This window comes from Papio anubis, chromosome 1, assembly GCF_008728515.1.
Source record: "Papio anubis isolate 15944 chromosome 1, Panubis1.0, whole genome shotgun sequence".
NCBI classification, from domain to species: domain Eukaryota; kingdom Metazoa; phylum Chordata; class Mammalia; order Primates; family Cercopithecidae; genus Papio; species Papio anubis.
The window spans coordinates 26,515,613-26,568,496 of NC_044976.1; the positions used below are offsets into that span (position 1 = coordinate 26,515,613).

A 52,884-nucleotide genomic window follows, 5' to 3' on the forward strand; every position below is an offset into this window, starting at 1 on the left:
ATTGAAGTAAGGAGGAATAAACAGAGCAAAGGAACAAAACAGAGATCCCGTAAATAAAGAGCTCATCTATGGAAACTTGACAGACAGAGTTGCCATTACAGATCAAGAAGAGTAGATATTAGCTACTAATAGCCACTAATAGTGCAAGTTATTAGCCATCCATTAAGGAAAAAATAATAATAAAATTAGATCTCTCATATCATATCCAGAATTAAATTCCAAATGGAATAACAACCCATGAAAAACAAAATATGCAAAGTGTTGGAAGAAAATAGAGTTGAATATCTTTATGATCTAGGGGTGAGAGAAAAAAAATTTTTTTTTTTTTGAGACGGAGTCTCGCTCTGTCACCCAGGCTAGAGTGCAGTGGCGCCATCTCAGCTCACTGTAAGCTCCGCCTCCTGGCTTCACGTCATTCTCCTGCCTCAGCCTCCCGAGTGGCTGGGACTATAGGCGCTTGCCACCACACCCAGCTAATTTTTTCTATTTTTAGTAGAGACGGGGTTTCACTGTGTTCAGCAGGATGGTCTCAATCTCCTGACCTTGTGATCCGCCCACCTCGGCCTCCCAAAGTGCTGGGATTACAGGTGTGAGCCACCATGCCCGGCCCCCCCAATTTTTTTTTTTTTAAGACAGAGTCCCGCTCATCACCCAGGCTGGAGTGAAGTGGTGCAGTCTCAGCTGACTGCAACCTCTGTCTCTGGGTTCAAGCAATCCTCCCACTTCAGCCTCCTGAGTAGCTAGGACTAGAGGCACCATGTATTTTTTGTAAAGGTGGGGTTTTGCCATGTTGCTCAAGCTGGTCTCAAACTCCTGGCCTCAAGTGATCTGTCCACCTCAGTCTCCCAAAGAGCTGGGATTACAGGCGTGAAGCACCATGCCCAGCCAAGAAAACTTCTTAAATTAAGACATGGAAATTATACATAATAAAGAAAAGCTGGATAAATTTGACCATAGAAATTTGAAAACTGTTTACATTAAAAGACACTGTAAAACATGACAGCCAGGTGCAGTGGCTCACACCTGTAATCCCAGCACTTTGGGAGGCTGAGGCAGGCAGATCAATTGAGCCCAGGAGTTCAAAACCAGCCTGGGCAACATAGCAAGACTCCATCTCTACTAAAAATACAAAAATGGCCAGGAGGGATGAGGCTCACACCTGTAATCCCAGCACTTTGGGAGGATGAGGCGGGCAGGTCGCTTGAACTCAGGGGTTCGAGACCAACTTGGACAACATATCGAGACCCCGTCTCTACTAAAAATACAAAAACTAGCCTGGCGTGGTGGAGCATGCCTGTAATCCCAGCTACCTAAGAGGCTGAGACATGAGAATCACTTGAGCCCAGGAGGCAGAGGTTGCACTGAGCCAAGATTTTGCCACTGCACACCAGCCTGGGTGACAGAGGGGGACTCTGTCTCAAAAAACAAACAGTCTGGGCACAGTGGCTCATGCCTGTATGCTAGCACTTTGGGAGGCCAAGGCATGTGGATCACTTGAGGTCAGGAGTTAAAGACCAGCACAGCCAACGTGGTGAAACTCTACTAAAATACAAAAAATTATCTGGGTGTGGTGGCAGGCCCCTGTAATCCCAGCTATTCGGCAGGCTGAGGCAGGAGAATCACTTGAATCCTAGAGGTGGAAGACTCCGGGAGATCGCGCCTTTGCACTCCAGCCTGGGCAACAAGAGCTAAACTCCATCTAAAAAAACCCAAAAAACAAAAACTGATGAAGAGTCACAAAACAGGAGAAGATATTTGCAACACATGCAACAAAGAATTTTCAGGCGTTATATAATATAAATTTTATAAGTCAACTGAAGAAAAACCCAATAGAAAAATGAGTCAAGAAAGAAATAGGCAATTCACAGAAGGAAAAGCCCAAATGACCAAGAAATATAAAAATATAGTCAACATTTCAGGAAATCAGGAGCCTAAGTTAAAACAATCACCATCCACCTGAATGGAAGAAATTCAAGTTTGGCAATTCCAAATACTGGAGAGCATACAGAGCAATGGAAACTCTTACTACCCTGCCAAAAGACAGTGCAACTGCCACTACTGTTTTGGAAGTTACTTTCATAATAAATGCTTGCCAGATGACATGCCAATTAAAAGAAAAATAAAATAATAAAAAATAATAATTGTATAATAAAGTTGAAAATGTGCACATTTTTCATAGGTATTTACCAAAAATATTAAACACAGAAATAAGGAAACAGACATTTGTATGGTTCTTCAGTGTGATCCTGTACATATATTAAAATGAAAAGAGCTGCATATAATAACAAGGATAATAAACATAATGCGGCCGGGCACGGTGGCTCACACTTGTAATCTCAGTACTTTGGGAGGCCGAGGCAGGCAGATCACAAGGTCAGGAGTTCGAGACCAGCCTGTTCTATATGGTAAAACCCTGTCTCTACTTTTTAAAACAAAAATTAGCCAGGCATGGTGGCACACTCCTGTAGTCCCAGCTACTCAGGAGGCTGAGGCAGGAGAATCGCTTGAACCCAGGAGGTAGCGGTTGCAGTGAGCCAAGACGGTGCCCCTGCAATCCAACCTGGGCAACAGAGTGAGATTCCATTTTAAATAAATAAATAAATATAAATAAACATAATGCGATACTAAAAAAGTATATTGCAGAGGATAAATTATACTTTTTGATACAAGTTCATTTATTTGAGACAAGCTCATGAACTTCAGGCTGGAGTGCAGTGGCATGATCTCGGTTCACTACAACCTCCACCTCCTGGGCTCAAGGCATCCTCCCACCTCAGCCTCCTGAGTAGCAAAGACCACAGGCAGACACCACTGAGATGGAGTTTCACTCTGTCACCCAGGCTGGAGTGCAGTGGCATAATTTTGGCTCACCGCAACCTCCTCCGGGTTCAAGCGATTCTCCTGCCTCAGCCTCACAAGTAGCTAGGGTTACGGTCATGCACCACCACACCTGGCTAATTTTGTATTTTTAGTAGAGATGGGGTTTCTCCATGTTGGTCACGCTGGTCTCAAACTCCCAACCTCAGGTGATCTGCCCGCCTCGGCCTGAAAGTGCTGGGATTATAGGCATGAGCCACTGTGCCTGGCCAGATAACATTTCTTAACACATTATTATGTTGGAGAATGCAATACACATGCATCCATATATAAAGACAAATTCAGGATATGATTACCTCTGAGAAAGGGGGTGGAATGAGTGTGAATACACAGGAGGCTTCTTTTTTTTTTTTTTTTTTGAGATGGAGTCTCGCTCTGTCTCCCAGGCTGGAGTACAGTGGCGCGATCTCGGCTCACTGCAAGCTCCACCTCCCTGGTTCGTGCCATTCTCCTGCCTCAGCTTCCCGAGTAGCTGGGACTACAGGTGCCCGTCACCATGCCCGGCTAATTTTTTTTTTGTATTTTTAGTAGAGACGGGGTTTCACCCTGTTAGCCAGGATGGTCTCGATCTCCTGACCTCGTGATCCACCCGCCCTGGCCTCCCAAAGTGCTGAGATTACAGGCGTGAGCCACCGCGCCCGGCCAGGAGGCTATTATTATATCTGTAATATTTAACACTGCAGTGGATACACAACTGTTTTGTAATATTATTCTACAGATTATATTTATCTTGTATTCTATAAGATAAATACATAAGCCTGAGATTGGCAAAGAGAATGTGGAGAATGAGAAAGTGAAAAGTCCAGGAATATGCCACATCGTCTATCAGGCTTGCCATTAAGTTGTAGTAGTTAAGAAGGGGTGGTATAGACAATACCAAGGACAGACAATAGTGCAAAAGAACAGAATAGAGAAAGAGTCACAGGAGGAAGGGGACTGCTCTAAAACCAGAGGTCTCTGAGAGCCCAAAAGTTACTTAGGCAGCAAGTTCCCAGGGAGATTCCTGGGGATGGACGGCCCCGAATCTTCTCTTCCTCCTCACCACAACCTCAGCTTCTCTCTTGGGCTCTCTCTCCCTCTCTCTCACATCTTTCCTCAAACTCTGGGAGTTTAAATCTCACCTCTGCCACTTCACAACGGTGTCACCTTGGACAAGTCCCTGGGCCTCCCTGAGCCTCAGAGTCTTCATCTGTGAAGCACCGCCATCCTCACAATGGGATTAGGCCAGTAAAGGACAACGCCTGGCCACTATCATTCTTGTCTCTCTTCTCCTCTCCTCTTCCTCTTCCTCTCCCTCATCCTTTCCCTCCCTTGCTCAGGGCTGAGTCCTGCTGGCCCTCCGTCTTCAGCTCGGGAGCAAAGCAAGAACTGCTCCGCTCCCTATCTTGTAAGAAAGGTCCCCTTGGCATGCACTGTATCCTGAGAGGAAGCCTCAGAGATGTGGCCAGGCCTCGCGGGGGAGGCCTGACAGGGAGAACAATCCAGACCAGGAAATTCAAAGGAAGAGAGGTCCCTAGAGGTTTAGGGCAGCAGAGGACTTAAGTTGGAAGAAGCCTAATTGAGGCCACTGGCTTTGCCTGGGCAGGGGAGGGCCTGGGAAAGCCCACAGAGCCTGGGCACTCTTTATAGACTAGAAAGCTATGACATTGGTATGAAATGTAACTGTCATAACCAACTAACTCAGTGGTTAAAAGAAAGGTCTCCAGCCGGGCGCAGTGGTGTACTCCCGTAGTCCAAGCATTTTGGGAGGCCAGGGCGGGTGGACCACTTGAGCCCAGGAGTTTGAGACTAGCCTGGGCAACATAGTGAGACCTCATCTCTACAAAAAGAAAAAAGAAAAAAAAGAGAGAGAGAGAGAGAGAGAGAGAGGTCTTCTAGAGTAACTCAGGCTTCCTCTAAGAGGGAGATAGGGTGGTTGGAGAACAAGGATAGGAGAGTATCTTTTCTCTATGTACTCTTTTATATCTATTGAACTTTTAACTTGCTAATTTGTTACCTCTCTCTTTTTTTTTTTTAATTAAAAAAAGAAGCACGAGGCCAGGTGCAGCGGCTCATGCCTGCTGCAATCCCAGCACTCTGAGAGGCCAAAGCAAGAAGATTGCTTGAGTTCAGGAGTTCAAAACCAGCCTAGGCAACATGACGAAACCCTGTCTCTACAAAAAAATATAAAAATTAGCTGGTCATGGTGGTGCGTGCCTGTGGTCACAGTTACTCATGAAGGGACTGAGGCGGGAGGATCGTTTGAGCCTGGAATGTCCAGGCTGCCGTGAGCTGAGATCATGCCGCCGCTGCCCTCCAACCTAGATGACAGAGTAAGATTGTGTCTCAATAAATAAATAGTAAAACATTTAAAAAAAAGAAAGGTGGACTCTGGGACCAGACTCACCTAAGTTTAAATTTCATTACAGCCTCTTAGCTGTGGTGCATTAGGCAAGTTTCTTAACCTCTCTGAGCCTATTTCCATAGCTGTAAAATGAAGATAATAATACCTACTTCATAAAGGTTTTACACAACTGCATAAGATAATACTTATGGCCAAGCGCGGTGGCTCACGCCTGTAATCCTAGCACTTTGGGATACTGAGGCGGGTGGATCACCTGAAGTCAGGAGTTCGAGACCAGCCTAACCAACATGGAGAAACCCCATCTCTGCAAAAATACAAAATTAGCTGGGCATGGTGGCACGTGCCTGTAATCCCAGCTACTTGGAAGTCTGAGGCAGGAGAATCGCTTGAAACTGGGAGGCGGAGGTTGCAGTGAGCCAAGATCGCACCATTGCACTCCGGCCTGGGCAATGAAAGCAAAACTCCGTCTCAAAAAAAAAAAAAAAAAAAAAGATAATGCTTGTAAAAGCCTTGAGCATGGTGTTTGGCTCCCAGGAGGCATGTAGTAAATGCTGGTAGCTGGGGGTTTTTTTTGTTCTTGTTTTTGTTTTTGTTTTTGAGACAGAGTCTCCCTCTGTGCCCAGGCTGGAGTACAGTGCTGGGATCTCAGCTCACTGTAACCTCCTCCTCCTGGGTTGAAGTGATTCTCCTGCCTCAACCTCCTGAGTAGCTGGGATTACAGGCACCTGCCACCACACCCGGCTAATTTTTGTGTTTTTAGTAGAAACAAGGTTTCACCATGTTGGCCAGGCTGGTCTGGAACTCCTGACCTCAGGTGATCCACCCGTGCTTTTATTATCAGTGTGCTCTAAGTCCTAGGGCTATAGGAAGCAGCACTGAAACAGCTGGGAGCGCTAGCCTCTCCTGTCATGCTCTTTGGCGCGACTGGGACCCCTGGCTCAGCTCTGCCCTTCTTGCTCCGCTGTGTGGCCCTGGCTGCCAGTGCATGAGCTCGAGAGGGTGAGAAGTGGGAATGGGGTTACTGACCTACTGACTGAACAGTAGGGCGGGCGCATCTGGGGGAAGGGGAGTTCTGATATGTACAGGTGGTTGCATTGCTCTGTGTGTGTGTGTGTGTGTATGTGTGTGTGTGTGTGTGTGTAGGAAGATATTTGTGAGACCTTGCGGAGTGAGTTTGTTTGCAGTGAGTGGGTGGAGGGTCTTCCGGGTTGGGGTGTGCGTCTGTCCGTGCGGTTGTGCATGTTGTGTGTCTGTAAGGATGTTTTCTCCTGGGTTAGGATCCGCATCACGTGAGGCAATATTGTCCGTTGGTGCCGTTCGTGTATGTGTATAGGGAGGGTCATGGGTTGTATCTGTGGATGATGAGGGTCTGTTGTGTGTGGTGAAGGGGTTCTGCGGGTGACGCAGATGTGTTTTGTGTGGTGAGTGAGGGGTGCCGCGTCTGTTGGTGAGTGTGTGTGAATGACCCTGAGGGGTGGGAGGCTTGTGCTGTGTCTGTGGGCAACAAAGACGGGCCATGTGTCCTTGAAGGGGTGCCAACAGGAGGGAAACCAGACATTACCTAGCTCTGCGGACCCTTCCGGAATCTGAGCAGCCTTGAGGATTCTGCAGGGCAGCTAGACAAAGCGGCCGCAACTGAGCCCTTCCCTTAGATCACCAGCCTCTTACCTGAGAGACAGCAGGGATGGTGGTCCAGGCGGTGACAAAGAGGCTGAAGCAGATGGGGGGGCCCTGAGAGCATGTTTCCCGGACGGCTTCTCGGGGAGCTCCTGGATGACTTCTCAGGGAGCTCAGGAAGCAGGTAATGAGAGGAGAGGAGGCAGAGGACGGGCCCAGACGCAGGTGTGTGACTCACTCTGCTCTACCCTCCAATGAGCAGCAGCAGGACGAAGGATTAGGAAAGGCCTGCCCCCGGACTCTGCTGGGTGAGCAGGGCAGCTGAGACCAGGAAGCCAGCTCCTGGGGTGCGGCCCCAACACCAAAGTTATCGGGAATACCCACATCCAGCCAGGCACACCAGCTCATCCCACAGTACTGGGCTTGACCCCTCTGATGCTGCGCCCCTCTGGGAGGAAGGGCTGGGCTTGGGCTGGTAGAGGAGAGAGGAACTGGGTCCTTTGACTGAGGGGGAGATGAGCCCTGACCTAGAGAAAGTCCCTGCCCTGCCCTCAGGAGCCGCCAGCCTGGGGGAGATGGGGACACAGCTCTGTCCTCAGGAGCCGCCAGCCTGGGGGAGATGGGGACACAGCTCTGTCCTCAGGAGCCGCCAGCCTGGGGGAGATGGGGACACAGCCCTGTCCTCAGGAGTCCCCAGCCTGGGGGAGATGGGGACACAGCCCTGTCCTCAGGAGCCCCCAGCCTGGGGAGATGGGGCACAGCCCTGTCTTCAGGAGCCCCCAGCCTGGGGAGATGGGGCACAGCCCTGTCTTCAGGAGCCCGGGCTTCAGTGGGTACAGCCCCGAATCCAGTGAGCCCCAAGTTGATGAAAAAGACCCAAAGCTGCTTTCAGAAGGCACCCTTGTCTAGGGGACACACAGCCAGTTTGCCCACAGGAGGCCAGTACAATGGGTGTGACAAAGCCCTGCCTACAGGTGCCCTCAACAGGAGAGGAGACAGACCTGCCTTCGGAAATGCCCAACCTCTAGGAAAGAGAAGATTCAGACTTCTGAAGCCATATCCGGCTGAGAGGGAGACAAAGCCATCCCTGTCTCCATAGCCACCAGGCTGAGGGAGAAGACAAACCCTTGCACTGAGGAGTCCCTTGTCTGACCAAGGCAAAGGAACAGGGTTCTGGCAAAAACCTCTAGGACTGCACCCGGGGCTCCAGCTTTGCACGTTCTGCACTGAAAGTTACTCTATTTCTATTAATACCTCTCCCCACCACCCCCCACCACAACCAAAATATTGGGCTTAGCAGGGAGCAGAGGTGTCAGGGAACAGAGGAAAGCAAACTGGGCCAAGGCATAGGTGGACATTCTCAAATGCCAACTCTAAGAATCTGCCAGATCAGGACCTCTGGTCCTCAGCGTGAGCCCTGCAGTAAATGTTCTCTGAGCCTGTTTCCTGAGTCTGTAACAGCGACACATACTCCCTACCTCACACTTAGCATGATGAGTGGTACATACCAGGAGTTCAGTAAATGAAAACCACTTTATTTACCCAAGCTCCTGTCGAGTGTCGCAGGGTTAGAGGTCAATTCCTTTCCTCACATCAGACTCAGTTGGAGAACTTGTTAAAAATAAAGTTTTAGCCGGGCACAGCTCACGCCTGTAATCCCAGCACTTTGGGAGGCTGAGGTGGGTGGATCACCCGAGGTCAGGAGTTCAAGACCAGCCTGATCAACATGGTGAAACCCCATCTCTACTAAAAATACAAAAATTAGCCAGGTGTGGTGGCGAGTGCCTGTAATCCCAGCTACTTGGGAGGCTGAGGCAGGAGAATTGCTTGAACCCAGGAGGCTGAGGTTGCAGTGAGCTGAGAGTGCACCATTGCACTCCAGCCTGGGTGACAAGAGTGAGACTCCATCTCAAAAAAATAAAATAAAATTAATTAATTAAATAAAGGTAGGCCAGGCGTGGTGGTATATGTCTGTAATCTCATCATTGTGGGAGGCTGTGGCAGAGGATCACTTGAGACCAGGAGTTTGAGACCAGCCTGGGCAACAAATCCAGACCCCATCTCTACCAAGAAAAAAAATTAGCCAGGTGTGGTAGTTCGCACCTGCAGTCCCAGCTGTTTGGGAGATTGAGGTAGGAGGATCGCTCCGGCCCAGGAGATTGAGGCTGCAGTGGGCCATGATCTCACAACTGCACTCCAGCCTCGGTGACAGAGCAAGAACCCGTCTCAAAAAAAAAAAGATTCTGATACAGCAGGGCTGGTGATGGGGCCAGGAAGTGAAATTTTAACAAGCACCAAGGCGACTGCAAGGCAGCAGCCCATAGAGCAATATAGGCTTGGAGGGACTCCGGAGGAAGCCAAGGAGAGGAGAGTCCAATCCTTCAGAGGCTGTTTCTAGCTACGCTTGCCTATCTCCCACCAGGGGACTGGCAGCCCCGCTAAGCCACAGGTGTGTGGTTAGAATAATGGCATCACTGACAGAACCCTAAGCTCCACCCACCCCCCACCTCTTGGAGGACTGGCTGTCCCTGCCTGATGGCTCCAGCCCTGGCTAGGTGAAGTTGGGAGCTTGTTAAAGATCCAGCTGTCTGTCTCCCTACCACACACACACATACCCTACCCTGAATCAGAACCTTCAGGGAGATCAGAAAATGTTCTTGTAGGCCAGGTGCAGTGGCTTATGCCTATAATCCTAGCACTGTAGGAGGCTGAGGTGGGAGGATTGCTTGAACTCAGGAGTTCGAGACCAGCCTGAGCAACACAGACCTCGTCTCTACAAAAAATAAATTAAAACATTAGTGAGGCATGGTGGTGCACACCTGTGGTCACAGCTACTCAGGAGGCTGAGGCAGGATAGTCTGAGCCCGGGAGGTTGAGGCAGCAGTGAGCCATGATTATCGTGCCACTGCACTGCCACCTGGGCAACAAAGAAAGACCCTGTCTCAAAAAAAAAAAAAGGAAATGTTTTTTTAACAAGCTTCCCAGGTGTGTCCTCAATCTTCAGCTCTTTCATCCCTTTATTAAAGCAGGGAACAACCAGCAGGAGTAGGGCAGGGAGGAATAGCCACTGTGCACCCCGCCGTGCTGGGCACCTGGCTTCCCTGACCTCAACCCTCAGGATATAACACACACAGTAGAGTCAGGATTCAAACTCCAGTCTGTCTGATGCCACATGCAGGCATATTGTCTCCATTTGGAAGGTTTGCCTCCTTTTGCTTTTTATCATGAACAGAATCTCACTGGTTTGCAGAACAGGAATGCAGAAGGTGTTTTTACCCTCATTTTGATTACCAGACAAGGCAGTTAAAGTCCAGAGAGGGGAAATGACTTGCCAGAGACACAATGCTAATGAGTGGCAGAGCAGAAAACTCAAGGAGGTGCGGACTCTTATCCCTTACACTCATTTCCCACAGTGCCCTTGTTTGTAGCCTAAGCCCCAATTCTTTTTTTTGAGACAGAGGTCTCGTCACTAGGCTGGGCGCAGTGGCTAGATCTCGCCTCACGCAAGCTCCGGCCTCCCGGGTTCACTTCATTCTTCCTCGGCCTCAGCCTCCCAGTAGCTGGGACTACAGGCTCACCACCCCAGCCCGCTAGTTTTTTTTGTATTTTTTAGTAGAGACGGGGTTTCACCGTGTCAGCCAGGATGGTCTCGATCTCCTGACCTCGTGATCCACCCGTCTCGGCCTCCCAAAGTGCTGGGATTACAGGCTTGAGCCACCGCGCCCGGCCTAAGCCCCCAATTCTAATGTGAGAAGCACTGATAACCTCCAGCAAGGGGCAGATGATCCAGATGTGCTAGGTTGAGGTTGGGGAGAGGGGGAAGGAAATGGAGAGAGGCAAATCCTGTTTCCTTGAGGTTCCACCCTCAGAGCAGGCCCAGACCCATCCACAACGTCCCACACACTTCCTCCTACTGCCACTGGGGCCCCAGGGAAGCGGGAGGGGCCAGAAAGTGAAGCTGGCTGTGGCTGCTCCAGGAAGCAGCTGAGAAGCCACAGCCATAGGGTGTGGGGGTTCAGGTGACTGGAATGCCAAAGGCAACAGCTGATGCTATCTTTCAGTGGTTACAATTCTTTTTTTTTTTTTTTTGAGATGGAGTCTCTCTCTGTCGCCCAGGCTGGAGTGCAGTGGCACAAGATCTTGGCTCACTGCAACCTCCACCTCCCGGGTTAAAGTGATTCTCCTGCCTCAGTTTTCCAAGTAGCTGGGACACAGGCACGTGCCACCACACCTGTGCCACCATGCCCAGCTAATTTTTATATTTTTAGTAGAGACAAGGTTTCACTATGTTGGCCAGGGTGGTCTCAAAATCCTGACCTCTAGTGATCCGCCTGCCTCAGCCTCTCAAAGTGCCCGGCCTACACTTCATTTTAAAGGTGCAATTCCCACTTTACATACTAGGATGCTGAGGCTCAGAGTTGATGTTACCGGCCCACATGCTGGGTTTCTAACCATACCTGGCTGGCTCCTTCCACCTCACCTCTGTCCACAAAGGTCCTCTTGCCAGCCAACTCCACAGCTGGGGAGCCTATCTGCTCCATTATTTACAGAAAACAAGAAAAGTGGCTCATCCAGCTTTTCATTTTTCTCTGGGCCCTGGCACTCCTCCAGCAAGCCTTCCCTACCTAGAGAGTGCCCCTTAACCTATTTGTGGATGAAGGGGTGGGAGAGGATGGCACTGCCATAGCCACAGCCCTGCCTTGGAGGCCAGTCTTGACTGTACTGCCTCAAGTCAATGCCCAGCACACACCCCTCTCCCCAGCCAGGTCATCACAGAGATTGCTCCAAGCAGGGTTATGAGAATGGGCTGGGACCATTGCTGATCTGTCCAGTGGGTCTGTCACTAAAATGCACCAGAAAGGAAGTAGGAAAACTTTGGTCCATCTAGGAAAATAGGATGTACTGACCGAAACCCAAATTCCTCAATATGCCATTATGATCTCCCTGGTCTCATCTCACCTCATGTCTGTGCTCCAGGCATAACAAATGTTGTTCAGTCCCATGAATGGGCTATTCTCTTACCCTCTGGGCCTTTGCACACACCATTCCCTCTGACTGAAACACCTTTCCCTCAAGTCCCACCCCTTCTGTGCCAGACACTGTTCATTGTTTCCAGCAGGCATTCTTTTTTTTTTTTCGAGGTGGAATTTCACTCTGTCGCCCAGGATGGAGTGCAGTGGTGCGATCTTGGCTCACTGCAAGCTCCGCCTCCCGGGTTCACGCCATTCTCCTGCCTCAGCCTCCCGAGTAGCTGGGACTACAGGCGCCTGCTACCACGTCCGGCTAATTTTTTGTATTTTTAGTAGATACAGGGTTTCACCGTGTTAGCCAGGATGTCTTATCTCCTGACCTCGTGATCCACCCGCCTTGGCCTCCCAAAGTGCTGGGATTACAGGCATGAACCACTGCGCCCGGCCTTTCCAGCAGGAATTCTTTCATCTTCACCAACTTTTATTGGAAACACGTGTCCAGTCCCAAGGAGGAAGGCTTGGTGTATTGCCCGTCTGTTCTTCACAGCTCTCTCAGCCAAACTTACCAAGGGGTGTCCATGTGACCCATTTTCTAACCAGTGACATCTTCTGGGAAAAATTTTGCTTCCTGGATGATTTGTTTCTGTTTGGTAGTTGTTATAAGATGTGGTGCTAGAACCTTCTTGCAACTGTGAGATGCCAAACCCTCCAGAGAGGACAGAGAAGCATAGCAAGAGCCTGTTTCCTTGGAGGTATTACTGAATGAATGATTCCACCATGAACAATCCCTGAAACCCCGTCTCCACTTATGGAAGTAAAATATTCCTCTTTTTGCCAGTTGTTCCTTACAGCCAAAACATTCCTAACTGATGCATCAGCCCCTGGGTTCCAGCTTTTAAAAGGGCCACTTTCTCCAGGAAACATTCCCTGGCTGCTAAAAATGAGATCAAGGGCCCCCTTCTCAGAGCAGTGGACACAGTCTCCTTGCCCGTGTGCCCCAGCTGTGAGGCAGGCAACAGGGGTCCTGCGGTGTTCACCATTTTATTTCTAAACCAGCACATTTGTTCAGTGAATAAACACACCTGACATGATTTGGATTTGTGTCCCCGCCCCAATCTCATGCCCAGTTGTAATCCCCCATGTTGGAGGAGGGGCCTGATAAGAGGTGATTGGATCATAAGGGCCGCCCCCTTTGCTGTTCTTGGGATAGTGAGTCCTCCTTGTCTATCAGTATCTCGTGATAGTGAGATCTGGTTGTTTACAAGTGTATAGCACCTCTCCCTGTGCTCTCTTCCTCCTGCTCTGGCCAGGTAAGATGTGCCTCCTTCCTCTTCACCTTCTGCCACAACTCTAAGTTTCCTGAGGCCTCCCCAGCCATGCTTCCTGTACAGCCTGCAAAACCATGAGTCAATTAAACCTCTTTTCTTTATAAACTACCCAGTCTCAGGTAGTTCTTCATAGCAGTGTGAGAACTAATACCCATAGCTAATTGCTGGCACAGCCTCCTTGAGGGTAAAGGTAAGTTTGTAGATGGCTGAACTGAACAACCACCACTTAATCTCTAAGGAAGGGGTGTGTGCACCCACATCCTGGACTGAAACGGGGGTCGCTTTGCTTTGCCTGGCTAGAAAAGATAATCACTGCCCCCCTTGGCAGGACAGCCTGCATTACCTCACGGCATGTATCACTTTTGCAGGGCAACTAAACATTTCCTTCCTCTGCCTTGGTCCAGTTTAGCCAGAGGCACACCTACCCACCCACCCACCCACCTCTGTGCTCTACTTCATGTGTGGTTTGGACGTGCTCAGCTGTACTTGGAAGGACAGTAAGACACCCAAGCCTCTGTCCTCTCCCACAGAGAAAGGAAAGTTGCACTTCTCATGATACTAAAAGACACGGTGCCTTTCGTAGTCATGGTGCCTGTTTACTCATCTACAAGACATTGCAAAAAGCAAAGTCTAGTTTTGAGTCACCTAGTTTCCTTTATCTTCACATTTCAAGTGTCACCTTTCCACTTCTCACTTTAGGCCCCTCCCAAGGGCTGATTCCGTCCCTGAAAGCAAGCAGGACGTCTAGGCATAGGCTATGAACTGGACGCTTTCATATATTACTTCATTTAATCCTCAAAACAATCAGTATCTTCATTTTACACAGAAATAATAGTATATGGGCAATACCCAAGGAGCACTGTGGTAGCTACCTTGTATATGCCATGGCAAATCCTCCCTAAAAGCTGCCACAGTAATTTATATTCCCATTTTGTAGATGAAGAAACTAAGGTTCAGCCAAGTCTGTCCAACCCCAAAGCATTTTGGGGTTGGGCCAAGCCAGATAAGGGACCCACAAGGGAGAGTACAAGGAAGAGTACATCAATGGCTTGGGTATAAAAATTTATTATACATAAAGAATATTACCACTAACAAATGCAGACAGGCTAGGACATGGTACTGGGTGGAGGACGGCTAGCTCTTTGGAAAGTGAAAGGTTTGGGTGGCGTGGACCTCATGCCACGCTGATTGGTCAGTAGACGGGGGCACATGCCAAACACCACAGGGCATCAGGGCATCAGATGCCGCTCTGTGTGCCCACAAGTGTTCCCTGTCTCATCTGGGCCTTCGAAGGGAGCACACCCAGAAGCGAGCAACTGAAGCGAAGGGGCTTCCTAAGGTGCCCCTTCCAGGCTTGTCTCTGAAGTCACAGCAACACCATTTTAAGCAATATGTTTAATCGGATGATTTCCACAAACTATCCACGAAGTTTCTAACCATCACAATTCAGTGAAGTACAAAACACTGAGTGACAGGCTGTGGGGAGAGAAGGCAGCACCAGTGGTGGCACCTTCCAATCCTGGTTGTTCTAGGGGCAGGGAGAGGGGAAGGTCTTTTTTTAAACCAAGCCCCTCATTTCAATGTACAAAAGAATTTCTCTGATCAATATTAAATTGTATTGAAAACAAAATGGACTAAAAAGCAAATTCTACTCTATGTTGGGGTGGAAGTGGGAGGAAAGAATGAGTCCTTCGAAGCAGGAAGGGAGATAGCAGGGGGAAGGTTCTGTGCCTGTGACCTGGGTGGTCACTCACGCTGCTCCATTTTTACTTTTGGTGGTCTCAGGAAGGTCCGATTTTTCTTCTCTTTCTTCCCCTTTGTATTGGCTTGGAAGTTTCGCCAGCTGTCCACACGACCATCTCGACTTTCCTAAGTACAAAAGAAGTTTGAGGTGAGGAGACCACTTAACGAGTGGAAAGGCCTAAACCTGCTCTGCCATCCATCCACCCTCCTGTAGCCCAGCTCAGTTCAGTCCCCTGGAATAATCCAAGAGTAGAATAGAGCTGGCCAGGCGCAGTGGCTCATACCTATAATCCCAGCACTTTGGGAGGCCGAGGCGGGCAGATCACCTGAGGTCAGGAGTTCAAGACCAGCCTGGCCAACATGGTGAAACCCTGTCTCTAATAAAAATACAAAAATTAGCCAGGCATGGTGGCAGGTGCCTGTAATCCCAGCTACTCAGGAGGCTGAGGCAGGAGAATCACTTGAACCTGGGAGGCAGAGGTTGCAGTGGGCCAAGACCAGGCCACTGCACTCCAGCCTGGACAACAAGAGCGAGACTTCATATCAAAAAAAAAGAAAGAAAAAAAAGAAAAAAGAGTAGCATAGGCCGGGCGCGGTGGCTCAAGCCTGTAATCCCAGCACTTTGGGAGGCCGAGGCGGGTGGATCACAAGGTCAGGAGATCGAGACTATCCTGGCTAACATGGTGAAACCCCGTCTCTACTAAAAATACAAAAAAAAAAACTAGCCGGGCGCGGTAGCGGGCGCCTGTAGTCCCAGCTACTCGGGAGGCTGAGGCGGGAGAATGGCGTGAACCCGGGGGGCGGAGCTTGCAGTGAGCCGAGATCGCGCCACTGCACTCCAGCCTGGGAGACACAGTGAGACTCCGTCAAAAAAAAAAAAAAAAAAAGAGTAGCATAGGCTGGGCATGGTGGCTCACACGGCAGGTGGATCACCTGAGGTTGGGAGTTCGAGACCAGCCTGACCAACATGGAGAAACCCCATCTCTACTAAAAATATAAAAACTTAGCCAGGCACAGTGGCGCATGCCTGTAATCCCAGTTACTTGGGAGGCTGAGGCAGGAGAATCGCTTGAATCCAGGAGGCGGAGGTTGCAGTGAGCCGAGATCACACCATTGTACTTCAGCCTGAGCAACAAGAACGAAACTCCGTCTCAAAAAAAAAAAAAAGAGTAGAATAGAGCTTTCCTCCTACTCCCATGGGCCTGAGAAAGTGTCACAGCACCCCTAGAAAGCAGGATGAGCTGCAGGTTGGAAGAGGAGGACAAAATGAGTAATAATCATCACAACACCGAGGCCCTATTTCTTGGGACCTCAAGGATAGACGTGTAGCATATGGTATTTCTTTTTTTGTTTTTTTTTTTGGTTTTTTTTTTGTGAGATGGTGAGACGGAGTCTTGCTCTGTCGCCCAGGCTGGAGTGCAGTGGCGTGATCTCAGCTCACTGCAACCTCCACCTCCCGGCTTCATCCCATTCTCCTGCCTCAGCCTCCCAAGTAGCTGGGACTACAGGCGCCCGCCACAAGGCCTGGCTAATTTTTTGTATTTTTAGTAGAGACAGGGTTTCACCATGTTAGCCAGGATGGTTTCGATCTCCTGACCTCGTGATCCACCCTCCTCGGCCTACCAAAGTGCTGGGATTTCAGGCGTAAGCCACCGTGCCTGGACAGCATATGGTATTTCTAATCTTCCCCAAACCCGACTATGGTGTGTACTGCTACCAGTGCTTCACAAATAACACTGAGGCTCAAAAAGGTTAAATGATTTTCTCAAAGTCATAGAGCTAGCTAGCAGTACAGCTACTCTTTCCACTACATCTTTCTGCTGCCCCCCAAAACTTGGATGGCTGCTCCAAAGCCAGTACAATGCCTAGCCAGTTGTGTAGGGATGGTCACTAGGACCTCTACCTCATTACCATTTTTTCTCTTTCCATACATAAAGTGGAACAGAAACAAAGTCATCAACTCTGATTAGCCAGCCCCTAACCATGAGTCCTAAATCCTATAGAAGAAAAGACCAAATGTTGCCACAATCCTTCTGGCCAGCCACCTGAAGGATATAACCAGGGTGTCAAAGAAGAGTCAAGTTCAAAAGTTCTAACTCTCTCTGTAGGCAGGACACTGGGGCCACAAGAACTTCAGCGTCTACTAACAGATCTCCAAGCAGGGCAATACTCTATGTTTATCCCCTAAATTAAAAGTGCAATCCATTTTTCTTGAGCCCACTGGGCAGCTGTGCCTACTACAATCTAAAAAACCATTCAGGGTCAAACTGTTAGTGTGCTGTAAAAATAAATTAAACAATAATTTTAAAAAATAATTTTTTAGGCTGGGCGCGGTGGCTCACGCCTGTAATCCCAGCACTTTGGGAGGCAGAGGCAGGCGGATCACGAAGTCAGGAGATCAAGACCATCCTGGCTAACATGGTGAAACCCTGTCTCTACTAAAAAAACAAAAAAATTAGCCGGGCGTGGTGGCAGGCGCCTGTAGTCCCAGCTACTCGGGAGGTTGAGGCAGGAGAATGGCGTGAACCCGGGAGGCGGAGATTGCAGTGAGCCGAGATAGCGCCACTGCACTCCAGCCTGGGCAACAGAGTGAGACTCTTGTCTCAAAAAAAAAAAAAATAGTAATAATTTTTTAAAAAGCCATTCCAGGATCCTCATTGCCCTTGCCAAGGCTACAGAGTTTACAGGAGGCTGAGCCAAGACCAATCTCATTCTTCACAGCTCCCACTCTTCCCCACATATCCCACTTCCCTCTGACTACCCAACTCAGTCCTGGGAGTGCCGCAGGAACCAAGTTGCCTTATTCTGGAATTAGAATCCCTGGCCACCTTAGAAATTTACCTCAAAGTTTTTCTGCCACTCTCTTTCCCGTTTGGCTTTTTCTTGAGCTTCAATCTCTTCTTCCCTTTGTCGTTTCCTAGGAGGAAAACCAGATCATATTATTTATATGATACTTATAGACTGAATTAACCATACAAGATGGCATCTCCCCACAGAAGCAAGCATATATAGTAAATCAGTTCCCCTAGAAGTCTACAAAGATGGCTGTCTGGAAAGGGCTCAAAGTATTTTCATGAATGTCTCATTCTAAAACACGCAGATCAGACTGTGGGCATGGCTGTGGGGAAAGACATAAATATCTCTGTTACACAGATAAAGTAACCAAAGCCCAGCCAAGAGCAATGTGAGGTTTTGGGCTGTTTCAGTGACAAAGCTATGTCGAGAACACAGGCCACCTTACTTCAGCAGAATGACCATTATAAACCCAAAGTTCTTAAGATCTCTAGACAAAACCCTATCCCAAAACTAAGACATTTCACACAACCTCAACTAGCAAATTTTAGTTACTGGTACATACCAAACAACAATATAAAATACATAGAGAAACAAAACTCGGCCGGACATAGTGGCTCACACCTGTAAGCCCAGCACTTTGAGAGGCTGGGGTGGGTGGATCACGTGAGGTCAGGAGTTCGAGACCAGCCTGATGAACATGGTGAAACCCCGTCTCTATTAAAAATGTAAAAATTAGCTGGGCAGGAGAATTCAGGCAGGAGAATCACCTGAACCCAGGAGGTGAAGGTTGCAGTGAGCTGAGATTACACCACTGCACTCCAGCTTGGGTAACAAGAGCAAAACTCTAACATTTCTGATGTTCAAGAGAAATCATATTTTAGAACATTAAACATTTTGTTACCGATGACACTGTACAGTACTATACACTCACCAAAGCTGCAGCCACTAGTCCCACAAAAGGTTCTGGCCTCAGTAACAGTGGCCGTAACAGCTGCTTATTTCACTCCAGGACGTCAGGAAGAACACACATAAGGCTCTTGATTATAAATAATCTCCCTGAGAGTGTGCGGTGGCTCACACCTGTAACCCTAGCACTTTAGGAGGCCAAGGCAGGTGGATCACAAGGTCAGGAGATCGAGACCATCCTGGCCAACATGGTGAAACCCCATCTCTACTAAAATACAAAAAATTAGCCGGGCATGGTGGCATACACCTGTAGTCCCAGCTACTTGGGAGGCTGAGGCAGGGGAACTGCTAGAACCTAGGAGGTGGAGATTGCAGTGAGCCAAGACTGCCCCACTGCATTCCAGCCTGGCGACAGAGCAAGACTGTATCAAAAAAATAAATAAAAAATACACTCCCTAAGGACAGAGCTATTCAGTAATTCCCAAAAGTCAAAGGAAAAAAAACTTATTACCCTGGTGATTCAAAAGCTTGATTGTGGCCAGGCGCGGTGGCTCAAGCCTGTAATCCCAGCACTTTGGGAGGCCGAGACGGGCGGATCACGAGGTCAGGAGATTGAGACCATCCTGGCTAACCCAGTGAAACTCTGTCTCTACTAAAAAAATACAAAAAAACTAGTCCTTGCTACTGTAGGGACTGCTACTCTGGAGGCTGAGGCAGGAGAATGGCGTGAACCCGGGAGGTGGAGCTTGCAGTGAGCCGAGATCGCGCCACTGCACTCCAGCCTGGGTGACAGAGCAAGACTCCATCTCAAAACAAAAAACAAAAAACAAAAAAAATAACAAAAGCTTGATTGTTTTTTGGTAACTATTTTTATAGTCTCTTAAATGATATGCCACATAATTCCTTCATTAGGAAAATCACCAAAGACCAATGTTAGTTAATCTAGGGATTTAAATATGGTTTAAAATGAATATACTGATATGTACCTTTCATGCATCTCTTTGGCTTCTCTCTCTTTCCTTTTAATTTCCAGCTCAGCAAAGAGTTTCATTGTCTGTTTATATACAGCTTGTTTGAACTACAAGAAAATCAAGAACAAAAGAAAATCAGAGAAAATATTTTTACCAGCAATTTGAACCATGTACTTTCACTTGGAGCCCAAGATAAAGCAGATTAAAACCTGGCACAGGTTGGGCACAGTGGCTCACACCCGTAATTCCAACACTTTGGGAGGCCAAGGGAGGACAATCGCTTGAGGCTAACAGCTTGACTAGCCTGGGCAACATAGTGAAACTCTATCGCTACAAAAAAAAATTTATTTAAACTAGTGCGCAGGCCAGGAGTGGTGGCTCACACCTGTAATCCCAGCACTCTGGGAGGCCAAGGAGGGCAGATCACCTGAGGTCGAGTTCAAGACCAGCCTGGCCTGAACATGGAGAAACTCCGTCTCTACTAAAAATATAACAATTAGCCAGGCATGGTGGTGTGTGCCTGTAATCCCAACTACTCGGGAGACTTAGGCAGGAGAATCACTTGAACCTAGGAGGCGAAGGTTGCAGCAAGCCACGATCATGCCATTGCACTCCAGCCTGGGCAACAAGAGCGAAACTCCCATCTCAAAATCAAACAAAAATTAGCAGGGCATGGTGGTGCACATTTGTAGATCCAGCATTTCAACAGGGGGAGGCAGGAGGATCACTTAAGTCCTCGAGTCTGAGACCACCCTGAGCAACATAGTGAGATCCCATCTCTACAAAAAATATTAAAAATAAAACATTAACCAGGTATGGCTACACACACTTGTAGTCCCAGCTACTCAGGAGGCTGAGGTGGGAGGACTGCTTGAGCTCAGGAGGTCAACGCTGTAGTGAGCCATGACTATGCCACTGCACTCCAGCCTGGACAACAGAGCAAGACTCTATCTCTTTAAAAAAAAAAAAAAAAAAAAAAGTATATTACATAGTAGTCTTACAAAGATAGGAACAGAAGCTATTATTATTTATTATTATTGTTTTTGTCTCAATCTGTCACCCAGGCTAGAGTGCAGTGGTGTGATCATAGCTCACTACAGCCTCAAACTCCTAGGCTGAAAAGATCCTCCCACTTCAGCCCCCAAAGCACTCGGATTATAGGTATGTGCCACCAGAGGTTATTATTAGAATGTATAATATCCACTAAGGTGGGAGGATCACTTGTGCCCAGGAGGTCGAGGCTGCAGTGAGTTAAGATCACGCCACTATACTCCAGCTGGGGTGACAAAGGGAGACCCTAGCTCTAAAAAAAAATTACCAAAAAATAAATGAAGGTAAATGTCACACCAAGTTAATGAAATTACAATCCCCTCCCTACCAGTTTTTAATCCTTTATTTTCAAGAGTTCTTAAGAACAGAGCTTATGTTATTCTACCTTTAAATATTTTTCTCCAGATATAATGTATCTTAAATAGACATGTAAGTACAAAAGTAATCTGTCATGCAGATTGAATAGTGCCTAAATTCTAAAATCAGACACTGGAGCAAAGAGTGACATATGGAGAGAAAGGAAAATAAAGAAGTCCCTAAATTTCTGTGACTTTTCTTTTATCCTGTTACCTACTAGACACTGCTCACTAAAAAAAATGCTTCAAACTCCAGTCCCTAATAAAGACAAACATCTAAGATATAAAGGAGTCTGTAATGAATAGCTCAATATCTTTAAAAGCTCCAAACACTGGATAGACAGACACTGGTGATTTTATATTTTTTATATTTCTCTGCTTTTTCCAAATTTTCTATCATTAGCATGTGTTCTTTTATAATCAGGAAAAAAAAACAACTGAAGAAAGTTGGGCCAGGTGCGGTGGCCCACACCTGTAATCCCAGCAGTTTGGGAGGCCAAGGCGGGCAGATTACTTGAGGTGAGGAGTTTGAGATCAGCCTGAGCAACATGGTGACATCCCATCTCTATTAAACATACAATAATTAGCCAGGCTTGATGGTTCGCATCTGTAATCCCAGCTACTCAGGAGGCTAAGGCAGGAGAATCACTTGAACCTGGGAGGCAGAGGTTGCAGTGAGCTGAGATTGCACCACTGCTCTCTAGCCTGGGCAACAGAGTAAGACCCTGTCTCAAATACATAAATAAATATATATTTATACATTTTAAGTTCAAATAAAATGTTTGTTGTTGTTATTGTTTTGAGACGGAGTCTTGTTATGTTGCCAGGCTGGGGTGCAGTGGCACGATCTTGGCCCACTGCAACCTCTGCCTCCCGGGTTCAAGCGATTCTCCTGCCTCAGCCTCCCAAGTAGCTGGGATTACAGGCATGCGCCACCATGCCCAGCTAATTTCTGTATTTTTAGTAGAGACGGGGTTTCATCATGTTGGCCAGGATGGTCTCGATCTCCTGACCTCGTGATCCGCCCGCCTCAGCCTCCCCAAAGTGCTGGGCTCACAGGTGTGAGCCACTGCACCCAGCCAAATGAAATGTTTTTTAAAAAAATAAAAATGAGGCCGGACACGGTGGCTCAAGCCTGTAATCCCAGCACTTTGGGGGGCCAAGACGGGCGGATCACGAGGTCAGGAGATCGAGACCATCCTGGCTAACACAGTGAAACCCCGTCTCTACTAAAAAATACAAAAAACTAGCCGGGCGAGGTGGCGGGCGCCTGTAGTCCCAGCTACTCGGGAGGCTGAGGCAGGAGAATGGCGTAAACCTGGGAGGCAGAGCTTGCAGTGAGCTGAGATCCGGCCACTGCACTCCAGCCTGGGCAACAGAGCGAGACTCCGTCTCAAAAAAATAAAATAAAATAAAATAAAAATAAAAATGAGGCCAGGCACGGTGGCTCACACCTGTAATATCAGCACTTTGGGAGGCCGAGGCAGGTGGATCACCCAAGGTCAGAAGTTCAAGACCAGCCTGGCCAACATGATGAAACCCCGTCTCTACTAAAAATATAAAAAAATTAGCCGGAGGCTGGGCGCGGTGGCTCATGCCTGTAGCCTGTAATCCCAGCACTTTGGGAAGCCGAGGCAGGCAGATCATCTGAGGTCGGGAGTTTGAGACCAGCCTGAAAAACATGGAGAAACCCCGTCTCTACTAAAAATTAGCCGGGCATGGTGGTGCATGCCAGTAATCCCAGCTACTTGGGAGGCTGAGGCAGGAGAACTGCTTGAACCCAGGAGACGGAGGTTGCGGTGAGTCGAGATCACGCCATTGCACTCCAGCCTGGGCAACAAGAGTGTAACTCCCTCTCAAAAAATTAATTAATTAATTAATTAAAATTAAAATTAAAAATATGTGACAGCTAGGGACAGTAGATCACATTTGTAATCCCAGCACTTTCGGAGGCCAAGGCGGACAGATCACCTGAGGTCAGGAGTTTGAGACCAACATGGAGAAACCCCGTCTCTACTAAAAATACAAAATTGGTTGGGCGTGGTGGTGCATGCCTGTAATCCCAATTACTCGGGATGCTGAGGCAGAATCACTTGAACCCAGGAGGCAGAGGTTGCGGTAAGCCGAGATCATACCATTGCACTCTAGCCTGGGCAACAAGAGTAAAAGTTCATCTCAAAAAATAAAAAATAAAACAATAAGGCCGGGCGTGGTGGCTCATGCCTGTAATCCGAACACTTTGGGAGGCAGAGGCAGGCAGATAACCTGAGGTCAGGAGTTTGAGACCAGCCTGACCAATATGATGAAACCTCGTCTCTACTAAAAATACAAAAATTAGCCGGGCGTGGGGGCATGCACCTATAATCCTAGGTACTTGAGAGGCTGAAACAGGAGAATTGCTTGAACCTGGGAGGCAGAGGTTGCAGTGAGCTGAGATTGCGCCATTGCACTCCAGCCTGGCAACAAGAGTGAAACTCAGTCTCAAAAATAATAAATAAATAAATAAATAAATAAATAAATGTGAAATAGCATATAGTCATCATTCTTTTGGCTTCTGTCTCTGTAACTCACCAATTCGTAGACTCAGTCACACAAGATACAGTGGCGTTTCCCATATTTAACTCACCAGTTCAGGATCATCCTCCTCTACAATTGTAGGTTTTCCTTCCTTCTTTAACTGTTTTTTTCGCTCTTTCACCTAAAAAGAATTTTTTTTCATCAAAAGACGAGCACCTGTGCTTTGAGAATATCCACTGAGCTGTACACATACAATATATGTAACTTTCTGTAGGCACAGGTATAGCAAAAAGTTTCCATTAAAAAAAACATGAGCCCCTCCCCTCCCTCCTCAAAAGAACAATGGAATCAAGGACAATTAGGAACCACAAGTCCGTTTTCTAATCTCATCTAAAATCCAATCTACCAGGAAGAACGAAAGATGAAAGGGGACCAACGGGAGGTTGTCCCCAACTCATCAGATCCAAAACGTTTTTGATGAAATAAACAGACTACTAATTTACCTTTCTTGGCTTGTGGTTATGTGTTTAGAGCAAAGAAAATATATTTGTCAAGTTTTAGAAGAAGCTACAGAATTTGTGGCATTATGTCCAAGTAGTTTTTCTGGCATTTCTATAACTACATTCTTGATCATTTTCACCATGGAACCTCCCTAAACCACACATCATATTAACTGATACTTTTATCACTTTGGTCACTACTGAGATTAAAAAAAAAAAAAAAATTAAATATACCCATTCATACAAGAATGACACTACTCCATGAACTATTATACCAGTCTATTATACCAGCAAAAGCCAAGTGCCCTCTAAGCTCAGAAAGGCCCTACTGCCACCCTGTGGTCAGGAAGCCTAAGGATGACATTCTTACAGGTAAAAGATATAGGAAGGGTAACTACCACAATGATTTAAGGAGAAACTGTCAGGAACTTTTCCTATTTCTACAAGGATAGGGCCTACAAGTGCCATTTCCAACACATGACCGGCAGGACGTAGTTATGGGCCCTTTGTCTCCTCTTCTTATCCATTTTCCTCACCTAAACTGGATTCATTACTATGGTTATAAAGTTCGGTTTCACATTTCAAAGCTCTTCAATGTGAAAAGTCATATCCAATCACAATTGAAACAGCTCTTATAAATGGCCTCAAGATTCTTGCCCCAGCAAGTAAAAAGTTAAAAGACCTTTCTTACCTCAGGAAAGCCATACTGACATTTCCCATCACATGGGAGATTTATGTAGGCCCTCAAGAGCAAACAAAAATAACACCAGCTACAACTCAGTTTCCTTCAATTGAGTTCTTCCCAACTCTGTTATTAAGATGGGCATAAACCTCCTCATATTTTAAAAAAAGTTTACCCCTATCCTCTTGCTAGCCTTAGACAAGCCTTGTTCCAAACCCTTCACCAGGGACAAGAATAAAAATCAAGAGTCAAGGGTCACAGGCTGCTCCATATTTCTACTCTAAGAATGGAGTAAGTGGCAATATGCAACGAGAGGGAGAGAACGACCCTTTCTCCCCAACACAGGACTGGCAGAGAAACAGGTAGGAGCAGTGTCCTAGCTACTCCTCATCTGAGTTCTTCTCTTAGGGGTGAATTACAGCTTCAGGCACACACTATTCATGACCACCACAGCAAAGTGGTGGAGAGCACATAAGCATCCACAAGTTGTGCCAGTAGGCATTACTATGTTAATATGTACCCTCCTACAAGGTGCCCAAGGCTTGCTGATACTTCCTGTAAACACAGCAGCACTATAAATACTTACAGTGTGTTCCACGTATTCTTTTCCTGCCTGAATTACATCCAGGGCCCTCTTCTTTTGCTCCTGATCCAGTAGCAACTTGTAAGCTTTGTCCACAGCTAATGCAAAACATTGAAATTAACTGTTTCTGCAAACACCCTCTGAAAGTCTGAACTATACTCAGGCAGTGTAAATGGACTTGTGCTGTCTAAAGCATTCCCTACTTTAATTATTTACTATTGTTAAACTAATTTAAAAAAAAAAACATTCAACTATAGCAATGACTTTCCTTGAGAGCCTTGGAAAAAATTAAATATATACTCAAGGCACCACATCTGGATTTAATTCAGTGATAAAATTCTTTATGTTCAAAGAAAAAAAATGATCCTAGGCAATAACAGTCTTTGTTGGCATATAAAAGTTTTAACAAAGCAAAGTTAAGGTTTACTTCTTAAACAAAACATTCTGCTTTGAAATGGCAACTGTTCTACTGAAAACCACAGCTTCTTGGTGACCAGAAGACAAAACTACAACAGTCTCTGCTTGATCTAGGACAAGGAATAGTTAGGCCCTGCCATTCACAATCTAATACTCAGAAGCAGGTAAATTTACAAATACCTTCAAAAGCCTTTTGTGCTCTGTCAGCATCATCTTGATTTTTGTCAGGATGCACCAAGATGGATAACTACAATAAGAGAAAAGTTGGGGTTGTCAATAAGAGAAACATTTACTAACTTTCAGCCTGCCCTGTCTCATTACAACCAAAAGCTCTAAGGTCCTATGGCAAAAAGACACTCTTAGCAAGAAGCATTTTAAAAAATTAACAAATCTCTTTAAATGCCCAGAAATATTGATCTTTAACAAAATTCAAGCACCAAAAGGTAAAGGTACAACTAGGAAACATCTCCGGTTTTAATCACAAAGTTGAGAACAAACGTGCCAGGCACAGAGGCTCACGCCTGTCATCCCACCACTTTGGGAGGCTGAGGTGAGAGGATTACTTAAGTCCAGGACTTCGAGACCAGTCTGAGCAACATAGCAAGACGCTACCTCTACAAAAAAAAATTTTTTTAATTAGTCAGACGTGGTCGTGGTCGCCTGTAGTCCCAGCTATTTAGAGGCTAACGTGGGAGAATCACTTCAGCCTGGGAGGTTGAGATTGTGCCACTGCGCTCCAGCCTGGGCAACAAAGTGAGACCCTGTCTCCAGGAAAAAAAACAAAAACAAATGGAAGCCTAGCACTATGAAGATGTTGTAATAATTTGGGGGAGGAGGGAGACTGAAAAGTATCAAGTTCCTATTATGTTCCTTATGCAGGTTGAGCACTCAAAATCCAAAATGCTCAAAAATCTGAAACTTTTTGAGTGCTGACATGATGCTCCAAGGAAACGCTCATTGGAACATTTTGAATTTTTGGATTAGGGATGCTCGACCATTATGCATTCTGCAAATATTCCAAAATCTGAAAAAAATTGAAATCTGAAATACTTCTAGTCTCAAGCATTTCAGATAAAGGATACTCAACCTGTACTGAGCACTAAGGTGGCTAAAGTAGGTATGAGACATCATCTCTCTCCTAAAAGAACTTCTAATCTAAAGCAGTTTCTCATTCTGGCTGTGTTCCAACCCTGTGAAGGTTCTGAAAAAAAAATAGCATTCTAATTTCCACACTCAGACCTTCTGAGTCAGTCTTTGGCATCTGCACTTTGTAAACCTCTATTAGACTGGGTTTCAGATGATCGGAGGGAATTAGCCCTTATTTTGTTAGGTGGGATAAGTGGCTATGCAAGAAAATGTCCTTTATTTGGGAAGGGTACGTGCTGAAGTATTTAGGGGTAAAGCCTCATGGCTTATTGCAATTTACTTTACAATAATCCAGCCAAAAATATATAGTTAAATATATAGTCAATGTCAGCCAGGAGTGGTGGCTCCCACCTGTAATCCCAGCACTTTGGGAGGCTGAGGCTGGCAGATCACTTGAGGTCAGGAGTTCAAGACCAGCCTGGCCAACACGGTGAAACCCCGTCTCTACTAAAACTACAAAAATTAGGCAGTCACGGTGGCACACATCTATAATACCAGCTACTCAGGAGGCTGAGGCAGGAGAATCACTTGAACTCGGGAGGTGAAGGCTGCAGTGAGCCGAGATCGCAACACTGTACTGCAACCTGGGTGACAGAGCCAGACTCTGTCTCAATAAATAAATAAATAAATACTACATGTATTTTAATGAAATTAATTGTTCAATATAGATGGTGGATATATGAATATTCATTGTTCCATTCTTTTTTTTTTTTTTTTTTTTTGAGACAGAGTTTTGCTCTATCATCCAGGCTGGAGTGCAATGGTGCTATCCCAGCTCACTGCAGCCTCAGTCTCCTGGACTCAAGTGATCCTCCCACCTCAGCCTTCCGAGTAGCTGGGACTACAGGCACGCATCATCACGCCCGGCTAATATTTGGTTTTTGTTGTTGTTGTTTCCGGTTTTTTGTAGAGACGGGGTTTCACCATATTGCCCACGCTGGTCACGAACTCCTGAGCTCAAGCAATCTGCCCGCCTCAACGTCCCAAAGTGCCAGGATTACAGGCATGAGCCACTGTGCTAGTCCATTCTTTTTTCTATATAAAATTTTTATAATAAACCAGCTAAAAAAAAAAAAAGAACTTCCATAGGTAATTCAGATACTCACACTTAAAAACCATGACATACTGTCACTGACAGAAACCAACTAGTTGGAACCCAGGGACCTATGTTGGGGAATGACAACAATGGGAATCTAATGCTACGTTCAGCATTACTGGAACCATTATGCTGGGTTCTAATTCCAACTTCAATCACCTACTAGCTATGAAACCTCGAGCAACTCACTTAACCTATCTCTACCTCAGCTTCCTGCTCTGTAAATGAGATAATACTAGGTACCTATATCTAATTGGGCTGTTATAAGAATGAAACAAACCATGCAAGTAAAGAAATTAGCAGACTAACACATGCTGACAATAGTTAGCATATAGTGAGGATACATTACGTACCAAGACTTACTCTAAATGCCTTCTGTGTAATACATCATTTAAATCCTTACAACAAACTCATGGGATAGACACCATAATTACATTTTACAAACGGGGTAACAGACACGGAAAGGTTGAATGTAACTTGCTCAAGTTTACACTGCTTGTTAAGTGGTACAGTAAAGATTTAAACTAGTTATATAGCTCCAATATGCACACTCTTAACTATCAGTCCATATTAATGATTTATTAAGAGTTCTTAACTCTTATTAAGTTCTTTATGTAGCTACATAAAAAGTTGTTTTGACTGTGAACTTAAATGCTTACTAATATGGGAATCATTAGTAATGATTATATTAGAAAATTTGAAATTTTAGAAAAAGGAAAAAAGCTCTAAATATAAGTATAGAGTAGAGAGCTTAGGAAGGAAAAAAAGCTATAAAGTTATATAATGGGATATGATTACGTAGACCAAGATAAAAAACATCTTGGCTTAACTGCAGATCAGAAAATGACTATGAGTCAGCAATATGGGGAAAATTACTGTACTAAAGAAACAAGCACACCACTGGATATTAACAAGTATCTCATGCAGAAGCTGAAAATTACATTCAGCTCTGGTCAGACCCTATTAAAATATGAAGTACATAAGAATATAAAGAAGCTAAGGAAAGTTTTTTAAGAAGACATGGAATATACAGAAAATCCAATTTGCAAAGACAAATTATAGGGACTATGATTACTAAACTCATAGAAAAAAAGGCAGCCAGGTGCGGTGGCTCATACCTGTAATCACGGCACTTTGAGAGGCCGAGGCCAGCGGATCGCTTGAGCCCAGAATTGAGACCAGCCTGGGCAAGAGGGCGAAACTCTGTCTCTACAAAAAACACAAAAATTAGCTGGGCATGGTGATGCACACCTGTAGTCCCAGCTACTGGGGAGGTTGAGGAGGGAGGATTGCTTGAACTCAGGAGGCAGAAGTTGCAGTAAGCCTAGATCACACCACTGCACTCCAGCCTAGGTGACAGAGTGAGACCATGTCTCAAATAATAATAATAATAATTTTAAGAAAAAAAGGCTGGGGGAGGGTTACTCAGCTGTCAAAACTGGAAGGATTTTTTTTAAGTTTATTTTAAAACTTTGTAGTTCCAGTTATTAAATATAAGAAGGGGCAAGAATCAGAAGGTATAGATCTCCTTTCCTGGATAACTTTCAAAAAGCACTCTTTATATTATACCAGTTAACTCTTGGGTATTCATTTAAGTTGGCAAAAGATAAAATTACAGACGGGTGCAGTGACTCACACCTGTAATCCCAGCATTTTGCCGTGAGGCAGGCAGATCACTTGAGGTCAGGAGTTCAAGACCAGCCTGGCAACATGGGGAAACCCTGTCTCTACCAAAAACACAAAAATTAGCCGGGTGTGGTGGCACGCACTTGTAATCCCAGCTACTTGGGAGGCTGAGGCAGGAGAATCGCTTGAACCCAGGAGGTGGAGGTTGCAGTGACCCGAGATCACGCCACTACACTCTAGCATGGGTGACAGAGCAAGACTCTGTCTTGAAAAATAAGAATAAAAATAAAAGATAAAATTACAGATGAATGGGGTCTTAAAGATAAAAATGTGCTATGAATCATTTGACATGTTCCCTCCTAGAAGACAGATGGTTTGGTAGTTGTAACTCCATGCAAGCTCTATTATTCTCCTTTATACTTATCCCTCTTAATTAAGGAGCTGCAGAGATTCTATTTGGATATAAAATTCATTCTATTCATAGGTAAGCTATGGTCATTAATTTAAGGTTTTATATATTATTATGAGCTCTTTTTACAAAATGGTTACACAGCCTTAAAAAAAAAGTTAAATTTTGGCCCAAACATATCAAGTCAATAATAGCAAGTGGTAAAAGAATCATGTCCTTCATACATTTTCAAAAAGTTCAAACAGGGAAATAGTACTGTACCTGCCGAAACCTCTTTTTTATTTCCTCATCTGTAACTTCAGGATCTATCTGAAGAACCTGGAAGTATCAAAATCAAAACCACAAAAAAGGTGAAAATAAATTACATGTATATTTAAGAGGTGCTCAGTAATTACATATATTATAATCAGCATCTAGAATAGTACCTCATGTTCCAGAACACAGGTTGGCACACAGTTCTAGAAATTGCTAAAGAAATATGAATGATCAAATCAACAGAATAACAATTATATTGTCTTATGGTTCTCAATTAACATAACGCTTATTTTCTCTTCATCAGAAAAATAATAATTTATTTTATACCCAGAGACATTTCTACATGAGAAAATTTTGCATTTCTCCTCCATTCATTAAAAAAGTTTAACTCCTCCCTCCCTTTATTTTTGCAAATGTCGAGAAACCATTATAACTCAAAAAGAAAAAAATTAGGCCAATGGACACTTTATAATTTACAAGGCCCAATGATTCTCAATCAGAGTGAATATTAGAATCACCTGTGGAACCTGTGCACCATGGCTGGCCCACTCTAGGAAAGTCTGATTCCAACCCCTAGGCATTTGAGACAAGCCTGGCCAACATGGAGAAACCCCGTCTCTGCTAAAAACACAAAATTAGCCAGGCGTGGTGGCGCAAGAAAATGAAAAGTCTGATTCCAATAGAGCAAGGATAGAGTCAATAGCCGGAACAACTCTTTTTTTTTTTTTTTTTTTTTTTTTTGAGACGGTCTCACTCTTACTGCCCAGGCTGGAGTGCAATGGCGCAATCTCGGCTCACCGCAACCTCCACCTCCCGGGTTCAAGCGATTCTCCTGTGTCAGCCTCCCAAGCAGCTGGGATTACAGGCATGCGCCACCACGCCTGGCTAATTTTTTGTATTTTTAGTAGAGATGGGGTTTCTCCATGTTGGTCAGGCTGGTCTCAAACTCCCAACCTCTGGTGATCTGCCCACCTCGGCCTTCTAGAGTGCTGGGATTACAAGCATAAGCCATTGCAATGACAATTGTTTTTTGTTGTTGTTGTTGCTGTTGTTTTTAAAACAGAGTTTTGTGCTTGTTGCCCTGGAGGGCAATACCGCAACCTCCTCCTCCCAGGTTCAAGAGATTCTCCTGCCTCAGCCTCCCGAGTAGCTGGGATTACAGGCATGCGCCACCAAGCCCGGCTAATTTTGTATTTTTAGTAGAGACGGGGTTTCTCCATGTTGTCAGGCTGGTCTCGAATTCCCGACTTCAGGTGATCCGCCCACCTCGGCCTCCCAAAGTACTGGGATTACAGGCGTGAGCCACCACACCTGGCCTTAAGCAACATTTCTTTAAACAAATAATTTTTTTTTTTTTTTTTTTTGAGACAGTTCACTTCGTTGCCCAGGCTAGAGTGCAGTGGCATAATCATAGGTCACTGCAGTCTCGAGCTCTGGGGCTCAAGTAGGCCTCTGGTCTCAGCCTCTTGAGCAACTAGGACTGTAAGCGCATGGAGCACACAACCATGCCCGGTGACTTTTTAAAACTTTTTTAGAGATGGGGTCTCCCTGGCCAGGTGCAGTAGCTCACGCCTGTAATCCCAGTACTTTGGGAGGCCAAGGCAGGGAGACCACTTGAGGCTAGGTGTTTGAGACAAGCCTGGCCAACATGCAGAAACCCCTCTCTACTAAAAATACAAAATTAGCCAGGCATGGTGGCACAAGAAAATGAAAATTTTCAAGTCAGTGAGCCCCACTCTCACACCTTCCCAAGGGAGAAAGGAATTGAGAAAGTCACTCAATAGGAACAGCCAAGTCCCATAAGATTTACTGACGAGGGGTGGTAACTGTTCATACAAAAATATTCATAGGAAAGCCACTAGTTCTGAGGAAAAGGAATCTCTAGGGGCAAACCAAAGTCCAACAAATCCCAGAAGGCACCCAAAATAAATGAAAAAGAACAGATATTGTCCCACCCTCACAAAGAAAGCCTCTGATAAGGTTATAGCTTACAACTAATCATGCCAAATGTAATTCATAAACCCTGATTGATTTCTTTTTTAAAAATAAATTTTGCTGTGTGTATTTGGGGATTACAACATGATGTTATGGGATATATACAGACAGTAAAATGGTTACAGTGGTTCTTGAGTTTTTAAAAAAAAACCTAAAATAGCCATCAAGGAGATTTTGAGGACAGCTGGGCCCATTTGCATGTGGACTGTATACTGGATAATGTTACTTAATGTTGTTTTCCTATGGCTAAAGTTTCCTAAGCTCTAACTTTATTAGAGACTTTTTTTGTGAAGATGGGATGATTTCTATTTTTTTTTTTTTTTTTTGAGATGGAGTTTCGCTCTTGTTGCCCGGGCAGGAGGGCAATGGTGTGATCTCGGCTCACTGTAACCTCCACCTCCCAGGTTCAAGTGATTCTCCTGCTTCAGCTTCCCGAGTAGCTGGGATTACAGGCATGCGCCACCATGCCTGGCTAATTTTGTATTTTTAGTAGAGACGGGTTTCTCCATGTTGTCAGGCTGGTCTCGAATTCCCGACTTCAGGTGATCCACCCGCCTTGGCCTCCCAAAGTACTGGGATTACAGGTGTGAGCCACCACACCTGGCCTTAAGCAACATTTCTTTAAACAAATAATTTTTTTTTTTTTTTTGAGACAGTTCACTTCGTTGCCCAGACTAGAGTGCAGTGGCATAATCATAGGTCACTGCAGTCTCGAGCTCTGGGGCTCAAGTGGGCCTCTGGTCTCAGCCTCTTGAGCAACTAGGACTGTAAGCGCATGGAGCACACAACCATGCCCGGTGACTTTTTAAAACTTTTTTAGAGATGGGGTCTCCCTGGCCAGGTGCAATAGCTCACGCCTGTAATCCCAGTACTTTGGGAGGCCAAGGCAGGGAGACTACTTGAGGCTAGGCGTTTGAGACAAGCCTGGCCAACATGCAGAAACCCCTCTCTACTAAAAATACAAAATTAGCCAGGCATGGTGGCGCAAGAAAATGAAAATTTTCAAGTCAGTGAGCCCCACTCTCACACCTTCCCAAGGGAGAAAGGAATTGGGAAAGTCACTCAACAGGAAAAGCCAAGTCCCATAAGATTTACAGACGAGGGGTGGTGACTGTTCATACAAAAATATTCATAGGAAAGCCACTAGTTCTGAGGAAAAGGAATCTCTAGGGGCAAACCAGAAGGCGCCCAAAATAAATGAAAAAGAACAGAATTTGTCCCACCCTCACAAAGAAAGCCTCTGATAAGGCTATAGCTTACAACTAACCACGCCAAATGTAATACATAAACGCTGACTGATTTCTTTTTTAAAAATAAATTTTGCTGTATTTGGGGATTACAACATGATGTTATGGGATATATACAGATAGTAAAATGGTTACAGTGGTTCTTGAGTTTAAAAAAAAAACTAAAATAGTGATAAAGGAGATTTTGGGGACAGCTGGGCCCATCTGCATGTCGACTGTATGCTGGATAAAGTTACTTAATGTTGTTTTCAAACTATGGCTAAAATTTCCTAAGCTCTAATTTTATTAGAGGCTTTTTTTGTGAAGGTGGGACGATTTCTTTTTTTTTTTTTTGGAGACAGAGTCTTGTTCTGTCAAGTGCAGTGGAGCAATCTTGGCTCACTGCAACCTCCTGGGTTCAAGCAATTCTCCTGCCTCAGCCTCCCGAGTAGCTGGGACTCCAGGCGCGTGCCACCACATCCAGCTAATTTTTTGTATTTTAGTACAGATGGGGTTTTACCATGTTGGCCAGGCTGGTCTCAAACTCCTGAACTCAGGCAATCTGCCCACTTCAGCTTCCCAAAGTGCTAGGATTACAGGCGTGAGCCACTGTACCCAGCCTTTCTATTTTTCTTAGTGTGATCTTCCAATACGTGATAGTGGTGTTGCGGTTACGTGGAAGTGTTCTTGTTTCAAGGAGATGCACGCTAAAGTATTTAGGCATTAACTGTTAACATCTGGAGCTTACTTTCACCACATGATTGGGCAAAAAAGAAGACAGTATATATACCTACATACACATACAAACACACACTCCAAAAGTTATTTTTCCAAGAGTTATATCAGAACGAATATTCACTGAGTGCCTTCAAAGCCAATCCAACTCCTCTTTTGTCTTTAAGAGTTGGAGGTGTCACATGTGGCACAGTGAAGACAATGAACTTTTACCTGTGGCTGGTCCTCTTTGAAGCCAGCTTTATACATTCAGTACCAACTTTTAGACCACAAAAAGTTTCTAACATAGCTAGATACTGTGCTCACTACTTTTCTTAGTCTGTTTTGTGTTGCCAGAACAGAATACCATAGACTGGGCAGTTTATAAAGAAAAGAAATGTATTTCTTATACTTCTGTAGGCTGGGAAGTTCAAGGTTGAGGGGCCGTCATCAGGTAAGGGCAAGAGGGGGCTAAACTCAAATATATAACAAGTCCATTCTTGAGATAACTAATCCACTCCCAAGCTGAGAACATTAATCCATTTGTGAGGGCAGAGTCCCTGTGATCTAATCACCTCTTATTAGGCCCCACCCCACAAAGCTGCTGTACTGGGATTAAGTTTCTAACACATGAATCTGGGGGACACATTCTAACCATAGCTCTACTGTCCTCACAGAATTTAAGAATTACTGTTCTCACAGTAGATAAGGGAGAGACAAGTAATAAGTATTTCTGACAAAAATGATAAATGCCTTATTACGAACATGGCTGCAAGCACACAAGTCTGTTCAGATTCTTGGAAGGTTTTTCTGAACACCTGTTGTGTCTCAGGCTTTGAGGATATGGAGGGAGAGACCTATAGTCTTGAACCTCAGGGAGCTAATTGATCATCACACAGAAACAAAAACGCTTAACTGTTGCATTCAGGTAAGTTCCCGAACTCAAAATATAACAGCAGTCTCCTTTAGGATCTTCTGCTTGAAAAAGGAATCCAGTATTAGGTCACACCTGAACTCTCTGACCTATTAAAAATGTGCCAGTTCCAGAGTTCTGTGAGATAAGCACCTTTCCTTCCAAGGTGCTGAACAAAACAAACAGGAAAAGACTACAGTGCTCGCCTGACAGGGCCTTACAAGTTAAATCAAAAGAAGAGGCCAGGCACGGTGGCTCATGCCTGTAATCCCAGCGCTTTGGGAGGCCAAGGCTAGAAGATCACTTGAGGTCAGGAGTTTGAGACAAGCCTGGCCAACAGGGCGAAACCTCGTCTCTACTAAAAATACAAAAAAAAAAATTAGCCAGGCATGGTGGCAGGTGCCTGTAATCCCAGCTACTTGGGAGGCTGAGTCAGGAGAATCACTGGAACCAGGGAGGCAGAGGTTGCAGTGAGCCAATATCCTGCCACTGCGCTCCAGTCTGGGCGACAGAGTGAGACTCTGTCTCAGAACAAACAAACAAACAAACCAAAGAGCCAAACACAGTGGCTCACACCTTTAATCCCAATATTTTGAAAAACTGAGGTGGGAGGATCAATTGAGCCCAGAGCCCAGGAGTTCGGGGTTGCAGTGAGCTATGCAGTGAGCTGAGCAACACAGAGGCTCTGAAAAATACCTTTTTGGGACAATTAGTATAATCTGAATGGGGTCTGATGATTATATAGTAACAATGTATTCAGAGAGGCCCTGAGAAAGATTTTTTTGGGACAATTAGTAAAATTTGAATGGGATCTGATGATTTACAAAGTAACAATGTTTCAATGTTCATTTACTGATTTTGATAGTTTACATTGTGGTTCAGTAAGAGGATAGTTGTTGGCCAGGCGCGGTGGCTCAAGCCTGTAATCCCAGCACTTTGGGAGGCCGAGACGGGCGGATCACGAGGTTGGGAGATCGAGATCATCCTGGCTAACACGGTGAAACCCCGTCTCTACTAAAAAAATACAAAAAACTAGCCGGGCGAGGTGGCGGGCGCCTGTAATCCCAGCTACTCGGGAGGCTGAGGCAGGAGAATGGCGTGAACCTGGGAGGCGGAGCTTGCAGTGAGCTGAGATCCGGCCACTGCACTCCAGCCTGGGCGACAGAGCGAGACTCTGTCTCAAAAAAAAAAAAAAAAAAAAAAGAGGATAGTTGTAGAAAAATCACATTAAAGTATATCAGGGTGATGGATCATCATTCTAACAATTTATTCTCAAAGAGTTCAAGGAAAAGTCTTCATATTGTATTTGAAATCTTTGTTAATCTGAGACTGTTTCAAAATGAAAAAATTCTTGAAAAATTACTCTTCAAAAAACAGAAAATCGATGAACCTTGAAAATATCATGCTAAGTGAAATAGGCCAGATACAAAGTAACAAATACAGTATGATTCCACTTACATGAGTTTCCTAGAAGAGGCAAATTCATAGACAAAGTAGATAGAGTAGAGGTTACCAGGGATCAGGGAGAAAATGAGGACTTACTGTTTAGCAGATACAAAGTTTCTAGTTGGGGTGACGAAAAATTTCTGAATATGAACAGTGGTGATGGTTACACAACACTGTGAATGTACTTAATGCCACTAAACTGTAAAACTCAAAATAATTTAAATGGTAATTTTTTTTTTTTTTTTTTTTTTTTTTCTGAGACGGAGTCTTGCGCTGTCGCCCAGGCTGGAGTGCAATGGCCGGATCTCAGCTCACTGCAAGCTCCGCCTCCCGGGTTCACGCCATTCTCCGGCCTCAGCCTCCGGAGTAGCTGGGACTACAGGCGCTGCCACCTCGCCCGGCTATTTTTTGTATTTCTTAGTAGAGACGGGGTTTCACCGTGTTAGCCAGGATGGTCTCGATCTCCTGACCTCGTGATCCGCCCATCTCGGCCTCCCAAAGTGCTGGGATTACAGGCTTGAGCCACCGCGCCCGGCCTAAATGGTAATTTTTTTTTTTTGGAGACAGTATTGTTCTGTCGCCCAGGTTGGAAGTGCAGTAGCGCAATCTCGGCTCACTGCAACCTCCACCTCCTGGGTTTAAGTGATTCTTGGGCCTTAGCCTCCCAAGTAGCTGAGATTACAAGCATGCACCACCATGCCCAGCTAATTTTTGTATTATTTTTGTAGAGACGGGGTTCCGCCATGTTGGCCAGGCTGGTCTTGAACTCCTGGCCTCCAATGATCCTCCCACCTCGGCCTCCCAAAATGCTGAGATTACAGGCATAAGCCACCACACCTGGCTAAAATGGCAAATTTTATGTTATGTATATTTTTCCACAATAAAAAAAAGTGAGGGGAGTTTTTTCTAAGTGCCCAATAAGTGTTGTTTCTATTATTTAACAGATACAAAAATATTCACTTCAAAATTATTTGTAAATGTGAACAATTAAAAAGTAGTTTAGGGAGTCTCTCTAAACCTATTCTGGTTCAGAGGGCTGCCTTTTAAAAAAATTTTTTAAAGAGCCAGGTGTGATGGCTCACGCCTGTAATTGCAGCACTTTGGGAGCCGAGGTAGACAGATCACAAGGTCAGGAGTTTGAGAAAAGCCTGGCCAATATGGTGAAACTCCATCTCTACTAAAAATACAAAAATTAGCCAGGCGTGGTGGCACATGCCTGTAGTCCCAGCTACTCGGGAGGCTGAGGCAGGAGAATCGCTTGAACCCAGGAGGCGGAGGTTGCAGTGAGCCGAGATTACGCCACTGCACTCCAGCCTTGGCAACAGAGTGAAAAAAAAAAAAAAATCTAGAAAGAAATAAACTAGCTGAACTATTCCACAATAAAGAAATGATTAAATAAATTATACAGAATTTTTTTTAACCCCCCAGGCTATTATTTTATAACCAGTTCATAAATAGTTTCTTGGGGGATGATATATTACTTACACATCTACCATGTAGTAAAAATGTATGTATATGTGTGTGTATCCAACTACTTCATCGGAGTGATTCCTGTGGTTTGGAATTGCTGGGGCCAAGTTTATGCAAAAATCTACATTTTTGAGTAAACTCCTCATGACTAGAGTAAGTTTCCTGAGTATCTGAGAACTCTTCATTTCCTAAAGTTGTACAAACATCAGATATCAATATTGGTAAGCACTGATAATGTAATTTATAATGAAATTGCTTTCTCAACTATTAGTATTAACTATACGTCATCTTCATATAGCCTTATAACTCATTTGTGCTATTCCATTTTCCTCTGTTCCTTTTATTTTCACTTCCCGTGTAATGTTAGTCTCTTTGTACTGATTTCTGAAGAGTTCATTTATGATTAAAGATGTTAATATTTTGTCAAGAATTGCAAAAAATAAAAAGAAAAATTAATTTTTCTTTTTTTTTTTTGGCCAGGCAGCGGCTCACATCTATAATCCTAGCACTTTGGGAGGCCGCGACAGGTGAATCACCTGAGCTCAGGAGTTCGAGACCAACCTGGACAATATGGCGAAACCCCGTCTCTACTAAAAATACAAAAATTAGTCGGGCATGATGGCAGGCACCTGTCATCCCAGCTACTCGGGAGGCTGAGGCAGGAGAATCACTTGAATCTGGGAGGTGGAGTTGCAGTAAGCCAAGATCGTATCATTATACTCTAGCCTAGGTGACAGAGTGAGGCTTCATCTCAAAAAAAAAGCATTTAAAACAGCCCTGAGGCTGCACATGGTGGTGAATGGCTGTAATCCCAGCACTTTGGGAGCCCAAGGTGGGCAAATCATGTGAGCCCAGGAGTTCAAGGGTGCAGTGAGCCATGACTGCACCAGTGCACTCCAGCCTGGGTGACAATGAGACCCTGTCTCAAAAAAATAAAACAAAATAAAATAAAACCGTATTGAGCTGAGTCAGGCGTGGTGCCATAAGCCTGTAGTCCCATCTACTCCAAAGGCTGAGCAGGTCAAGATCACTTAAGCCCACGAGTTCTAATCCAGCCTGGGCAACATAATGAGGCTCCATCTCTTTAAAAAAAAAAAAAAAAAAAGGACTAAGTGTATGATGCTCCCTGTTTTTAAGCAAAACAGTTTGAGTGTAAACATGAGTGGCTATTTCTCTTAGGTGGGATTATACATGATTATTCTTGCTTTCTGTACATTTACAAGAAATATGATTTACTTTTATAACCAGGAAAAGTTTAAAGTTATAAAATTAAGAAAATCAAAAAGTATATTCACTTATCTAAAATCCTGTGATCTTTGTTTTGTTGTTGTTGGGTTTTTGGTATTTACTATAGTGAAACAGAAAAGTTTTAACAAGTAGTTTAAATCAAGAATCCTAGGCCAGGAGCGGTGTCTCATGCCTGTAATCCCAGCACTTTGGGAGGCTGAGGCAGGCGGATCACAAGGTCAGGAGTTCGAGACCAGCCTGGCCAACATGGTGAAACCCCATCTCTACTAAAAATACAAATATTAGCCAGGCGCAGTGGGAGGCACCTGTAATCCCACCTACTTGGGAGGCTGAGGCAGGAGAATTGCTTGAACCCGGGAGGAGGAGGTTGCAGTGAGTCAAGATCGCGCCACTGCACTCCAGCGTGGGGGACAGAGCACGACTCCGTCTCAAAAAAAAAGAAAAAAAGAAAGAATCCTAAATTTATCAGAGTTAGCCGCCCCTTCACATCTGAAATTAAATCCTTATATATTTGGGTTGCTAAAAGATGATGAAAGGTATGTGACCATCTCACTTTTCTTAACATGCTGCCTCTCCAGTTCTGCTCAGTAAAACCAACCAAGTTTAAAGACAATCTATATACAGTTACGTACCTCTAAATGCAAAATGCAAAATCCAAAATGCTCCAAAATCTGAAACTTTTTGAGAGTCAATTGATGCTCAAAGAAAATGCTCATTAACATCCTGAATTTTCTAATTCGGGATGCTTCAACCAGCAAGTGAGTAGAATGGATGTATATATTCCAAAATCCCAAAAAAAATCCAAAATCCAAAAAACTTCTGGTCCTAAGCATTTTGGATAATACTCAATTTGTACTATACAAATTCCATCACTTTACTCCACCATTTTTCACAATCCTAACTATGATATAAATTAGGTATGTATTCTGATGTAGGTATGCCTGCAGCTATGCAAACATCCTCCATTACAGAGGTCCTAGCAACACCAATCAGCTTACCTCAAATGGGTTCAAATTGAAGTAAGAGGAACCAGGACGGGTCAGTCTTTCAATCTGATTTTTCGATGTTAGAACCGAGTCTCTTTTCTCTATTTGTTTCACCTAAAATTATGAGGATTAAAAACTTCATTAATAGAATTCAATAACAAACTGAATTGTTTATCTTAACACAACGTTCACTGATATGTTCAACAAACATTTATTTGTGTGTTTACCATGTGCAAGACATTTTGATAAACGCTTTGAGAAATTACAACTACCATTTGTTGAATTTTAATATAAAAACCTTACATGTATTTATTAATCTCAACAACCCTATGTGGTAGATACTGCTATTGTACCTATTTCACAGATAAGAATACTGAGGCTTAGAGAAGATAACTGACTTGTTCCCAATTACCCAACTAGTAAGCCAGAATTTTAATCCCAACAGTTTGACCCCACAGCATGCATCAAGAGGATTCAAAGATAAATAAGTCACAGCCTTTAAAGAACTTCCACTTTAATGACAGAAGATGTGCTTGTGTGTGGTTATACTTCATTTACAGCTTTTAATTTTAAGGAAAAAAAAAAAAATAGGCTGGGCACAGTGGCACATGTCTGTAATCCCAGCACTTTGGGAGGCCAGGGTGGGCAGATCACGAGGTCAGGAGATGGAGTCCATCCTGGCCAACATGGTGAAACCCCATCTCTACTAAAACTACAAAATATTAGCCGGGCGTGGTGGCATGGCCTGTAGTCCCAGATACTCAGGAGGCTGAGGCAGGAGAATCGCTTGAACCCCAAGGATAGGGGTTACAGGGAGCCGAGGTCACACCACTGGACTCCAGCAGCCTGGGCGACACCGCGAGACTCCATCTCAAAAAAAAAAAAAAAAAAGAGATTTCTCTGTGGGGGAAAAAAAGAAAAAAAATTTAAAGAGCAAAAAAAGCCGGGCGCGGTGGCTCAAGCCTGTAATCCCAGCACTTTGGGAGGCCGAGACGGGCGGATCACAAGGTCAGGAGATCGAGACCATCCTGGCTAACACGGTGAAACCCCGTCTCTACTAAAAAATACAAAAAACTAGCCGGGCGAGGTGGCGGGCGCCTGTAGTCCCAGCTACTCTGGAGGCTGAGGCAGGAGAATGGCGTGAACCCGGGAGGCGGAGCTTGCAGTGAGCTGAGATCCGGCCACTGCACTCCAGCCTGGGCGACAGAGCGAGACTCCGTCTCAAAAAAAATAAATAAATAAATAAAAAAATAAAGAGCAAAAAAAGGAAAAATACAATCACAGTAAGACATAAACTATGAGCAGCATTTAAAACTGTTGATGGGAAAGAACAAATAACTCCACCACCTAATTCGAATAGTGTTAGGAAAAATCCCTGACTTGGCCAGGCGCAGTAGCTGTCACCTGTAATCCCAGCATTGTGGGAGGCTGAGGTGGGTGGATTGCTTGAGCTCAGGAGTTTGAGACAAGCCTGGGCAACACGGCGAAACCCCGTCTCTATTTTTTATTTAAAAAAAAAGAAAGAAAGAAAAAAGAAAAATCCCTGACCTGAAGACAATGCCAGGGAGAACAAGCACCAGGCAGTCCCAGGAAAACATTCTTGGTGTCACTGTCAGAGTTGGAATGCTAGTTGGAATGAATCTCTGGTATGCTATATGTCATCTTTATTCCTATGGCCAAAACAAGGTTGGAAAGAATTTCATTAACATAAAAAGTCATTCCTTCTAGACATCTTCCCTCTTCACTCTATGAAAACAGGATTTTTTTTTCCTCTTTTGTTCACTACCATATCCCCAACACCTAAATAGCACACTAGTACACTTCAAATGTTCAATAAACATCTGTTAAATGAATGAGGCCAGTGTGGTGGCTTATGCCCGTAATCCTAGCACTTTGGGAATCTGAGGTAGGAGGATCACTTGAGCGCAGGAATTCAAGACCAACCTGAGCAACATGGCAAGACCCTATCTCTATTTTTTTAAAAAATGACTGAAGCCTTTTTTCCGGCGGTGACGACCTACCCACACAAGAACATGCCTCTCACAAAGGATCTCCTTCATCCCTCCCCAGAAGAGAAGAGGAAACACAAGAAGAAACGCCTGGTGCAGAGCCCCAATTTCTACTTCATGGATGTGAAATGCCCAGGATGCTATAAAATCACCACGGTCTTCAGCCATGCACAAACGGTAGTTTTGTGTGTTGGCTGTTCCACTGTCCTCTGCCAGCCTACAGCAGGAAAAGCAAGGCTTACAGAAGGATGTTCCTTTAGGAGGAAGCAGCACTAAAAGCACTCTGAATCAAGATGAGTGGGAAACCATCTCAATAAACACATTTTGGATTAAAAAAAAATGAAGCATCCTTCCTTAGATATTTTTTCCCATCCAATTCAAACAAACAAAGATTGCTATTTGGTTTTTTGTTTGTTTTTGTTTTTTTGAGAAGGCATCTTGCTCTGTCACCCAGGGTGTACTGCAGTGACAGAAGACAGATCATGGCTCACTGCAACCTCCACCTCCTGGGCTCAAGTGATCCTCCAATCCTCCCACCTCAGCCGTCAGAGCAGCTGAGACTACAGGTAGCGCCTGCCAGGTGTCTAAACCTAAATTTAGTACTTTGGAGAAACTACTATGTAACAAGCACTGTTACAAATGCAAGAAATAAAAGATGAATGTGATACGGTCCTTAACCCTGAATAGCTCACAGCCTGCTGGGGGGCAACTCCATATCTCAAACCCATGCCAACCTAGAGATCCCATCTTCTGCCTTGTTGAACCCTAAGAAAGATGCTTCCGCTTTATTTTTTTATGAAACGCTTTCTTATACAATAACTTTAGTACTCATGAAAATGTTTATTTTAAAATTAATTCTCTTGTCAAGCACAGTCGCTCATGCCTGTAATCCCAACACTTTGGGAGGCCAAGGTGGGAGGACTGCTTGAGCCCAGGAGTTTCAGACCAGCCTGGGCAACACAGAAAGATCCTGTCACTACAAAGAAATACAAAAATCAGCCAGGCATAGTGGCACGAGCTTGTAGTCCCAGCTACTGATGTGGGATAATCACTTGAGCCCAGGAGGCAGAAGTTGTGCACTCCAGCTTGGGCAAGACTGAGACTCTGTCTCAAAATAAATAAATAAAGAGTTTGAGGCAAGTCTGGGCAACATGGTGAAACCCCCGTCTCTACCAAAAATACAAAAATTAGCCAGGCGTGGTGGCAGGCACCTGTAATCCCAGCTACTTGGGAGGCTGAGGCGGGAGAATTGCTTGAACCCGAGAGGCGGAGGTTGCAGTGGGCCGAGATCATGCCACGGCACTCCAGGCCTGGGCGACAAGAGCAAAATTCCGTCTCAAAAAAAAAAAAAGAAGAAGAAGAAGAAGAATTCAATCCAAGTCCAGTCAGGTTAACTATCTTCCAAGAATTTTTATTTTATTTTTTTAGACAGAGTCTCGCTCTGTCGCCTAGGTTGGAGTGCTGTGGTGCTATCTCAGCTCACTGCAAGCTCCGCCTCCCGGATTCACGCCATTCTCCTGCCTCAGCCTCCTGAGTAGCTGGGACTACAGGCATCCGCCACCACGCCCGGCTAATTTTTTGTATTTTTAGTAGAGACGGGGTTTCACCGTGGTCTCAATCTCCTGACCTCGTGATCCGCCCATCTCGGCCTCCCAAAGTGCTGGGATTACAGGCGTGAGCCACCGCGCCCGCCAAGAATTTTTTTTTTCTATCCTTTTTTTTCTTCTTTTTAAAGAGACAGGGTCTCACTCTGTCGCCAAGGATGGAGTGCAGTGGTCCGATCATAGCTCACTGCAGCCTCGAGCTTTTGGGTTCCTCCCGCCTGGGCCTCCCAAAGTGCTGGGATTACAGATGTGAGCCACTGTGCCCAGCCCCTTGCAATAATTTAATCTGAGATTCTGACTCAGACAGGGTCTCCCTCTATCGCCAAGGATGGAGTGCAGTGGTCCGATCATAGCTCACTGCAGCCTCAAGCTTCAGGGTTCCTCCCGCCTGGGTCTCCCAAAGTGCTGGAATTACAGATGTGAGCCACTGTGCCCAGCCCCTTGCAAGAATTTAATCTGAGATTCTGACTCCAAAAGGCATGCTTTTATTTCATTTATTCATTCATTCACTCAACAAATATTTACTGAGCATCCCACTAAATACTAGGCGCTGGAGATGCGATAGTAAAGGAGGCTCAGAACATGCCCACTGCTGTCCTAACATACCACCGAGCAAGCTGTAACCTACTGTAAGGCCCCAAACTATTTCACCTCCCTAAACCTCAGGTTCGTCATCTATAAAGGGGGGGTAATATAATGCCTAACTGGCATGATGCACAGTGCCTGGCGTTAGTGAATGGCAGAAACAACCACTAAAACAACTCATTACAGAGGACTAAGAAACGTCTTGGGGGACAAGAAGGCTAAGTCACTCCCAGGAAGGGCCCACCCTCTGCCAGCCCCCGACTCCGCGGACTTGGGGCACTCTGCCCGCGCGCCCGCACTACGTTGGACGCACTCGCCACCTCCCTCGATAGGTCGAACACCATCCCGTCTTTCGTTGCCCGGGGGATCTCCCAGCAGCTATCAGTGGGAGACGCTCACACACCCCCAGACCCCCGCCACCCCGAAGATTGGACTGAAGGAATCGCCCAACGGTCCAGGCCAGGCGGCCACTGCCTTTGTCCACCGGGAAAGCAGATCTGGGAGAGGTCGCCCCGGTGCCACTACTCCTCACTCTGTGTTCACCTCACTGTAGAAGGTCATAAAGGCTTCCTCGGTGCTGCCTCCGCTGCCCGAAGTCCCGCTCTCTCCTGAAGCCGCCATTTCCCCGGCCCAGCCACCACGTGACCCGTCTGCGCAGGCGTCGCCCCACGTGATTCTTACAGGTCCGCCCCTCTAGCCCCGCCTCCCGTCTGAGAGGTTCTTAAAGGGCTCGCAGCCCAGCCAAGCACTTTAAACCTAGGTGGCCTTTTTAACATTTAAACGAATTACACATAACATATAATTAACCACTTTAAAGTAAATTATTTGCTTAATTTATTGTTGTTAGGTAAAAAAATAATAAAAGAAAAAGTGAATAATTCAGTGAGTTTATTTATTTATTTATTTATTTTTGAGACAGGATCTCTGTGGTCCAGGTTGGAGTCGAGTGGTGCAATCACAGCTCACTGCAGCCTCGACCTCCCAAGCTCAAGCGATTCTCTCACTTCAGCCTTCGGTAGCTGGGACTGCAGGCATGCACCACCATGCCCGGCTAATTTTATGTACTTTTGTAGAGACGGGGTCTTGCCATGTTGCCCAGGCCTCCGGAAGTACAGGAATTACAGGCATGAGCCACTGCGCCCAGTGGTCTTTAGAACATTCACAATGTTCTGCAACCACCATGTCTATCTGGTTCCAAAATAGTTTCATCACCTCAAAAGGAGACTTAGTACTAAGGTTTTTTTTTGTTGTTTTGTTTTTGTTTGTTTTTTGTTTTGTTTTGTTTAGAGACGGAGTCTCACTCTGTCACCCAGGCTGGAGTGCAGTGGTGCGATCTTGGCTCACAGCAACCTCCGCCTCCCGGTTCCAGTGATTCTCCTGCCTTAGCTTCCCGAGTAGCTGGGATTACAGACACACACCACCATCATGCCCCGCTAATTTTTATATTTTTAGTAGAGACGGATTTTCACCATGTTGGCCAGGATGGTCTACGATCTCCTGACGTCGTAATCCACTCGCCTTGGCCTCCCAAAGTGCTGGGATTACAGGCGTGAGCCACCGCGCCTGGCCAAAGAGACCTAGTACCTGTTAAGCAGTTACTCCCTATTCGCCCGCTCTCCCCAGTCCCTGAAAACAAGCAATCTGTGTTTTATCTATATGGATTTACCTATTCCGGATATTTCACGTAAATGGAATTAAACAAAATACCAGGCAGGGCTGCTATTTTCTTAACTAAAATATGATCAACAAAGCCAGTTTTACTATTTCATACAAAACAAAGAAGGTTTGTTTTGTTTTGTTTTGTTTTTTTGAGACAGAGTCTTGCTCTGTTGCCCAGGCTGGAGTGCAGTGGCATGATCTTGGCTCACTGCAGCCTCCGCCTCCCAGGTTCAAGTGGTTCTCCTGCCTCAACCTCCTGAGTAGCTGAGATTACAGGCACGTGTCACCACACCCAGCTAATTTTTGTATTTTTAGTAGAGATGGGGTTAGTCAGGCTGGTCTCGAACTCCTGACCTCGTGATCCACCCGCCTCGGCCTCCCGAAGTGCTGGGATTACAGGTATGAGCCACCACACCCAGCCCCAAAGAAGGTATTTTTATAATCATCAATCAGGTAGATAATCTGGCCCAATTCTCTCATCTAAAAAAGAAGAAACAGGCCGGGCGCGTTGGCTCAAGCCTGTAATCCCAGCACTTTGGGAGGCCGAGGTGGGTGGATCATGAGGTCAGGAGATCGAGACCATCCTGGCTAACATGGTGAAACCCCGTCTCTACTAAAAATACAAAAAAAACTAGCTGGGCGTGGTAGCGGGCGCCTGTAGTCCCAGCTACTCGGAGGCTGAGGCAGGAGAATGGCGTGAACCTGGGAGGCGGAGCTTGCAGTGAGCCAAGATCGCGCCACTGCACTCCAGCCTGGGTGACACAGCGCGAGACTCCGTCTCAAAAAAATAAAAAATAAAAAAATAAAATAAATAAAATAAAAAAAAAAAGAAGAAACAGAGAAGAAACAGAGAAGAGAAAATGACTTAGAGAAGAGCTATAAACTTCATGAAAGTAAAGACTACTACTATTGTCTTGTTCACATTCATTAGATGGATGAAGGGAGGTCAAGGTTAAGCTTTCACTAGACAGAATCCTACTTATCTTTTTTTGTTTTTTGAGAGACAGTTTCCCTCTTGTTGCCCAGGCTGGAGTGCAATGGTGTGATCTTGGCTCACTGCAACCTCAGCTTCCTGGGTTCAAGCATTCTGCTGCCTCAGCCTCCCCAGTAGCTGGGATTACAGGCATGTGCCACCACTCCCAGCTAATTTATTTATTTATTTTGTGACAGTTTCTCTCTTGTTGATCAGGCTGGAGTACAATGGCGTGATCTTGGCTCACTGCAATCCCTGCCTCCCAGGTTCAAGCGATTCTCCTGCCTCAGCCTCCCGAGTAGCTGAGGTTACAGACATGTGCCACCATGCCCGGCTAATTTTTTGTATTTTGTTTTAGTAGAGATGGGGTTTCTCCATGTTGGTCAGGCTGGTCTCGAACTCCCAACCTCAGGTGATCTGCCCGCCTCGGCCTCCCAAAGTGCTGGGATTACAGGTGTGAGCCACCATGCCCAGCCTGCTCTTTTCTACTGCATTGCACCACATTGCCAAGAGTGCAGTTATTAAGCCCATTCAACAATATGTTGTTAACAAAAAAAAAAAAAAAACTAAAATATTTTTAAAAGGTTTATTCTGAGCCAATGAGAGTAACCATAGCTTGGGGAAACACAGTCTTAAGAGGTCCTAGGAAATTGTGCCTGAGGTGGTCAAGTTATAATTTGAGTTTTCTTTCTTTTTTTTTTTTTTTGAGACGGAGTCTCGCTTTGTCACCAGGCTGGAGTGCAGTGGCACGATCTCGGCTCGCTGCAACCTCCGTGTCCCAGGTTCAAGAGATTCTCCTGCACATGCCACCACACGCAGCTAATTTTTGTATTTTTAGTAGAGATGGAGTTATACCATGTTGGCCAGGATGGTCTCAATCTCTTGACCTCGGGATCTGCCCGCCTTGCCCTCCCAAAGTGCTGGGATTACAGACATCAGCCACCATGTCCCACCTATAATTTGGTTTTTCTTGAGGGTTGCTTTTGTTTTGAGACAGAATCTTGCTCTGTTACCCAGCAGGCTGGAGTGCAGTGGTGCCATCATAGCTTATTATCATCTTGAACTCCTAGGCCCAAGATATACTCCCAAGTAGCTAGGATTACAAGGCATGTACCACCATGCCAGGCTAATTTTGGGGGGAAAAGGGGCTAGAGATGATGTCTCACTACGTCACCCAGGGTGGTCTCAAACTCCTGGCGTCAAGTGATCCTCCTGCCTTGGCCTCCCAAAATACTGGGATAACAGGCATAAGCCACCGAGCCCAGCCCACAGTTTGGTTTCATACGTTTCAGGGAGACAGGAGTTACAGACAAAGACATAAACAAATACATGAAAGATATACATTGGTTTGGCCCAAAAAGGCAGGATACCTTGAAGCACGGGATCAGAGTTTATAGGTGGATTCAGAGATTCTTTTTTTTTTTTTTTTTTTTTTTTTTTTTTGAGACGGAGTCTCGCGCTGTGTCACCCAGGCTGGAGTGCAGTGGCGCGATCTCGGCTCACTGCAAGCTCCGCCTCCCAGGTTCACGCCATTCTCCTGCCTCAGCCTCCGAGTAGCTGGGACTACAGGCGCCCGCCACCACGCCCGGCTAGTTTTTTGTATTTTAGTAGAGACGGGGTTTCACCATGTTAGCCCGGATGGTCTCGATCTCCTGACCTCGTGATCCACCCGCCTCGGCCTCCCAAAGTGCTGGGATTACAGGCTTGAGCCACCGCGCCCGGCCCAGAGATTCTTTAATTTGCAATTGGTTAAAGTTTAGTCTAAAAATTTGGAGTCAGCGGGCGGGGCGCAGTGCCTGTAATCCCAGGACTTTGGGAGGCCAAGGTGGACAGATCACAAGGTCAAGAGATTGAAACCATCCTGGCCAACATGGTGAAACCCCATCTCTAATAAAAATACAAAAATTAGCAAGGCATGGTGCCGTGGGACTGTAGTACCAGCTACTTGGGAGGCTGAGGCAGGAGAATCACTAACCCGGGAGGCCTAGGTTGCAGTGAGCAGAGATTGTGCTACTGCACTCCAGCCAGGCAACAGAGCAAGACTCTGTCTCAAAAAAAAAAAAAAAGAAGAAGAAGAAAAGAAAAAAATTGGAGTCAGCAGAAAGAAATGTTTAAGATGTTTAAGACAAGGAAGTCTGTTAGCCAATACATTGGGTTGGAGTGACCTCTAAAGGTGTGTGACTTAACTGTCATATGACATAGCCTTAAGTCCTGTTTATAATTTGGTACCTTATTTACACAAAGAGTGCATTTTGCTAAGCTTATGCTCTTTATTTCAACATTAATGCTGGTCAGTTGTTGTGCTTAAACACTAAAAGGGAGGGGACGTAACAACATGTGCTTCTGACCTCCCTTACTGTCATGGCTGGAAATTCAGTTTTTTGGGTTTTGTTTGTTTGGGCTTTTTGTTTTGTTTTGTTTTTGAGACCGAGTCTCACTCTGTTGCCCAGGCTGGAGTGTGGTGGCACGATCTCGGCTCATTACAAGCTCTGCCTCCTGGGTTGCAGCGATTCTCCTGCCTCAGCCTCCCAAGTAGCTGGGACTACAGGCACGTGCCACCACGCCTGGCTAATGTTTGTATTTTTTAGTAGAGACAGGGTTTCACTATATTGGCCAGGCTGGTCTCGAACTTCACCTTGTGATCCAACCGCCTCGGCCTCCCAAAGTGCTGGGATTACAGGCGTGAGCCACCGCACCCGGCCCAGTTTTTTGTTTTTGGGTTTTTTTTTTGAGACCAATATCACTCTGTCGCCCAGGCTGGAGTGCAGCGGTGGCGGGATCTTGGCTCACTGCAACCTCCGCCTCCCGAGTTCAGGCCGATTCTCCTGTCTCAGCCTCCTGAGTAGCTGCGATTACAGGCGCATGCCACCACACCCGGCTGATACTTGTTTTTTAAGTAGAGACGGGGTTTCCCCATGTTGGTCAGGCTGGTCTCGAACTCCGGACCTCAGGTGATCCACCCACCTCGGCCTCCCAAAGTATTGGGATTACAGGCGTGAACCACCGCGCCCGGCCAGAACACTGGCACTTCTCATAACAAATGAACGCGATTTACGTATATCTAAGCCGCAGCACATTGGACGTCGGTATCCCGGACATCAGCATCCTGGACACAGCTCCCAAACCCCAAATTCCCCCCATTTTATTGATGGTAGCAGGCCAGGGAAGGGAAAACTTCCATTGGGCTTTGAATATTAACGACTTTAGGGTTGAAATCGTGGGCTGGAGGTGAACGCCACGCCTCATTCTGAAGGGTCCAAGAGCCGAAATTTCGGCTTCTAGCACTCTCCTCACCCGGCTCTCCAAACTCCCCCATCATTCCTCTTTCCAGTCCTTTGGCCCTGAGCCCTTGCTAGTTGGCTAAGAATAAACTCGTCTCTTGCTCGGGATTCGCTGTGAGCTCCGGAGAGCCCGCCTCCGCTCTCCCGTGATTCGCTACTCCTGTGTTCATCCGCCACTCCGTCGACCAGATTGGGTGCTTGGCCGTCCCCGCGCCATTAGCGCGTAACGAGGTACAGCTTGCTGCGGCATAGACGCCAAAGGTGCAGCTCCAGCAGCAATGGCAGTAACGGCGTTGGTGGCGCGGACGTGGCTTGGCGTGTGGGGCGTGAGGACCATGCAAGCCCGAGGCTTCGGCTCGGATCAGGTACGCTGCGGCAGTGTCCGCTGCTCCAGCCCCGAGGGCGGATCCCATCTTCGCTTCCCTACTTTTATCAGTGTCCCTGTCTCTCTGCAGTCCGAGAATGTCGACCGGGGCGCGGGCTCCATCCGGGAAGCCGGTGGGGCCTTCGGAAAGAGAGAGCAGGCTGAAGAGGAACGATATTTCCGGTGAGGCTCACCGGGTCCCAAGTCCAGCCCTAGATCTCCCAGGGCCTTCCAATCCTTAAACTGCCAGTCGCCCCACCCGTTTCCTTGGTGCCTTGGGCGCCCCATCCCCCAACAGAACTCCCGGGCCCCAATCTGGTATACCCTAACCCTTGATGTCCCAAGTTGCCACTTATAGGGCACTCCCAGTTCCCTGCACAACAGTTTCAGGCCCCCAAACCATTTCTACCGGCAGGTCTCCAAAACATCCCACGGCTCAACTCCTCCTTTGTCATTACCATCTCCCGCGTGGAGTTCTCCTTGGGTGGTGCGAAACGCCCCCAGATTCTTCGCACAGTATCTAGATCCGACCGTCTAACACTTGCCTCCCAGCCTGACTCCCTCGGCCCTCACCCACCTGTCACCCCCTCTACGCTCTCCTTCCTCCCCAGCACGCCTTAGCTTTGCAAGCCTGCATGCATTCAGGCTTCTCAGGTGTTTTAGACCCCCGACTCCGCAAGAGTGAGGATCATGGGAGCTGGTCATGGGAGCTACTTAGGGTTGGACTACACCATCTCCTAAAGGCTTTTGCCCTACTCAGCCCAGCCTAGATCTGTGGATTTCCCTCTCCTGCTTAGAAGTATGGAGTGGCCTGGGCCTCCCTTTACCAGCCCTGAGTTATCTTTAACTGACTTCTGTCCACTCTGGAGAGCAGTGAGGAATTAATCTTGCTTTTGCTTGTCCTTTGGCCTTTCACTTCTGCCTTCTGTTGAGAATTATCACCATGACACCTGCCATACCGTATAGAGAGCCAAGGTACTGCTGTTAGAGACTATCTAATTGATCCCCTTCATTTTGTAGTTAAGGAAAACTGAGGCCTAAATGTGGCCAAACCAACATTGTAATCCAGTCCCTTCTTGGTACCTAAATTGAACTGCCAAATACTGCCCATGCAGGAGACCTTTTATTGGCCTTACAGCGGGCCATTCATTTCTATAGGCAAAGAAAGCTCTAGACAGATTGGAATAGGAAATGGATATTTGCCTTTTAACCACACCCCTTTGTCCCCGTTTTGTTCCTTTTTTTTTTTTCCCCCTAAAGGGGTTCCCTGGGTTGTTCCCCTCATAAGGTATTAGGGACTTGTGTCACATCTCTCTGGAGTTTTCTATTTTAAAGAGGAATCTGAAAGCAATAAGATCTTAATGATGGAATTTAAGCCACTAGCACCAGTGAAATCATTTTGGTCTTCTTAAGATGACTACACCTCAATTTAAGATGGGTTATTCTTTCACTAGTTGAGGAGTAGAAGAGGAAGACCAGCCAGACTCCCATGGAACTGGGACTCCTATTCCTTGCTTAGACATTACGGGTAATGCTTAGAGATCTCTTTGGGGTGAAGGATTGAAATTAAACCCTGAGCCACCGTGTCCTTGTAGAGCACAGAGTAGAGAACAACTGGCAGCTTTGAAAAAACACCATGAAGAAGAAATCGTTCATCATAAGAAGGAGATTGAGCGTCTGCAGAAAGAAATTGAGCGGCATAAACAGAAGATCAAAACGCTAAAACATGATGATTAAGTGCACACAGTTCCCCATAGAATGGCACATGTCACTGCCCACTTCTGTGTAGACATGGTTCTGGTTTAATTAATATTTGTCTGTGTGCTACTAACAGATTATAATAAATTGTCATCAGTGAACTGTGTTTGATGCCTTCTTCTATCTGGAAGAGATAGACGGAAAGACACTAATGGACTGCTGAAATGGATTAGAGGGGTCCCTGCATCCAGGAGCCCACAGAAACGCACAGTGTGATAAGTGCTATGAAACAACACGAGTTGGGGGGATAGGTGTGACACAGACAAGGTACCCCCCAGTCTAATTAGAGGTGTTCAGAGAAAGCTTCTTGAAGGATAAATCCCAATCTAAAGCATAAAGATCAGGAGGAGCCTGGAGATCCGAAGGAGTCATTGCTTCAAAAGATAAATTGGGCCAGGGGCAGTGGCTCATGCCTGTAATCCCAGCACTTTGGGAGGCCAAGGTGGGCGGATCACCTGAGGTCA

General features: G+C 45.7%; 3 protein-coding genes across 5 annotated transcripts; 2 read left to right on the forward strand and 1 right to left on the reverse strand.

Annotated features, from left to right (window-relative positions):
* Window positions 1–14,185: 14,185 nt before the first annotated feature.
* On the reverse strand, window positions 14,186–45,128 carry DNAJC8 (DnaJ heat shock protein family (Hsp40) member C8). Of its 2 annotated transcripts, XR_004183688.1 has the most exons (10): window positions 44,929–45,044; window positions 41,736–41,857; window positions 40,200–40,301; window positions 30,196–30,252; window positions 25,838–25,904; window positions 25,244–25,338; window positions 23,585–23,656; window positions 19,568–19,659; window positions 17,721–17,796; window positions 14,186–15,005 (listed from the first exon to the last, which is right to left on the reverse strand). XR_004183688.1 is itself a non-coding variant. In XM_031666105.1 (9 exons), the coding sequence occupies exons 1-9, from the start codon at window positions 45,004–45,006 to the stop codon at window positions 14,883–14,885; spliced, it is 762 nt and encodes a 253-aa protein (XP_031521965.1). In that variant the 5' UTR covers window positions 45,007–45,128; the 3' UTR covers window positions 14,186–14,882. The 2 variants fall into 2 exon arrangements, 1 of the variants encoding a protein (XP_031521965.1); XM_031666105.1 differs by lacking the exon at window positions 41,736–41,857 and having other exon boundaries at window positions 44,929–45,128.
* On the forward strand, window positions 42,221–42,526 carry LOC108585991 (40S ribosomal protein S27-like). Its single transcript, XM_031666107.1, has one exon. It carries the CDS (start codon window positions 42,221–42,223, stop codon window positions 42,470–42,472), a length of 252 nt encoding a protein of 83 aa, XP_031521967.1. The 3' UTR covers window positions 42,473–42,526.
* A 5,336-nt stretch (window positions 45,129–50,464) lies between the features above and the next one.
* ATP5IF1 (ATP synthase inhibitory factor subunit 1) lies at window positions 50,465–52,521 on the forward strand. 2 transcript variants are annotated; one of them, XM_009203086.3, is made up of 3 exons: window positions 50,465–50,663; window positions 50,754–50,845; window positions 51,078–52,110. In XM_009203086.3, exons 1-3 carry the CDS (start codon window positions 50,577–50,579, stop codon window positions 51,184–51,186), a joined length of 288 nt encoding a protein of 95 aa, XP_009201350.1. In that variant the 5' UTR covers window positions 50,465–50,576; the 3' UTR covers window positions 51,187–52,110. The 2 variants fall into 2 exon arrangements, with proteins under 2 accessions (XP_009201350.1, XP_003891487.1); XM_003891438.3 differs by lacking the exon at window positions 51,078–52,110 and adding an exon at window positions 52,258–52,521 and having other exon boundaries at window positions 50,466–50,663.
* The last annotated feature ends 363 nt before the right edge of the window (window positions 52,522–52,884 follow it).

What these genes read in the sequence shown, in the direction of transcription:
- LOC108585991 (XM_031666107.1), top strand. Translation starts at nt 42,221, where the DNA reads ATGCCTCTCACAAAGGATCTCCTTCATCCCTCCCCAGAAGAGAAGAGG.
- DNAJC8 (XM_031666105.1), bottom strand. Translation starts at nt 45,006, where the DNA reads ATGGCGGCTTCAGGAGAGAGCGGGACTTCGGGCAGCGGAGGCAGCACC. An exon ending in TCAATTTGAACCCATTTGAG is followed by an intron (nt 30,253 to 40,199) that starts GTAAGCTGATTG and finishes TGATACTTCCAG; the next exon opens with GTTCTTCAGATAGATCCTGA. An exon ending in GCCAAAGAGATGCATGAAAG is followed by an intron (nt 17,797 to 19,567) that starts GTACATATCAGT and finishes TTTTCCTCCTAG; the next exon opens with GAAACGACAAAGGGAAGAAG.
- ATP5IF1 (XM_003891438.3), top strand. Translation starts at nt 50,577, where the DNA reads ATGGCAGTAACGGCGTTGGTGGCGCGGACGTGGCTTGGCGTGTGGGGC. An exon ending in GAGGCTTCGGCTCGGATCAG is followed by an intron (nt 50,664 to 50,753) that starts GTACGCTGCGGC and finishes GTCTCTCTGCAG; the next exon opens with TCCGAGAATGTCGACCGGGG. An exon ending in GAAGAGGAACGATATTTCCG is followed by an intron (nt 50,846 to 52,257) that starts GTGAGGCTCACC and finishes GTGTCCTTGTAG; the next exon opens with AGCACAGAGTAGAGAACAAC.